This window comes from Heteronotia binoei, chromosome 10 (genome assembly GCF_032191835.1).
Source record: "Heteronotia binoei isolate CCM8104 ecotype False Entrance Well chromosome 10, APGP_CSIRO_Hbin_v1, whole genome shotgun sequence".
Classification (NCBI taxonomy): domain Eukaryota; kingdom Metazoa; phylum Chordata; class Lepidosauria; order Squamata; family Gekkonidae; genus Heteronotia; species Heteronotia binoei.
Window position 1 is genome coordinate 47,732,936 of NC_083232.1, and position 72,089 is coordinate 47,805,024.

Genomic DNA, 72,089 nt, shown 5'->3' on the forward strand with positions numbered 1-72,089 from the left:
GCTAGGGTTGTCAGGTCCCCTTTGGTCACCAGTAGGAGATGGGGGATAGGATTGCCAAATCCAGGTTGTGAAAATCCTGGAGATTTGGGATGGATCCTGGGGAGGACAGGGACCTCAGTGGGATGCAATGCCATAGAGTCCTCTCTCCAAACATCCATTTTCTTCAGTAGTCTGGAGACAAGCTGTAATTCTGGGGTCTCTCCAGGTACCACCTGGAGGATGGCATCCCTATAACAGACTGGAAACAAGACTTCAAGGCTATATATATATATATATATATATATATATATATATATATATATATATATATATATATATATATCCTTGAAGCCTTCAAGAAGAGGATCCCCAATTATAGCTAAAAAAAAAAAGATGAAGGGGATCCCAAAAGGCTTGTTATATTATCCATATCAGAGTTTACTGCTCCTTACCAATAATGTGACATCTGTTGATAATGTGGCAGCTCCGGTTTCAAAGAAACCCATGTGTTCTCTAGAAGAAGAAGAAGAAGATATTGGATTTATATCCCGCCCTCCACTCCAAAGAGTCTCAGAGCGGCTCACAATCTCCTTTACCTTCCTCCCCCACAACAGGCACCCTGTGAGGTGGGTGGGGCTGGGGAGGGCTCTCACAGCAGCTGCCCTTTCAAGGACAACCTCTGCCAGAGCTATGGCTGACCCAAGGCCATTTCAGCAGGTGCAAGTGGAGGAGTGGGGAATCAAACCCGGTTCTCCCAGATAAGAGTCCGCACACTTAACCACTACACCAAACTGGCTCTAGTGTTAAATCTCAGCTGGATCATACTCAGAGACCTCAAAAATTTCCATAATAATCTGCAGCTATGTCCAATTTATTTATTAGGATATTTTTCAAAGCCCCTCCCCTGCACAAAATATTACTTCAGACCTTTCTTCCATCCTTTTGAAGATTCAGGTTTAAATTGTTATCTACTTGGTACAGTTACCTTAAAATAGAACACAGAGTGGAACAAAAGGCCATCCAGTCCATACAGATTCACTGGTACAACCAGGCAAAAATATCCTTCAAGCAAAGAGCTATTAACTCCAGATGATTCAACACAAGTTATCCAAGGGTGAGGTCAGACATTCATAAAATCCCGCTACGGGCATGAGTGGAGTCCGGAAGCATGTTGGATTTTAAGCAGTTGTCCAAACATCAGCATCTGTGAATGGTGGTTAGCTTGTTCGAGTCCCGTGTTGAGACAACTGGGGCGCGGACTAATTTGATACTGCTTTAAATCAGGAAAAAAATTCTTCTGACGGTTCCTGAGTGGAATTTCTCTGTTTGAACGCTCCATCATTGGCGACTTGTCGGAAGCGCACCACCGCTTCCCTCCCAAAGCCCCCTACAAGTGATATCACTGCGCCAGTGAATGAGCGAGCGAATGTTGGCTCGATAAATCGTTTACCCGCCCCATGTCTGGAAACAAAACTCACTTTTGAAAGTAGATGTGAATTAGATGTGAACTTGTTGGAACTCAGTCCTAAAATGGCTGACTGACTCCATCTTAGTAATAGTAATGTTGTTTCTGCTGAGTCATGCTGCATCATGATCCAGCTGTTACCTGTTACTGAGGTAAGGTGGGATGACCTCACCTGTAATTAGGCTTTGTGCTGACTCACAGAGCTGATGCAACCCTGATGATTGGTACGTGTACTTAGGGAAGCTCAGTGAGCCTGCTCAGTCTGCCTGTAAGGATTGTGGGTTCTGTGAGGCCCGCTATCTGGGTGGCAGCGATCACTGCTGGTGTTGGATCCTATGCTACTGTGCTTGGATCGTGCTGTGTATACTTACTGCTGTATACTGTTATCTACTGAAGTGTGTACTGATTACTGTGTATGACCTTGGCCTGGCAACGACTCTGAATATTGGATACTATTCCTGGTAAATATATCTACCATTGAATACAGCTGTTTCTCTTGTCTATTAATTCCTGTGTTTTGCCTGTCCCTCTCCTTCAGCTCTTCTGCTGCGTGCAAAATACTCTAACACTGGTTCTGGGCCCAGAGCTCCCAGTGCTCCCAGTGTTTCTAGAGGTGCTGCTGTTCTGAAGACAGAGGAGGCAACACAGTGTTTTGGAAGAGACGGAGGCAGACTGCCAAGTTGCCCAGGTGTCCAGTGATAAGTAGCAGAGATGGAAGCTGCAAATGTTGTTTCCTTCTCTGGGCTCAGCATTACTAAGCTGAATGGGACTAACTATGCTACGTGGTCCCAGAAGGTCAGTCTGTTATTAAAGCACCAAGAGCTGTGGGAGGTGGTGGCTGCTCCTTTACGGGGGTTGTTGGCAGCTGCTGAAGACAGAAAAGCTGCAGACCTTTTGCGTAAAAAGGATGTTAAGGCTTTGTCTTTAATAGGTCTTTCTCTAGACGACTCCCAGCTGGTGCATATAGCAGGACTGGAGACGGCTAATGACTGCTGGAATGCTTTGAAGGAAATTTACGTCCGAGGAACTGTTGGTTCTCAGATTCGTTTGGTGAGGAGGCTTCTGCATACCAGGCTGGCAGCTAATGCTGATATGTTATCTCATATAGAGTCTATGCGTAGGATGTTTCTAGAGCTAAGAGAGCATAACCAAATGTTTTCTGAATCACAGGAGGTGTGCATACTTTTAAGTTCCTTAGATGCATCATATGACGCTGTCATAACGAGCCTGGAGGGTTTGCCTGAGACAGGGTTGACCATGAACGTCGTAACTGGACGGCTTCTTGATGAATATGGCAAGAGACAGTCCAATTCCTCTCTACGTGCGGAGAGAAAGCCTGTCTGTAAGCCAGAGAGGGGCAGTGGATTTACTGTTAAGGAGGATCCTGACTGTCAAACAGGTAATGTAATGGCTGTAAGGAAGAAATGCTTCCGGTGTGGCTCATCTAAACATTTGTTTAGGAATTGTCAAGGCCAGAAAGGGAAAGAGAGACGGTCTGAAATGAGGTCTGCTGATAAGCGTGGTAATGTGCATCTCGTTACTACTGGTAAGTCAACTAACCACACTCAATCTTTCCTAATTGACAGCGGAGCGTCGGAGAACCTCTGTAGAGAGAGGAGTTTGTTTACTACTTACACACCTGTTGATAACCAGTCTGTTGTTTTAGCAGATGGAGTTAAGGCAACTGTTTTTGGCAGAGGGAAAGTGTTCCTGCCAAGCCTAAGGAAGGAGCTTCAAATGGGTTTTGTTCCTTCACTTAAGATGAATCTGCTGTCTGTGTCTGCTCTGTGCAGGGAAGGTTTCAAACTGCAATTTGACACCTCGTGCTGTGAGCTGAGGACCAAGGACGGTGTGTGTGTAAAGGCAATGCTGAAGGAAGATTTATACTTCTTGCATACCAAGGTACAAACGTGTAATAACGTCTGTGTAAATAAACCAGTGCATGATAATTGCTGTCATCTTTTACACAGGAAATTAGGCCATGCTGGTTTTCCTGCTCTAAAGAAGACTGTTGAACAAGCAGAAGGCCTTAGTCTTAAACCTTGCAAGGAATTTCTTGACTGTGAAATCTGCAAGCTGGTAAAGTCTACAAAAGCTCCTGTGCGTACTCCAAGTAAATTTACTAGTAAGAAACCTCTTGACCTAGTGTTCTTAGACCTGATAGGGCCCTTTAAGGAGTCAGTGGGCGGGGCCAAATATGTCTTAAGTATAGAAGATCACTATTCAAGGTATGGTTTTGTTTACCTGTTGAAAGCTAAAACTGAAACCTTTCAAAATATGCAGAATTGGCTAAGGTTTGTTAAGAGAAAAACTGGAAATGTGCCTGCATGCATTATTTCTGATAGAGGCTCGGAATTTGTTAATAAACGTTTTCAAAGTTTGTTTGCAGAGCTTGGGATTGAGCACCGTTTGACTGCTCCGTACAGACCTACCCATAATGCTTTTTGTGAGAGAAGAGGCCGTACATTGCAAGACATGTGCCAGTGTATGTTACGTGATGCAGATATGCCCTGGAGATTTTGGGCAGAGGCTATGTGCTGTGCCAACTACAACCTGAACAGAGTTTGGTGTTCATCTACTGGCAAAATACCAGCAAGCCTATGGCATGACAAGGTAACTAACTTGGCAAATTTGCATGTATTTGGAGTTACAGCTTTTGTTCATATTCCTCAACAGCTCAGACGTAAAGGCCAACTGAAGGCTAGACGTATGAGGTTTCTCGGGTATGAGAGAAACGGGAGCTGTTATCGTTTTGGCACGCTCGACAGTCGTGAGGTGGTGATTAGTGCTTCAGCCACGTTTCTGGAGAGATCAGAGGGCTGGGATCGTTGCACCCAATCGCCAGCGTTCTGTCTTGAGGATGACCAAGGAATCCGGTTACAAGTCAGCTCAATGCCTAGCAACCCAGAGGAGGGAGAGGCGGCTGAGTTAACCCCAAAAGAAGAGATGCCTGACGAGGAGGAGATGGAGGAGAAGCCTACTCATGAGGAATCATCCGGGAGGAATGTGCCAACTGATGAGCCTGCATTGAGGAGATCTACACGTGAAAGAAGAGCTCCTGAGAGATTTAGTCCTGTAATGTCTGCTATACATGAGCCTGAGAAATATACTGACATTTTCTCTTTGTCCAAGGAAGAGCAGTGTAACTGGAAGGCTGCTATGGACGATGAACTTTCTTCCCTGAAACGTTTAAATGTTTATGTTGAGACTGATACTGTACCTGCTGGTGTAAAACCCATAGGCAGTAGATGGGTATACAAGGTGAAAACAGACCAGTCTGGGGGAAAAAAGTATAAGGCGAGGCTTGTAGCACAAGGTTGCAGACAGACTAATGAGACCTATGACGAAGTGTTTGCTCCAACGTTAAAGAGCAGTTCACTTCTGACTGCGTTAACTGTGGCAGCCAGAGAAAAACTCCATTTTACCCATTTGGATGTCTGTGTGGCATACCTAAATGCTAATTTGGAGCACCAAATTTATTTAAAGAGACCAGAGGGTATTCCTGGTACTTGAAAGGGATACTGGTTGCTAAATAAGAGCTTGTATGGTCTAAAGCAAAGTGGTCATCAATGGTCAAAATGCCTAGTGGGTACACTTAAACAGCTAGGGTTTACCCAGAGCATTGCTGATCCATGTGTGTTTACCAAGGGAAGTGGTGAAACACGATGTATTGTTCTTACTTTTGTGGATGACTTGGGGATTCTGACCAAGACAAAGAAACAAACAGATGATATTGTTTCAGCCTTAAGTAAGAAGTTTAAACTGAGAAATCTTGGTACTGTACAGACCTATGTGGGTGTAGATATTGCAAAAACTACACAAGGTTTTAAACTGTCACAAAAACCTAAAATCATAGATTTGTTGGACAAGTACAAGATGACTGATTGCAAAACTGTTTCAACCCCTATGGTGACTGGCTTTGTAAATGATGTTACAGATAGCCCACCATGTAATGTTGAAATGTACAGGTCGTTAATTGGTAGTCTGAGCTATATCAGTAATTGGACACGGCCAGACATATCAGTAGCCTGTAATCTGTTGGCAAGAGCTACCCAGAACCCTAAGCAGAATCACTGGATTGCTGCTAAGCGAGTGTTGAGATATTTAAAGAACACTGCTGACTGGTGTCTTTATATCGAACCTAGGGGGGAGCTAGCACTGAAAGTCTATACAGATGCAAGTTTTGCAAGTGACTGTGAAACCAGAAAGTCAACAACAGGTCTTTCCATATATTTGGGAGAGGTATTAGTATGCTGGAAGACACAAAAGCAGCGTGTGGTTGCCTTGTCCACCACAGAAGCAGAGTTCTGCGCCCTTTCTACCGCTTGTACTGAGGTAGAATGGTTTAGACAGCTACTAAAGGATCTGCATATAGAGGCAGAGAAGCCTGTTGAAGTTCTGGAAGACAATCAAGCTGTGATTGAGATTGCAAAAGCAGAAGGAGTAAAGACAAGGAATAGATACACTGACATAAGGTACCAGAATGTCAGATCATGTATCATGGAAGGGTTGATAAACATAAGGTATTGTGATACTGGCCACAATACAGCAGATATGTTTACGAAACCCCAGACTATGGAAAAGCATAATGAGCACTGTAAAAAGCTCGGATTGAGAAACGAACAGAACTATTAAGAGGAGAATGTTGGAACTCAGTCCTAAAATGGCTGACTGACTCCATCTTAGTAATAGTAATGTTGTTTCTGCTGAGTCATGCTGCATCATGATCCAGCTGTTACCTGTTACTGAGGTAAGGTGGGATGACCTCACCTGTAATTAGGCTTTGTGCTGACTCACAGAGCTGATGCAACCCTGATGATTGGTACGTGTACTTAGGGAAGCTCAGTGAGCCTGCTCAGTCTGCCTGTAAGGATTGTGGGTTCTGTGAGGCCCGCTATCTGGGTGGCAGCGATCACTGCTGGTGTTGGATCCTATGCTACTGTGCTTGGATCGTGCTGTGTATACTTACTGCTGTATACTGTTATCTACTGAAGTGTGTACTGATTACTGTGTATGACCTTGGCCTGGCAACGACTCTGAATATTGGATACTATTCCTGGTAAATATATCTACCATTGAATACAGCTGTTTCTCTTGTCTATTAATTCCTGTGTTTTGCCTGTCCCTCTCCTTCAGCTCTTCTGCTGCGTGCAAAATACTCTAACAGAACTGATTTGAATTCCTGGTTTTTTTTCTGCACACGTAGTGCTCGTGCTGGAAAAGTAGTGCCAACGGACTAGCAAAACTGTTAGTGATCCGACCCATTTAAAAGCGATGCGCTGCAGATAGTGGGCATCACTGCGCCTGCGCTAATGCAGATTGACATCTCATGAAACGAGGTCCGGTAGAACACTCTGATCGACCAGCGACGGGACCCACATGGGATAGAATGGGAGCCTGGCTGTTGTCTGATCGGAAAATTGGTTGTGCGGATTATAATAGAGGCGCGTTGCAGATGGATTTAATGGTGAGTGTTTCCGCACCCCAAGTCAGCAATTACAAAAGGAGGCAGGAGGAACCTCAACAACAACTGTCCAGAATGACCTTCTGATTAACATCCAAGTGATCTGTTTCTATGAACAGATATCAATTAAATTAGGTAACTTTTTGGCTGGAATTATATCACCTCTTTAAGCCTCATTACTTAATGAGTCTTTCACTTTGTGAAAAGGAAATAATATTACAAATAAAAGATAAATATATAGACACTCATGGGCCAAGTACTAATTTATAATATACACTAGGAATAAGGCCCATTGTGAAGAAAAATACAACTTGCTCTAGAAAGAGGCTGGGTGAATGCCAGCCACGCTTGCTGTCTTCCCACCCACCCAAGTGAAGACATTGACTCCCTCCCACACACCTCAAGGGGAACTGATTTCTGTCATCAAGAGAGCAGTTGTAAATCTGAGTGATCTCCAGTGGTTGCCCAGAAAGAATGATCTTCCTCTCAGAGGCCTGTAGTGATAGCTTAGGAATCTCCCACCAACCTGGAAAGGTATCGCTAAAGGTCTGTGGGCGAGTGACTGCCCCTTGCTGTCTTTCCTCCTACCCAAGTGAAGGAATTCACTCCCCACCCCCCTCATCTCAAGGGGAGCAGATCTCTGCCATCTGGAGTGCAGCTGTAAATCTGAGTGATCTCCAGACCCCATCCCTTAAATCTCTATAAATTTTCTAACGTGGAGTTGGTAACCCTGCAGCCTCTACATAGGAAACTAACAGTCTTTCTTCACAGTGGAGGGGGGAACCAAAGTAGCTTACATCATTCTCCTTATTCCTCTCCCTCCTTTGATTTGAACAACAACCCTGTGAGGCTTCTCTATCTCCTTCTCAGCCAACCATCCTGGAGTGAAGCTGAGGGAAAGAGGAAGAGAGGGAATGATAGGAAATAGGCAAGAAAGACAGTAAAGGTGGGACAGTAAAGGTGGGACATCTGAGGTGATGCCAGGCTCCCTGGCTATTGCAGGGGCCTTCAGAGGCTGTGTGTGCTTGAAAGCTATCTGTGTGGACAGTTGATAGGGCCTTTCATGAGGCCACAGTAGCTCTGCAGCCCTTTCAGAGGCCGGTTGACACAGAAGAGTTGGATATATGGCTATCTCTGAGGTAAGACTGCTTTTGGCAGTGTATTCAACATTCCTGGGCCAGCAGTAGGCAGGGGCAGGGGAGTCAGCCAATTGGAGGCCAGAGATGTGTGATGGGCCAATAGTGTGTTCCTGCAGTAACTGCCAGATCTAAGGTTGGTTGCATTTTACTGACAGAACCAGCTTTGCTGGTGGGAAAGAGGAGTGGATTCAACAAGTGGCACACAAGTACTCTTGACTGATAGTTTGATGGGCCATAGGCTTATAACGCACAGTCCCACCAAGCCCCAAAGAATCAGGATGGTCAGATTTGCTACCACAGTAGGGCTTTTATTATCTTCTATGATATAGCCTGACAGACTCCTGGACACATAAATCCCTGCCCTAAATCCTTCCAAGCAGAGAACTGGGGATGGCTCATGTAGGCTTGCCAGCCTCCAGGTGGGGCCTGGAGATCAGCTTCCCTAGAGAAAATGGCTGCTTTGAAGTGTGAGCTCTAGGGCATTGTACCATGCTGAAGCCCCTCCCCTCCCCAAACCTTTCCTTCTCCAAACCTTTTCCTCTCCCGGATCCACTCCCAAAGTCTCCAGGTATTTTCCAACACAGACCTGGCAATGTCAGGAAATACCGTTCCTTGCCTTTGTCATGTTCAATCTAAGAAATGCACCAATCTCTTAAAGGAAAAGTAACGTATCATGGAAACATAATGTGAGCACCTTTTTTGAACTTTCTAAATGCAATAGCCAGAGGCAAAGATCACCATGGAGATGATACAAGGTAAATTCAGGCTTTCAATTTGTTCCATTTCACCATTTCAGAGTCTCAGCAAATCACATTCATCAAAGTATGTGATAGAAAACTTAAAAAACAAATATGTGAAAAACTTTCTCCTTTTTTGCCATTAATGAGGCCCATGATCCTTATTACAAAAACAAAATGGAACCTTGTAATGCCACAAAGACTAGGAAGTTTACTGCAGCATAACCTTCTGTGAACCACAGCCTATTTTATCTGATGCACAGCCTTTGTGAATATAACAAAAATGCCACAAAGGCTGTGTATCAGAAATGAAAATAACCACTAAGTGAAAGATTATGCAATTTGAATTAACAGTGCCCAGGCTGTGGCAAACTGTAATAATGTTACACAACTCAGGGTTGATGTTCATCGCACCAGTCTGTCTCTGCTGTTTGTGTCTGAGTGACAGTGGTTGCATTGCTTTATTTTATACATTCCTCTGTACACATTGACTAACAACGTGCGGAATGAAATGGCCCATGTTTACCTAAGCTTGTTACCCCAAATGTGGATTCCAGGAAGAAGGTGAAAGGGCAGTACATTCTAAGACCCTCAGCATTCTTACATAGGTCAAAGTACATGAAGGCTTTAATGCTGCCTTCTGAGTCTTAAGATGGAGGCAGAACAAGGTTGGCCAGGCCATTGCCCTTCCTTCATCTCACTCTTTTTTGTTTTTTGTTAGAAGGTATCTGACCCCTCACCGTCACTCTCTGGAATTGATTGTATTAAAGGGGCGTATTGTCCCAGTTGCTTCGCTAATACATATGCATGATTGGCTTGCAAGGTATATTCTTCTCTTGACGGTTTACATATTCTTGTAAACAAGACGCATAAGGAAGGCAAGCATTGTACAAAGCAACACTGTAAATAAGACACATAATCAGTCTGAGATAATAATGCCATATCAGAAGAATCACAGCTAGAGTCTAAGGGGACAGTTTCTCTGCTAATGCATGAGGCAGAGGGTTCCATAAGCCAGGATCTTTGAGGCAACACTACAGCAAGGTGACTTAAACAACATATAGAAAAGATATATATTAGCAGGAATATAATTAAAAGTTCAATGGAAGCAAGAGGAAAACCAATCAGCCTCCAGGTGATAAAGGAATATAGCCATAATTACTGGTTACATTAATTGTTGCATTACATTTCCACAAAGGGGCACCTGTTTGAAGGCAATTGTGCAATGGCTTATGGTGGGAATGCCCTAATTGGGTAGAGTTGCATAAGAGATTTGGGATTGATTTAAACATTTACCAAGACCTTTATCAGTTCCTAGAGCCTTGCAAACAGGAATTAGACTCCTAATAACATATGTAAATCAGTGTATTGTGTCAAACAAAGATGTGAAGCATTGTTAATGTTAGCTAAGCGTTCCCAAATATTAAACTGAAGATGTTCTCCAAAACCAATAGCCTTGACAGGAGACAAAGTACATAAACACAAACAACAAAGTTTGTTCATTGTGAGTTGCAAAAACAGCAGCCAGCAAATTCTCTGGAGATGGCTCTTGTCCAGCCTCTTCCAACGTTTGTTGAGCTGGATTAGTTAGACGCTGCACATCCCCCCCATGTGACATCACGTATGTGGATTTCACCATCTCCCTTTTGAGGCTGAGATTGAAATTGGGAAGTGGATTTGGGCAACTCTGATGCCATGCCATCTATAGCTGGGCGAGCACAACGTGCCAGAACCCGCAAAGGACCTGTAAGAGAGAACACAGCAGCATATATCTGGTTATAACGTAACATAAGTTAATAAGTTATGCCAGATATTAAGTTATATCATGATAACTTTGCTTAACAGGAAATTATTGGTCTTAGAAGGCCAAGGGAATGTTTTTGGTTGGCATGCTTACATGTATAATGGGAAGGAGAAGATGGATGGATTTTTCTCACATCATTACATAAGAAGGAATCTGTTGAATTCTTGGAAAAAATATAATAAATATGGTGATGAGAGAAAGCCGTTATGGATTGTGCCAACAGAAGTCATAAAGTTGTCTTCAGATCCACAGGAGGTTAAATGGCTATCATACAAACAACTGCTAAAAAAACAGGGAGGCAAGGTGGAACTAAAACCGGTGGAAGAATTGCAAGACAAACTTGATTGGTATCAACTGCAACAGATTAAAAGCTTGGTGGAGCAAGATGTTAGAAATACAGGAATAAGACAAGAACAAACAGAATTGGAAAAAGTGCTGTTGGGCGAAAATGAAAAATTGATTTCAAAAGTTTATAAGTTACTATTGAAATGGTCTACAGAAGATGAAGTAGTGAAACCTCAAATGATAAAATGGGCAATAAACATGAACAAAGAAATATAAATGGAGGCATGGGAACACCTATGGAAGAACTCTATGAAAATATCGATGTGTTACAATATAAAAGAGAACTGTTTTAAAATGTTGCACAGATGATATATGGCACCTAAAAAACTAGCAAAAATGAATAAGCAAATATCAGACAGGTGTTGAAAGTATAAAAAACATGAAGGTTCTTTCTACCATATGTGGTGGACTTGTTTTACCTCAGTACAAAACTGAGTTTTGGCAAATGATTCAACAAGAGACCTCGAAAATGTTGGGTTATGACATCAAGAGAGCACCAGGTATCTTTCTGGTGGGATTACAAATGGAAAGTTTTCCAAAACAAGATAGGACATTGTTGTGGTACTTGCTTTCAGCTGCAAGGACATTATATGCGCAAATGTGGAAGCAAGATAAAATACCAGAGAAATGGGACTGGATCTTAAAAGTGTTACACTGGAGTGAAATGGATAAACTGACTAGAATCTTAAAAGACTGTAAGTCAGAAAAATTCAAGGATGATTGGAAGAAATTTCAAGAATTTGTTGAAAAACAATGGAAAGTCAAGAGTCATTTGGTGGTTTTTGATAATATTTTCTGAACTTTTAAGGGGAAGATAAAGATGCAAAAATGGATTTTTGATTTGATATACAATTTAGTAGACGGTTAGATTATGAGATAAATAGAGGGTTAATTTTAATAATAATTAATACATAATCTTGGTTTATTTTGTACTGAGGTAAATTCAAAGTGAAGATTCTATAAGCGTGAATTTTACCTTTTTTTCTTTTTAATTATTTAGACACCAGTGGAGGTCAAGAAAAAGAGGGTTGTGGGGAAAAGGAAATTTTGTAATGTATTGGTTAATATTTTGGAATTTATGGTTGATGAATATCTTTCAATATGTTACAGAAATAATAAAATTAGTTTAACACAAAAAGAAAGAGTGTTTTCAAGGCTTGTTTTAAAACATTCTTGTTATACTCTGATGAATGTGATACAAATGCAGAAATGCAACAAAAAGCAGAAGCATAGTGACCTATATATAGGGTTGGGAGCTCTGGGTTGGAAAATACCTGGAGATTTTGCGAGTGGAGCCTGTCAAGGGTGGGATTTGGGGTGAGGAGGGACTTCAATGGAGTATGATGCCATAGAGTCCACCTTCCAAAGTGATTGTTTACTCCTCTTGACTTGATCTCTGTTGCCCAGAGATCAACTGCAATAGTAGGAGATCCAGCCACGACCTGGAGGTTGGCAACTTGGGTTGCCAAGTCCAATTCAAGAAATATCTGGGAACTTTGGGGGTGGAGCCAGGAGACTTTGGGGGTGGAGCCAGGAGACATTGGGGCAGAGCCAGGAACAAGGGTGTGACAAGCACAATTGAACTTCAAAGGGAGTTCTGGCCATCACAATTAAAGGGACCGCACACGTTTTGAAATGCCTTCCGTCCATAGGAAATAATGAAGGATAGGGGCACCTTCTTTTGGGACTCATAGAATGGGACTCCCTGGTCCAATCGTTTTGAAACTTGGGAGATACTTTGAGGAGAGTCACTAGATACTATACTGAAAATTTGGTGCCTCTACCTCAAAAACCAGCTCCCCCAGAGCCCCCAAAACCTCCAGATCAATTCCCCATTATACCCTATGAGAATCAATCTTCACATAGAGAATAATGCTCAGCAGACGTATCCCCCCCCCATTTCTGGGGATGGGCCTTTCTACTCATGAGTTGCTGCCAACTTCTTCAAAGAGTGGTCTTGCAGGCCCTGCGGAATTGATCAAGACTCCGCAGGGCCCGCACTTCATCCGGAAGTTGATTCCACCAGTGTGGAGCTACCATCGAAAAGGCCGGTTCTCATGTGGTCTCCAATTTGACCTCCTTCGGCCCATATGCAAGTTTATTACTAATGAAAAGCAGCCAAGGCAGGCTATGGTTTTGTGTGGGAAGAGTGCTTAACCTTTTCCCTGCCTGTTGTTTTTCTGCTCAGTCTCCCTCCCTCCATCCATCCCACACTTTTCTCCCTGTGAAGTTCATGGTGCTGGTTCACCCTTGTCAAGAACACATCAGAAATTCAGAATCTTGTTCAGTCTTGAAAATATCAATGGGACCCACTTGGCTGCATCTGAAGATGTGGGCATCAAACAAAAGCTTGTGCTAGGAAAAAAAATCTTATTACTTTTAAAGCACCACTAGACTCCAGCAGCTATTAGGAATCCTTGTGTAATTTTTGAACATGCAGTTGATCATTTGATTCCTGCAATCTGTGAACACAAAATATTATATCAGAATCAGCTAGGGTTCCCAATCCCCAGGTGGGGGAGGGGATCTCCTGGTTTGGAGGCCCTCCCCCTGCTTCAGGGTCATCAGAAAGCAGGGGGAGTGAAGGGAAATATCTGCTGGGAACTCTATTATTCCCTATAGAGACTTATTCCCATAGGAAATAATGGGAATATGGGAATAATTGATCCACGGGTATCTGGGACAGGGGAGGCTGTTTTTTGAGGTAGAGGCACCAGATTTTCAATATAACATTCAGTGCCTCTCCTCAAAATACCCCCCCCCCCAGTTTCAAAAGGATTGGACCAGGGGGTCCAATTCTATGAGCCCCAAAAGAAGGTACCCCCATCCATTATTTCCTATGGAAGGAAGGCATTTTAAAAGGTGTGTAGTCCTTTTAAATGTGATGGCTGGAACTCCCTTTGGAGTTCAATTATGCTCGTCACACCTTTGTTCCTGGCTCCACCCCCAAAGTCTCTTGACTCCACACCCAGTGTCCCCAGATATTTCTTGAATTGGACTTGGCAACCCTAGAATCAGCCTCTCATCAAGTGAATTTCTGGTGGCCTGTTATGTGGGTTGTAAGTCAATGTGGCTATCAGCCATACATGAATGACTCACAACCAATGTTCCCTCTAAACTGTGAACAAAAATTCTGTTTTGTGAGCTACTGGCATTAGAGTTGTGAGCTACTGCATGAATTAGCATGCTCTGGAGTCATCCTTCCTGAGCTAAGATAAAAATGTGTGAGCTGGAGACTAAAAATCAGTGAGTTAGCTCATGCTCCCATTAGGAGTGGAGCCAAGATCAAGGCTGTGACAAGCATAATTGAATTCCAAAGGGAGTTCTGGCCATCACATTTAAACGGACGGCACACCTTTTCAATGCCTTCGTTCCATAGGAAATAATGAAGGATAGGGGCACCTTCTTTTGGGGCTCATAGAATTGGACCCCCTGGTCCAATCGTTTTGAAACTTGGGGGATATTTTGGGGAGAGGCACTAGATGCTGTACGGAAAATTTGGTGCCTCTACCTCAAAAAACAGGCCCCCCCCCCCCAGATACCTGCGGATCAATTCTCCATGATTTTCTATGGGAATAAATCTCCATAGGGAATAACAGACTTCCCAGCAGACATTTCCCTCCCCCCCCCCCGCTTTCTGATGAGCCTGAAACGGGGGGAGGGCCTCCAAACCGGGGGATCCCCTGCCCCCACCTGGGGATTGGCAACCCTAACATCACTCAGCTGATTTGAAATGGTTCTTGCCTCAGTCTGATCACTCAAAAAGACAGCTTCTTATTTGTGGCTCGGAAATTGCTCAAAAGTGCTCTTAAAAATGCTTCTACTACATTAACTTTATCACTGGTAATTACGAAACAGAAATGTTGTAATGCCTCTTTATATATCCTTCCTTTCTTTGGAGTCTTGTTGGCATACCATCCATGTGGATCTGCAGAAAGCAAAGAGGGAAAAGGAACCCCTTGCCTGGAAAGTAACTGGAAGCCTGGATTAGAATTAATTATCACCATCTGGTTTTAAAATGTTTTAAAGCATTGATTTTTTTTTTATTTGTATGTTTTCTTGTGGATTTGTGCATCAGCCAGAGCCCTGCAGTAGTGGAGAGATATAGTAGCAGCAGCAATAATAATAATAATAATAATAATAATAATAATAATAATAATAATAATAATAATAATAATAATAATAATAATAATAATATAGTATGAGGGATACTTGTCTTGGCAGTAGTATGCTTAAAAACAAATCTAGGGGTCTTAGTGGGTCATACACTGAACATGAGTCAGCAGTGTGATGCAGTGGCTAAAAAGGCAAATACAATTTTGGGCTATATCAACAGAAGTGTCCAGATCATGCTAAATGATGGTATTGTTTTACTCTGCTCTGGTTAGACCTCCCCTAGAGTATTGTGTTCAGTTTGGGGCACCACAATTTAAGAAGGATATAGACAAGCTTGAATGTGTTCAGAGGAGGGCAACGAAGATGGTGAGGGGTCTGGAGACCGTCCTAAAAGGAAAGGCTGAAGGTTCTTATTATGTTTAGTCTGGAGAGGAGACGACTGAGAGGTGATATGATCACTATCTTCAAATACTTGAAAGGCTGTCATATAGAGGATGGTGCAGAATTGTTTTCTGTTGTCCCAGAAGGTCAGATCAAAATCAATGGGTTGAAATGAAATTAAAAGAGTTTCTGGTTAAACATTTGGAAGAACTTCCTGACAGTGAGATTGTTCTTCAGTAGAACAGGCTTCTCTGGTAGGTGGTGGGCTTTTCTTCCTTGGAGATTTTTAAACATAGGCTAGATGGCCACCTGACAACAATGCTAATTCTGTGAATTAGGCAGATCATGAGAAGGAGGGCAGGAAGGGGTGTAACAGTGCTTAGTTCTCATGGTCCTCTCTTATATGCTGATCGCCACTTTAGGGTCAGTAAGCTATTTTTCTCCAATTTGTTTTTTTTGCCATCTTCTTGGCATAGAGCAGGGACACTGGGGATTGTGTGGGGAGGTATTTTGAATTTCCTGTATTGTGCAGGGGGTTGGACTAGATGACCATGGAGATCCCTTCCAACGCTACGATTCTATGACAATAATAAAATATGTCAATAAAGAGAAAAATAAACAGTATACATGTAAACATATTTGATACATCACAAAGGGATTAGTACACATGACAAACTACAGCTTGCTAGCCAAACTCCATTTCAAGTAAATCTTCATCAGATGATCAATTCTGCATTATCCATTTGTTCAAACATCCACCAATTCAAAACAAGGAGTCAAAAATGGTCTCTTACGCATGCTGTATGAGATGTAAAATAACTTCAGTTGTGATGCAAAAGTAACATGGCAAGCACAGAGAAAAAGAAAATTGTTGTGTATAATGATGTGTGAACCCACAGCTTATATTTAACACTGAGTACATAGCACTGAGTATAAATCATGCCCTCTCTCTCCCTCTTTCTCATGTTACAGAATTTAATCTTCTCATTCATCAGCCATCCCACAGCTTCTGTAAAGAAACTGGAAAATACTCGCTTCACAAACCACAGACAGTAGAAAGAACGACATTTGTCAATAGCAATGCTGTATATATATCAAATATACATCAGACAGGAAAGATGCTTATGCTTTATTCATGCAGAATGGCTTAGTTCACAGATGTTATTATCATCACAATAGCACCGAGAGATGAGGCTATCTACCCCAAAATGCATCTGTGTGTTCATCATGGAGTACACAGATTCCAAAAGGGAGACTTCATGAAAAGTCTTTGTTATTTATGTACCCTGTTAAGGAAGATACATGCTGCTTCTGAGGTAAGTGATGAAAATGGCTATATCTATTACAACCCAATACTGTGCATGTTCACTCTGAAGATATTCCCAAACATGCTTAGAGCTTCAACATTAGGCTTTTGCTAGGTAAAAGCTAAAGATTACCCTATTAACACAAAAGAAAGGCTAGCCCCCCCCCCACCACCACGACTGCCGTCAAGAAAAACAGAAGGATATCTTAAATTCACATACAAGTTACAATTACATGTAGAAATCAAAAGAAAATTACCCTTTTCAGGGAAGAGTTTCTTCCATTCATGTACATGTGAGTGTTACTGGAAGTATGTAACATGTTATGGGAGTTTAAACCAAAACAGCCTGAGTGCATTGCAAGAGTGAATGGAGGTGTGCAAGCAGGAACTAGAGAGGCTCCTTATAGTGCTGTCTGAAGTAGAGTTACACCCTTCTAAGCCCATTGCCTCTGGGCTGAGAACTCTGCTTATAGTGCCAGAGTAATTCTGCTCATCATGCCCTTGCCAATCTTTTCTAGTAGGAGTTTTTCCCAGTTCAAAATCCTCCTCCTCAAACCTTGTTTTTTTCCCCCATGGAAGAAGGAATGGAACGGTCCCCTGTGCAAGCACCAGTCGTTTCTGACTCTGGGGTGACACTGCATGTGAATTCTTATGAACAGCAACAGGTAACAGAAGAAGCTTCAGAGAGCTTCACACAACATGACATTTCTTACATTTTGATTGGGAAGAAATTGCGTGGAACGCATATGTTACCCAAATTGTCTTAAGAGTGATCAGACGGATGACCAAGAGAAAAGATCTTCCATGTCATTAGAGGCTGGGGAATTTTAGTGCTCCACGCACACCAAATGCGAGTACAGTACTAAGTGGCTGTATTTGCATATATACATGCCCTTAAGGAGATGCAGGTGGTTAAAAACAAAAGCACTTCACATTTATTTTGTGTGGCTCTCGATGAGAATATATAAACATAGGGAGCTTCAGTGCCTGAGTGCACTCTAGGGAAAAAATGTTTTTTATATACTTCAGAAACGCTTTAGTATATTTCTTCTTGAGATGATCTACCAGAACCCAACAAAAACAGTTTGTGTAAACTCTACACTGAGGAAACAACTCTTATTAAACAGGCATGTCTTTTTATAGTATAGTCTCCAGCCCACTCCAAAGGGATCTGTTGAGGCTGGGCGAGTGGGCATCAATGTGGCAAATGAGGTTCAAAGTGGCCAAGTGTGAAGTAATGGGGCCAAAAATCCTAACTATAAATACAAATTGATGGGGTGTGAACTGGCGGAGACTGACCAAGAGAGAGAGCTTGGGGTGTGGTAGATAACTCACTGAAAATGTCGAGACTGTGCAATTGCAATAAAAAAGACCAATGCTATGCTGGGAATTATTAGGAAGGGAATTGAAAACAAATCAGCCAGTATCCTAATGCCCTTGTAAAAATCAATGGTACGGCCTCATCTGGAGGACTGTGTACAATTCTGAAGAGGAAGAGGAAGACGATATTAGATTTATATCCCGCTCTATACTCTGAATCTCAGAGTCTCAGAGCAGTCACACTCTCCTTTACCTTCCCCCCCATCCACAACAGACACCCTGTGAGGTAGGTGGGGCTGAGAGAGCTCTTACAGCAGATACCCTTTCAAGGACAACTCCTACAAGAGCTATGGCTGACCCAATGCCATCCCAGCAGCTGCAAGTAGAGGAGTGGGGAATCAAACCTGGTTCTCCCAGATAAGAGTCTATGTACTTAACCACTACACCAGACTAGCTCTGGTCACCACACCTTAAAAAAGATATTATAGCATTGGAAACAGTGCAGAAAAGGGCAACTAGAATGATTAAAGGGTTGGAACACTTCCCCTATGAAGAAAGCTTAAAATGCTTGGGGCTCTTTAGCTTGGAGAAACGTCGATTGAGGGGTGATGTGATAGAGGTCTACAAGATTATGCATGGGATAGAGAAGGTAGAGAAAGAAGTACTTTTCTCCCTTTCTCACCATACAAGAACTCATGGACACTTAATGATATTGCTGAGCAGTCAGGTAAAAGGAAGTACTTCTTCTCCCAAAGGGTGATTAGCACGTGGAATTCACTACCACAGAAGGTGGTGGTGGCTACAAGCATAGTCAGCTTCAAGAGGGGATTGAATAAACATATGAAGAGACCCATCAGTGTCTCTTAGCCACAGCATATTGATGGAACTCTGTCTGGGACAGTGATGCTCTGTATTCTTGGTGCTGGGGGTGGGGGGCAACAGTGGGATGGCATCTAATGTCTTGGCACCACTGATGGACCTCCTGATGTCACCTGGATTTTTTGGCCACCGTGTGACACAGACTGTTGGACTGGATGGGCCATTGGCCTGATCCATCATGGCTTTTCTTATATTCTGTTAGTCTCATTTCTGTTTGGTAGTTATTTGGGACACAAGGTTGGGAAACTCACTCTCTCTCTAATATTGCTTAGTGGGAACTTGAAGCTCAGAAATTCTATATCCCCACTCTGCTCAAAAATAACCTAGTGATTTATTTATACATTAATGTTTTCTGGCTTATCATGGCAAGAAAGAAAGAGAGAGAGAGAGGGAGAGGGAGAGGGAGAGGGAGGGAGGGACCATCTAGGGTGAATGTAAGCCACTATGAAGTAATTCTATAAAGTGGCTAAAATGATACCTCCCATCTTCTGCTCTAAGTACCACTTCCCCTGAGAGAGCCAATACCAGCATGAAATGTAAGTTTTCATTGCTGAAACCACTGATTCAGAAGTGATCTCTGGTAAGCGGTAGTTCTTGGTCTTTCTGTCTCCCAGTTGCCCTTGTCACTCCTCACTTCAGCCCAGCCTGGCCTCTTCAGCTTGAACAGGAAACTACTTCATGCTCTCTATCTTTCTCTCACAGCAGGTTCAGTACAAATCTGGGACTGACTTGAAATTCAGGTGGACCTTGCTGTGCTTCCCCCCCACACCCGGTCTTGTATGCACCCTCCATTCTCTTATCCTTCAGGAATTGGGGGGGGGGGGATCTTTCTGATCAAGATTGCAGAAGCATTTTCTTTTGGTGCATTGAACAGGTGACATTTGTACTTTTAACTGCCTACACCAACAGCTTTTTGCCTGTACCCAAGATATAAAATTTAGACCCTCACAAAGCAATACTTCTGATTAATAGTTTCCCCATCTGAGTAGATTAACTGCCCATATGGATCATGGACAGAATTGCTAGATTCCCCCCCCCCCCCCATTACCTTTTGGGAAAGACTTGTGAAGAGCTCCTTGGAAATCCATCAGCTTCTCCAGTCTAAAACCTGACAAGTTCTGTGTTGTTCAGAATCACTGTGAAATGGCTGTTTGATGGAATATTTCTCTTCTCTTATACAGGGCTTACAAAACCACAGATGGCTTGTTTGTGGGAGCATGTCCTTTTTGACAGACATTGTTTGGATCTTCTGCATGACTTACCAAACTGGAATGGTGTGTAGGTCCCCCCCTTCCCAAACAGATAGCCTGATCTTATAACGTTTATTTGAAAATATGCACAAGTTTGCCCTGACCTGGGCAGGCCAAGTTAGCCTGATCTCGTCAGATTTCAAAAGCAAGCAGAATCAGCCTTGGCTGGAACTTTGCTGAGAAACCGCTAAGGAAGTCCAGGGCTGTTATGTATAGGCAGCCAATGGCAAACAGCCTCTGTTTGTCTCGAAAACCCTACAGGTTTACTGTAAATTGGCTGCAACTTGATGGCACTTTCAGGACTACATGGTACCTCAGAAAGAAGTGCTATTTGACACAGTGAGGCTTACTCATAGGAAAGTGTATTTAAGATAGCAGCCCAAAATTGCTCCATCGTTGCCAGCTCTGGATCTCTGCTGCATTATTGCAGACACACAGTTCCAGTTGTATTTTTCTTTCTACGTGTATCTTTGAACTACGATCTTTAACTATAGTATAGAAGAAATGAATAAAAATTAAGGAAATCAATTCCCTTCTGTGTTGTCACGTCCTGCCTGTTCTTTTGACAGTCAGTAGATGCAGGGTAAGGGCAGTGACTACCACGAGCCAGACTGAGCATGCTCCAGATTTGCCAGTTCTGTATCTTTGCTGCACCACTGCAGATTTGACACAAGTAACAAGTGTTATCTTTTTTTTTTTCCTTTCACGGAAATATCGCGTTGCAAAACCGTGGACCATTTTCATCCTTAAGACTGTCTGGTTTGTCAAAAGGATAGGTAACCTGATCCAAGAGAGGGCATGGAAAGGGCTTGAGGCTTCAGTTTCTGCTAGTAAGCATGCTCACTAATATTAGTCACTAAAACTTGACGAGCAGCTGTTGATGTTGCTTCACAGGTGAGAAACGCTGAGGAAAAAAAAAAACAGAACCCCAAACACCCCCCTCCCCCGCCGCCGTCTTTCCCTGCGCCTGGGAAAAGGCTCGTTTGGTGAGTTCCACAAATACGGACCGGGGGGGGGGGGGGAGGAAGAGAAGAAGTCTTTAGTCATCTCTCCTTGTTTGAGGGCGTTGTGGAAAGGCTTGCTCGCGCATCCATATTGGCGAGTCCAAGTAAGGAAGGAAGGAGGAAGCGAGAGGCGCCTGAGCTGTTTTCTGTCTGGGTCGTGGGGCGGCTGTGCAAGCGCAGGGCGTGTCCTGCGAGGTGGAGAGAAAGGACGCCGAGGGGGGGGCAGGGGGAGAGAAGAGTAGGGGGTGGGGGTGGTTTTGCGAGCTGCCATTTTGTAAGGGGATAAAAGCGGGTTCGTTTTGCCAGTATAGGGCCTGGAACGAAATGGCCCTGCGGCGTTTCCCTTCATTCTTTTTGAGTTAAAACTCTAGGCAGTGGGGTGTTTGTTCTGTGCCTCATGTGCTACAGGGTCTCAAAAATCAGGGCCCATACACTGAAATTTAGGGCGCATCAAAGCGGTTCTTTGGAGCCCTACTTAGACTGCATGTATGCCCCTGACCTGCAGGTTATGAAACGCCAAACACTTAGGCTAAGATCACACGTACTAAAGAATGCATTTTCAACCCAGTTTCAGTGTACTTTCCAACTGGATTTTAATGTGTGAACTGGCAAAATCCTGTTGGAATCGATTGAAAACGCATATTATTTAGTGGGTGTGATTGCAGCTGTAGTATTTTCTACTGTGGGTAGGCCTGGTGGTTATTTTAGTTTGAAATGTACAAGGCAAAAAAATGGAAAAGCCTATAGTGGCTGAAGTAAAGCAAACCCGTTGAGATGCTGGATAGCCTTGAAGTGCCTTTTAATTTTACAGCACGCCCTAAGAAAGTTACGACCATAGCTAGCAGGGTATCTATATCTACAGTCTGGTACTAGTTTGCTTTATCTTAAAGGATTTCTTGTACAAATCCTAAGTCAACCATTGGTAGTTTTAAGAAACCCACAGTCTTCCAGTCTCGGTTCCTTCCAACCTCAAATCTCTAATATTTACATCCCTTTCAGGGTGGTGGTTGTAAGGACTGAATTATCCAACGTAAAATATTTAAGAGCACTTCAGTATATGATTACTGTTGTTAAATGTCACTGTCCCACCAGAGTACTCAGCTGCACAAACGTTTGTTCAACACAAAGGAGCAACCCTATCCTAAACCACAGCCAAAGTCTTTAATTAGCATCAGGAAATCATTCAGGCATGGCTTTCCAATAGTAGGGCTAGCTAAGCTCTGGAACGGGTGAAATGCTGCTGAGCAAGTGTAGCTGCTTCCCCGCAATGGCTCACATGGTGTAAAAATACCCTGCTGGTGAATCTTATTCTCTGAAGCCTTTTTATGATTGCTCTAAGGAGTTTTAGTGAAGCATTTATACTGTTGTTCAAGGTTTTTATGGGTATTGACTCAGTTATAATTTTTATTTGCTGTTTCTAGATGCTTCTTATGGTGCACATTTCATTCATTAGTTTTTGCTTTTATTTAATTGCTTTAATTGAAGTTATAAGCTTTGAATATGTGTTTTACAGAAAAGTGGAATACAAGTATTTCAAATTTTTAAAAAATGTATAGAGTGCCTTCTCTTTGCTATGGAGCAACTACGGTATTAGAGCAGCACTGGTTCTGGTGCAGTAAGGACAGGACTTTTTTTCTGGAAAAAGAGATGCTGGATCTCTCAAGAGGGAAATGAAGGAGAACCACACAGGTGCCCTGCATGAACTTTTACACATTTTTGGAGAATTTTGTTTCTACAAAGAGGTTCCAGGACACCATTCCACCACATTTCCCCAGAACAAAAGCCCTGAATAAGAACAATATAAGGATGTGCTCCATCCTTGGATCGTTTTCCTTTACTTTTCATTATATTCTAGTGTAGTTTTTCATTGTAGCTGTTTTGTCTTTGGTTGTTCTGTTTAATTTAGCCCTATCACACTCAGTTCTTAGCTTTTAACTCCTTTCCCTAATCTTCCCCCCTCTCCCCTTTGCTTCAGACTCCACCAAAAATCTTCTTCCTTCTTGCCTTGTTCAGTTGTGGTTGAGTGGCAAGATGGTTGAGTGGGTTACTTTTATTTTATTTTTACCTTTAAAATGGGGTAGGGCGGGATATAAATCAAATAAAATGAAAATGAAAATGAAAAAAACCTTTACCTAAGTATGGGGCTTCTGTTCAGTTCTTAAATTCCTTAGGTTTTTTTTCTTTTTTCTTTTTAAAAAAAACAACACATCCCTTTTATTTTAGAGATCTTTTGCCAAAATCTCCCTCTCTTTCCTATTTGGGTGCAGCTGCAGTAATAGAGTAGCTCTGGACTTCTGGGAATAGAACCCCCTTATTTGAGACTCTTTATGTATGCCACCTAACGTCTCCCTTCCTTTGCTGTAGCTTGTAAATAATACAATTTTTAGCATTTTATATATTTTAATAGCATCCTCATTATGCAATAGTTTTTTTAAAAGCTCCATCTTTCTCTCTCTTTCCCTTTCTTCTCCTCCTCCCACCAAGCCAATCCCGCCTTCTTATCTTTTCTGTCTTCCCCTGCCAATTTTGCCTTCTTTGTCTTTCTCTGAAGCCAGTCTCCCCTTTTTTCTCTCTCCCCCAAGGAAATCTCTCCTCCTTTCTTTTTCACTCTGGGAGGCAGAGTGTCAGTTCTCTGCAGGTCAGGAGTCTCTGGCTGGGAAGGGTCACGCAGCAGCAGCAGCCTCTCCTCCTGCCGCTTCAGTGTTGTCTCTCTGGATGCAGGGAGGTTCTCCTGCTACAGATCTGGTGACATCCTGCTGGCCATGGGTAGTTAAGTTAACCTGGGGAGTGCACCAAGTATGCAGGAAAATCTATCCTCCATGTACCCCCTATCTGCAGAAATAAGTATATGCACATAGCGGGATGTTGAGAATTCGATATATAGTTGATGATTATATGACCAGACATGGCAGTTTTGCCCTATTCAGAATCCCCACATCACCCCAAGCATGTACTGAAAAAATAGGAAAAATATATTCACATTTCTCTTTTTAACTACACTTTTTTGACTTTTTGACAGGGGTAAGAATACTAGTAACTTATTACTGAGTGTTTACTGTAAATATGAGATAATTATCACTTATTTACTAGAAGTGTCCACAATTTCAAGAACTGAATTTCACTATTGCCATGGGACCCCTTTGACAGTTACAGAGTACATAGTGCTTCATGCACATATGGACATAAATGCAGCAGGGTTGGGAGAGGCTTCATGCTTTAAAAGGAATTTATCCATGAATGCATGCTGGGCTTGCTTGGAGAAGTCCATGCTCAGAGTAGCAAGTTTATGGCTTTTTACTACTTTTGCAAACCACATTTAGGGATAGTCAAAGAAATTTCTTATTCTGGATACAAACTGAATGACAGATCAGGTATCTCTTTGTAAATATGTACAAATGCATTATAGAATAATCCTTCAGCAATACTGAGTATATAATTAGAAGATACATGCTGTATTAGTTAAAGTCAGATGAAGAGCTATTAATACCAGGTACATTTTCTTCCTTTCCCCCTCGTCTTCTCATAAAATGTTCCTTCCTTGCACAAAGTGCGTTCCTTTTGCTTGTCTCAAAGAATATGGCATCATTTAAACTCAAGTGGGAGGGTGGAATCTTTCCTGTATTCCTCCAGTTCCATTGATCTTTGTGTCCCATATAAAACATATTCAGTTTCTATGTGTTTGATACCTGGGTACCCTCAAATGTGCTTCTTTACTGAACCCTTAAGCACAGGATGGAAGAGCCCTGTGGTGCAGAGTGGTAAAGCTGCAATCCTAAACTCTGCTCACGACCTGAGTTTGATCCCGGAGGAAGCTGAGTTGAAGGCTCGAGGTTGACTCAGCCTTCCATTCTTCTGAGGTCGGTAAAATGAGTACCCAGCTTGCTGGGGGGAAAGTGTGAGATGACTGGGGAAGGCAATGGCAAACCACCACGTAAAAAGTCTGCCGTGAAACGTTGTGAAAGCAACGTCACCCCAGAGTCGGAAACACAGGCTACTGCCCCGCTTCCAGGGCTTGATCTGAATACTTTCCCTTGAAAAATCCAGTGTGTTCCTAGTCTCTCTCTGCTTCCCTTCCCCACTCCCAGGTGGTATTAATATACACCTGAGCTTGTCAAAGTATTTATTATGCATGTGTGCATTAGTGTTCCTTAGCGCCTGGTTCTTTGGGGTTTTTTTTTGTGCGTACAAGAACCAGGATCCTTTGCTTCTCTAAAGACAAGGTGTGAGAATAGCTGTTGCCTGAGTTTGGGGGGGGGGGGGCGCCGTGGCGTAGCATTCTAGGAGTTGTAGTTTAAGGTATCTGGAATATGAAGCTTAGCCTTCCTCCCGTTCAAGCATGATTAACTACAACTCCCATCAAGCCAGGCATTTTCCAAGAGCTTTTCCTCCATCCCTTGGGGGAAATCTCCTTGCGGATGTACTGGGGTAGGGGAGGGAGTGGGCTAGAAGAAATTACCAGCTGTACTGGTGGCGGGTAGCTTTCCCTGCGGGCATGCAGCCGAGGGTACGTGTACGGGAATAATTTCTGCACGGCAGTAAAGCCCCCAGCCTCTCGGTAAAGCCTGCGTCATCCCGAGGCCTCAGCATTCGGCGGAGAAATACCCAGCAAGCGCTCCACCTCCGCGCACGCGTGCTGAGCTGAATCCGAGCATACCCGCCGTAACTCCGCGGTTGTTTCCCCCTGTTGTGCCTTATTGCTCTGCTTCTGCAATAGGTTCTTTCTCATTTATCTCCCCCCCCCCCGGTGACGCATCGAAATCGACAAGTGGGAGCAGCTTGCGGGGACGCCGCCAGCAGGAGCAGGTGAGGGATGCTGACAAAAACAGGGGAAACCTCTCCCTCCCTTCACCTTGGCTGCGGGGGTGGGGGGGCTTGTTGGGAAAGAGTTGAATATGGGAGCGAGCAAGACCAGTCCTGGGAAGAAATAAAGTGGCGGTGGAGTGTAATGTATGTAAGGCAATGTGGCCTATGGGATTCTAGGTAGTGGTGGGTCGCCTCTCTACATGTAAACGGCCGGGACCAGATTCAGAGCAAGCTACCAGTAGCGCTGAAATTTGGTTACAGATTCCTCGATTTCACCTTGCAAAAGACCGAGGGCGTGGATGGGAACCAGAACACTGTGGGGCTTGTGCAGGAGGGAAGGCGAGAAGTTGCCAAGTGCCATGTTGTAAAGGGCCACAAGAAAGTAGTCGAAGCTGCGGCCTGGAAATGAAAATGTCCCCCTAACGGTGCAATCCAGTGCTGAGCCTCTGTGGCATTCCACATAACAATGCTAGATCATGGCCTGAAATGTCACATCTTTTTTTAAAAAATCCATCCTGATGAAGAGTTCTGGAGAGCTCAAGAGCTTTGCTGCTATATTGTGTAGTTTGGGTTATAAGGAAAGGGCTTTAGAGGTTGAGGTTTGTCTTAAACTAATTAACTGCAACCTCTTTGTAATAACTGGAGTAACCATTTAAGATTTTACTGCTAGTCTGCCTATGCTCTTCCTTATTCTCCTTAACTCTCTGCCTCTTGTTTTGATCTCAGAGCACTAGCCTGTCTCTTATTTACATAAAGCTTCAGTACTGCAGTCCTAAACTCTGCTCACGACCCGAGTTCAATCCCTGGTGGAAGCTGGGTTTTCAGGTAGCCGGCTCGAGGCTTCAGCCTTCCATCCTTCCAAGGTCGGTAAAATGAGTACCCAGCTTGCTGGAGGGAAAGTGTAGATAACTGGGGAAGGCAATGGCAAACCACACCGTCCTGAAAATGTTGTGAAAGCACCCCAGAGTTGGAAATGACTGGTTCTTGCACAGGGGACCTTTCCTTTCCTTTCATGCTGTGCATACAACAAGAAGCTTTTTGGTCATGGAGAAACATTTTTGTCTTTGTATTGGGTGTCTGAAATGTAGGACTTGTTTAAAGGACAGCATTTACATTGCCTGCCTCTGTCCAGAAGGTGCCAAAATATGACTTCATACTTCTTTTGATCTGTGAAAGAGGCTGTAGTTTTATATAATCACTTCTGTGCTGTTGAAATACAGCAAGGAAGCATAGCAGAGCAGCACTTTAATTTGATGTTGAAAATTAGTATCCTTTTTGCCTTTTACAAAAAGCCAAAGAGAATGGCATGTTAATTTTCTTTGTGGAGGAACTCGGAGGGACAGTCACTGGTTAAGAAACATTGTTTCTTCAGTTTAAGATAAGGAGCTGGTCAGCTTCTTAATCAGGAATTCTTCATAAGTAGAGCTACAAGGGTCTCAGGGGAGCTACATGTTGAGTGCTTGGATTCCCCCCCCCCCTCGTTGTTCCTAAGATTATGATCTCTGGGGGGAATTCCAAGCCCTGCTCACCATGAAATTACTTGGAAGCCTTTAGTTAAGCATGCTTATGCCCAGGTGCATTACAGGGGAGTCTCTAGGCTTTTTTGTAGGCAAAAGTAGGCCTTATTAAGGACTGAACATGTAATACTTGAGGTGCTTTCCTGTTGTATACTGCTTGCTCAGAAATAAGTTTCACAGTGTTCAGTAGGGCTTAGTTAAACACAGGATTGTAGCTTGAGTTGTTTTGTGTCCACAGACTCCATTGAAACATTGTTCCAATTTGTAGTTTGCACTAGCCATAATTTAGAACTGAAACCATGGTATGTGATATCGCAGGCAAACCATGGTGTAGCACCAGCCCCGTAGCCAAGATTTGAAGAATTGGGGGGCCCTGATTTTTTTCAGGGGGCACATAGTGACCCCAACCTTCATGGCCTTCTCTCCTACCACCACTGAGGAGGAAAGCTGCCAGCTCACTGCCATACAGCCTCCCCCCTCCCCACAGTTGCCCCAAGGTGATCCCTTTCCACCCCTCTTCCAGCAGCTCTGATGGGGAGCCACTCAGAGGTTTAGATACGTGCCGCACGGTCTCCTGCCCTTACCTGTAGCATGATCCAACTAGGCAAGCCCGGCAGGACGGTGGGGGGGGGGGCGGGTGGAAGGCGCCACCAAGTCGCAGCTGACTTCTGGGGCTACAAGACCTCTGATTCGGATTACTTCCCATTGGAGGACGAGCCGAGGCTGTTCAAGCGCAGCTCCCTCCTTCACTTGGGTGGCCAGCGAGACCACGCCAGAAAACCCCTGCAGGCGAACATCACCTCTCCACTGATCCCCAGACTGCAGCCAGGACCTCCGCTTGTATGCGGCAGCCTATCCTACCCTGCCTTGTCTGGCAGAGAAAGCCTGCAATGGAACCATCCGCAGAACGGCCTCTTGCAGGCGCCCTCTAGCCCAATGTCAGCCCAATGTGGAGCTTAACTTTCAGTCCTGGGTGCCCTGTTGTTTCTGCTTGCTGAGGGGTCAGAGAATTCTTCCGGCCCCTAAGCAAGCAGAAGCAACTGTGTATGATGACGGAAGAATGGAGAAGGATGCAGCCGAGGTACTGGAGGCTGGTTAGGGGCCCCAAGTCAGGGGGCCCCTGCCTAGCAGTCGGGGGGCTGTGCCTCCACAGGCCCCTCATAGCTACGGGCCTGTGTAGCATTGTAGTTCTGGCATGGTATCAATATTGAGTCAAGGCCAAACCATTTCATATGTAGCTGATTTTGCCATAATTTGACATAAAAATAAGGAAGAGAATCACTTGACCCAAGTCAAACAAACAACTTCGGATAGCAGACTGCTTTGTATAGTGTTAACTGTCGCATGGTCTCACAGCAATAGCCAGATTAAATATGTACAGTTCAAGATAAATGCTGGAGTCATCACAGTTCCCTGTCTTATACATGGCACTATGTCAAAATATCTAAAATGATGGTAGTTTGCTTTCTCTTTGTATCAGAAGTTTTGAAGTGTTGAGCTAGCAAGCCTTTCTCTAACTCCACAGAGCTTAGTCTAAGTAGAAGGGAGAACTGTTCAGCTATAACAGAAACAGACACATGTTTTCATCTCAGGTCATGGGGCTTCTGTGGTAATAGAACTGTCAGTAGGGATGCTTAATGTCAGGTTCTCCAGTAGCAATTAGGCAGCCAGTAAATTAGCAGACTGTTAGCATTTCACAGCCTGTTTGCATCCTTTCACAGGGACAGGTTAAGACTACGAAGTTATCAGAAACAAACTCCCAGCTGATCCCAGGGAGTGACCAGAAGTCAGGTTCTTCTGATCTCTCATCAGATAAACTTTGGTGCAGTCCAGATTTGCTGAGATGTACAGGGAGGGGGGGGGGAGGTCAGAAGCCTAGCCAGTTTCCCTTCTTTTCTCACCCAGGCTACTCTTCTCATTTGGGCTGCAGAGAAGTAGGAGATTGTTCCTTTTCGTAACAGCCAAAGATCTCAGGTTGGGGTGAAGTGTAGAAACAGATTGCTTTGCTTGCTGCTGAGGGGAAAAAAGAGTGGATTGTTTAGGCTGCTGAGAAAAGAAAAGACATAGCCTCTTTCTCCTTTCCATTTTTTAACGGAGAACTCAGAGGCATTACTTCTGTACCCCCATCTATCTTGGAAGAATAGAAACAATCTACTTCTCCTCTCCCTTTTGCAATGGGAAGATCAGAAGCCAATCACTTCACTTTATAATAATTTTTTTCTGGGGGAGGGTGGCTCAGAATTCCATTTCCAGCTGATCCCCCATCAGCTCTGAGTCAGCTTCTGATATTCCTCCCAAAAAAACCCCCCAAACAACAAACTTTCCTATGTTCCAGTACAAGGCTAGGCTTTAGGAAAGAACTGGGAAATCAAAACCTAACTTCCAGCTGATCCCCTGATAGCTTTGAGTTGGCTTCTGGCCAAAAGGCAGCTGTAGTCTTGTTTTGCAGTAGTTCAAGTTGCTTTTTGCAACCTGAACATATGCTTTGTTTGCTCGTGGTCCAGTTGTGAGTGTCAGACTAACTTCTGAACAGATGTGCTGTGAAATTTGTTGCATCCCTAGTTGTTAGCGGAGTTTCTGTGACTTTAATATCAGAAATCCAGCAGCTGAAGGCTTCCTAACATGGAGTTGAAGTAACATAGCTGTTAAAGGCACAGCAGCCCCAGTAAGAAAAAAATTGGCAACTCCACACACTAAAATTGCTTACAGATGCAGTGGCTGAAACAACAGCTTTAGTATTTCCAATCAAAAATTCCTGAAGCCTTTCTATGTAGCTCACCCTGCTTATGCCTGAGGGGAGAGGATTGAGGGAAGAAGGAGATAGAATGGGTTGAATCCAGCCAATGCTTCTGTGGGTTAAAATGGAAGGAGGGATCACCATTGATGATGCAAAGCAGCTATGCTATAGAAACATAAGAACATACGAGAAACCATATTGGATCAGGCCAATGGCCCATCCAGTCCAACACTCTGTGTCACACAGTGGTCAAAAAACCCAAGTGCCATCAGGAAGTCCATCAGTGGGGCCAGGACATTAGAAGCCCTCCCACTATTGCTCCCCCCTCACAAACACCAAGAATACAGAGCATCACTGCCATGACAGAGAGTTCCAACAGTATACAAGTTTGGTGTAGTGGTTCAGTGCATGGACTCTTATCTGGGAGAACCAGATTTGATTCCCCACTCCTCCACTTGCACCTGCTGGAATGGCCTTGGGTCAGTCATAGCTCTGGCAGAGGTTGCCCTTGAAAGAGCAGCTGCTGTGAGAGCCCTCTCAGCCCCACCCACCTCACAGGGTGTCTGTTGTGGGGGAGGAAGATAAAGGAGATTGTGAGCCACTCTGAGATTCAGAGTGGAGGGCGGGATATAAATCCAGTATCTTCTTCATATCTTCTAATAGCGACTGCTCCATATGTTTATCCAATCCCCTCGTGAATGGAATTTCCTCATGGATGGAAGCCATGTGGGACAGGGCTGTATAGAGAAAGGAACTGGGCAAAACTGAAGGAAAGGACTCCTTGGATCCCACCTATTGTGTGGTATTACTGCATACAGTATGGCCTACTATAGTTGTTTTGTCCAGTTCAGATATCAAATGACCTTTGCCAGGATCTCCAAACAGTAGGCTCCTTACTTCAATATGCAACGCTGAATTAAAAAAATGAGCGACAAATACTAAGAACACTCTAAAACCAAGATGTTGTATATATAATGTTACATTGTTCCCATGAAAGACAGGTCATCTAAGGATTTAGAGGAGAATATTATCAGTACACTGATGACAATAGACCAGAGGTGTCGAATTCATTTGTTACAAGGGCTAGATTTGACATAAATGTGGCTTTATTGGGCCAGGCCATGTATGCCCATAAAATGTAACACAAGGTACTGGATATATAAACTTTATAATCAGATGCCAAATGGCAGTAGGAGGTGAATGACAATAGCAGCAGTGATTGAATTACGTATGATATGCATGGTTCTGCCTCAGTTCCTCTCCTAAGCAGCTTTCACATATCTATTAAATGTAATGCACCAAGTGAAAATCTTGATATTTGCCCAGACATTTGTTGATCATGTACTGTTTTGTGTGGTGTTCTTTGCTCTGTACCCTCAGTATGTGGATAGGTATTTAATTTTGTTTTAACAGATATGCATTTTGTTTCTGCAAAAACATTCCAGGCAATTTTATTTAGCCGACTGTTGGCTGAAAAAGTTTAAATGGTGTGTCCCCCACTGTAAATTGTGGATTTCATCCAAAATAGCAATGCATTGTTACGTGATCCACCCAACTACAAAGCCACTTTAAGACTTACTGATTTTCATGAGAGAAGGCTGGAATCCAATAACATGATAAATGTGCATAGGATTGGGAAGCTTTGTTGCTGAACTCTGTAGGAGCCTCAAAGTTTTATTTCAGCAGAAGTTTTTGTGAATTAGAGTCCACTTCTTCAAATACTAGGAGCAAAATTCTGGTTTGTTTTGGTTGTAGTAGACTAACCTCAGCTTCCCTTAAACGGTGGTTCTTGCACAGGTTCAAAGCTCTGGAAGGAAGATATGGTCAGAGAAAACAAAGAGAGGGTGCAGTTTAATAGTCAGGCCATTGCAACCAAGTGGAAATTAGAGTCCACTTCTTCAAATGCTAGGAGCAAGAATCTGGTTTGTTTTGGTTGTAATAGACTAACCTCAGCTTCCTTCAAACAATGGTTCTCGCACAGGTTCAAAGCTGTGGAAGGAAGATGTGGCCAGAGAAAACAAAGGGAGGGTGCAGTTTTAATAGGCAGGCCATTGCAACCAGTTCACTGTTTATGGCCATAAATAAATCCTCAATATGGATGGTCTTTTTAAAAAAGCCAGCATCTCATCTTTTGTGCCTTTCCCCTTTCAAAGTGCAGAGTTCCTTGATGGCCACCCCCCTCCCACACCTGCCCCTGGTGAGACCATGCAGCACGGGGGCTTCTCCAGGCCACCTGGGGGAAGACATCCCCATAGACAGTTAGGGCAGCCCGGGCGCTCTCAGGCCACCCATCTGTGCAAGCAAAAGCAGCCATCCACTGCCCCCACAAGAGAGGCAGACCAGAGAGGCTGGGGCAGGCCTGGGCAGCGTGGGTGCTCTCTGGCCAGCCAGCCAGCCACCCCCCACAAGCAAAAGCAGCCACCTGCCATCCCAGCTCCATTCCCAACTCACAATCCTGGGCTGGCTCCCAGTGGCAGGAAAGGCATCTATCCATGTGTAAACCCGAGCTTGTCCTGGCTGGATTGAGGGCTTCTGGGGGCATGGTGGGGTGGGCTAAATTGCTGCTGCTGGCTGACTAGCTGCCTGCCCTTTTACAACATAGAGGAGGAAGGAAAGGTAGGTGGGGAGGAGGGAGGGGAAGCGGGAGAGCTACCAGAGCAGTGCTCCAGGCCACTCTGGCCCGAAATGAGGCCTGCCTGTTACAGTATCACTTTCCTGTACCCTCAGTGGGCCTACCATCTCCTTGCTCTTTTTCTTACTTTGAACATAAGAAGAGAGCCCTTTTTTGTTTTTTACCATCTGTCACTAGTCTAAGCTCATACTGAGCTTTAGTTTTCCTAACTTTCTCTCTACAAACACTGGTTATTTGTTTATATTCATTGGATATAAGGCCCTCCTTCCATTTTCTAAATGAACCTTTTTTATTTCTCAGGTCCTTTGAAAGCTATTTATGGAGTCACCTTGCTTCTTTAGGCGTCTCCCATTTTTCCTTCTCATAGGAATAGTTTGTAATTGTGCCTTCACTATTTCACTTTTAAGAAACTCTCACCCCTCTTGAACTCCCTTCTCCTTAAGTATTTCTGGCTATGGGATTCTACCCAGCATAACTTTGCTTTCCTGAAGTTCAACCTTCTTTTCCCTTTACCTTTCCACAAGACTGTAGAAGATGAAGAAGATGATATTGGATTTATATCCTGCCCTCCACTCCGAAGAGTCTCAGAGTGGCTCACAATCTCCTTTACCTTCCTCCCCCCCACAACAGACACCCTGTGAGGTGGGTGGGGCTGGAGAGGGATCTCACAGCAGTTGCCCTTTCAAGGACAACCTCTGCCAGAGCTATGACTGACCCAAGGCCATGCTAGCAGGTGCAAGTGGAGGAGTGGAGAATCAAACCCAGTTCTCCCAGATAAGAGTCCACACACTTAACCACTACACCAAACTGGCTCTCCGAAATTACCTGGTCACTACTACCCAGGGTGCCCACTACTTTCACCTCGTCAACCAGTTCTTCCCTGTTGGTGAGAATCAAGTCCAGTATAGCAGATCATGGTTAAGCATAATATCAGGATTTGCTGCAAACCAAGATGTGAAGCCTAAGTGGGGGGGGGGGGGGGTTAAATATTACATCTGCACATAGCTGGCAATGTCTAAGGTGTCATCTTGCTGTTAGAGCATGAAAGGGCAAGGCAGGCCTTACCTTATGGATGCCTTTCTTGTGCATACCTTTCTGGCCAAAACTTAGTTTGTCTAGCTAAATCATAGTTTCCCTGTATGTTTGGAATCCGAACTAGGGTTAACAAATTGTGGTTAGGAATGAGGATTAAACATTTACATAAAATGTAACTTGGAAGAATCACAAGAAAATTTTACTTCCCCGAGGATTTTTTCAGCATTATTATGCAGGAGGTAACACTTGTCCTTTGGGGCCATGACAGTAAAGGAAACTTGTTTATGTTCCCAAATGTCACTCTCTTTACGTTCTCTCTCATTCTCCTCACATCCTCCAAGCCTTTTCTTAACAGCATTTTTCCCAGTCATATATTCAGAAAACACTCTGTCCCATATTCCCATGGTTACATTTTTAATAAAAGATCCTGTTCTTGTTTAGCTTGCTTATATTCAGCAAGTTACATTTGTTGAGGGAGTTTTTTAAGCTCTAAATACTGAAAACAGCTCTTCTTACAAGCTCTTGCAAAGATACATTCTCTTTATTGATGCTGGTTTGAATCTCTCTGTCTTGCTGTATAAGTGAGAAAGAACAATGGTACATCTTCATTCGCTATTAAAACGTAACCTAAATACAGTTTCATAGCTGTGGGAACTGCAGAGTAAATAAAAAAATAAAATCTTGTACAATCTGAATTTGCTGTGAGTTCGATAAATGAATAACTGGAAATGATTTCGCTTATATCTGACAGCAGATTCCCCACACTGGGGCTCTTTGTTCTTGCCATCTGCTAATGACGTTGGTCAGCCAGTTATTGATCACAGAAAATAATATAGAACAAACTGAGTCTAGTTTCACCTTAGAGACTAACAGCTTGGATGGGCGGGGGGGGGGCAGGCGGTTTGAGTCAGAGCTTACTTCGTCAGATACACTAGTCAAAGCTTACTAGTATCTGATGAACTGAGCTTATACCCTGGAAAATTTCATTAGTCTCTACAGTGCGACTAAACTCAAATGTTGTTATGCTACTCCAGATGAACATGGCTACCCACATGAAGATAGTACAGCCCTTCTAATACCTGCCTGGAACAAAAAACAGTGTCATTTTTTATTTGAAAATATTGATAAAATAGTTCAAAACTTCTCTGTAACAGGACCTGCAACTATAGATGCCTAACATTCTAAATCGTTCCTTTTTTTCTCCCAGCAGACATGGGGAAATCCTTTTCATTACCTTCCCATTTATCTAGAGAAGATGGAAGTTCATCTGACAATATGAAGAATTGCTTGGTGCATTCAGAATCACACAGCGAAGATGGAAGAGGTGGAGATGTGTCGCAATTTCCATATGTTGAATTTACAGGAAGGGATAGTGTCACGTGTCCCACATGTCAGGGAACAGGGAGAATCCCACGAGGTAGGTTTTGTTATGTATAATGACTACAGTTTAAAACAGGTTATATTTTCATCTGCAACTACTCATGAATCACCAAATGAGAGTCTCTTTTAAAAAGTGCCTGGTGAGCTATTTATTTCTTTTATATCTACAGTATTAGTAAAAAAATTCTGTCTTAAATTGCTTTGTATTTTTCCTTTGTAATGTGTTATTTCTCAAGTACATTTGTTGAGAAACACACACTATGTAGAAATTTTGTCACTTGTAAATTTGCTGTGACCAGTTGGGCCCAATTTGAGTGATCATAAAATGTAATCAATAAAACAATTTGTAGTGCTCAGGGGGCCACTCCTGTTACTTTCCTGTCCTACTCCCTTCAATTTTATCCTCATAGCAGTTTTGGGAAGTAGGTTAGTCCTAGAGAGGTAATGACTGGCCTTGAGTCACTTGGTAAAATTCATGGTTGAGCAGGGTTTTGAGTTCAAGTCTTCGTGGTCCACATTTGACATTCTGCCCGCTACAATATGCTAACTGAACAATCCTAAACAGAGATATACCTTTCGAAGAGTGTGACTCTTTTTAGGATTGCGCAGCAAGTGTCCTGTGTCTTGCCTTCCAAACATCCAGCCAGTTTTCCAGGTTTTTAGCCAAATGCTTTGTAAACTGAGTGCACAAATTAAAAGCTGCTCAAGGTCTGTAGCAGTGACTCGACTGGCTATTTCAAATCAATATTCAGCATGCATTCACAAACACCTGCTGCCTCTGCCTCCTTGTTCTACTGTTTCTGCAACTTGCAAGTTCCATTACCTGCTCATCTGTGATTCACTTAACAGCACATGGCTCATCAGATTCTTGTTGCTGAAAGAAATGAAACTTCCATGAGGTTTTATCCTAGTAACTTTCTTACAACGTTGGCTGTCCTTTCCTCAGAACCCTGCATATTCATCCTTTAGCTATTCTTTTGCCGAAGTCTCCCACTACCCCATTTTTTTCTGTTTCCACTGTGCTTCCCAGTCCAGCCCCCCTCCAATTTTCTCTTCCCCCCCATCAGTAGTCTATTGGGTTAAATGTAAAAAAAAAAATTATCATTTTGCCTTGGAATCACAAAAGCTTGTTGACACAGTATCCTTGATCCTACATGTTTCCCAGTTAAGGGTAAAATGCTCAATTACAAAAGAGTTACAAAATTCAAGCAGTTACAAAAATTGACTCCAACAGTAACAATAAAAAGAAAATTTTACTTACAAAAATGGAAACGCATCTTATGTAACATATTCATGTAGGTACATTTAACTTATTGTGAACAGATTAACCTCAAAAGGTTAACTTGCTGCAGCTCCAAGCCCTGGTAAGAGAGAGAAGAGAGGTCCTGTATAAGATGAAAAACAGAAAATAAGCAATGGCCAAAGAGGCTCAACATCTAACAGATAAGAGTGTGGGGCCAAGTGTACCCAAGTGAAAGAATTCTCTTAACCCTTTCCCTTCCAGAACTTCTTGTGTGCAGACTTATAATCAAGGTTTTTATAAAAAAAACAGGAACTCTTTTGCATATTAGGCCATACACCCCTGATGTAGCCAGTCCTGGAGCTTACAGTAGGCCCTGTAGTAAGAGCCCTGTGAGCTCTTGGAGGATTGGCTACATCAGGGTTGTGCAGCCTAATATGAAAAGGAGCTCCTGCTACAAAAAAACCCCTGTTTATAATATCCAACACTGCTTCTTAATGTCGCATGCAAGAGTTTTGAAGTTGCAACTTATGGAAGATCTTCAAATCTGTCTCTTGATAGAGGCTTGGTCAAGATGTTGGCCACCATCTCTTCTGTTGAACAGTATTCCATCTCTTATTATGCCCTCAATTAGGTCACACACTAAAATAATGTCCTTCGTGTGTGCAGCCATTTTTCCTTATTGAGAAATCTTAATGCAACTATGGTTGTTTTCTTTAAGTTGAATTGGTATTTTCTCATCGACTCCAAATTCCTTTAGTAACTGGTCTAGCCACAACAGTTCTCTGGATGTTTTAGCAAGTGCTATATAATCAGACTCTGTGGAAGACAAACTTACTGTAGTTTGCTTTTTACTGGCCCAGAAGATTGGTCCACCTTCATACAGGAACAAGTACCCACTGTTTTGATTTATAGTCTAAGCTGTTTCCTGCCCATCAGCACCGATGTACAATGCTCTCTCTAAGCTGTGGAGTCTTGTGAGCAAAAATTCTGCTTTGTGAACTACTATATGAATTAGTTTGCTCTGGGGCCATTTTTCCTGATTTAAGACAAAAATGTGTGAGCTGTAGGCTAAAGAAACTGTGAGCTAGGTCACTAACTCAGTTTAGAGGGAACACTGCCCATGTAACCAACTAACTTTGGATTACTGTGGATAGCAATTTTAGTTTCAAATCTGAAGTCCTTATTAGAAGAAGAAGAATTGCAGATTTATACCCCGCCCTTCTCTCTGAATCAGAGACTCAGAGCAGCTTACAATCTCCCATATCTTCTCCCCACACAACAGACACCCTGTGAGGTGGGTGGGGCTGAGAGGGCTCTCACAGCAGCTGCCCTTTCAAGGACAATCTCTGCCAGAGCTATGGCTGACCCAAGGCCATTCCAGCAGCTGCAAGCGGAGGAGTGGGGAATCAAACCCGGTTCTCCCAGATAAGAGTCCACACACTTAACCACTACACCAAACTGGCTCTCTTCTATTAGAGATCTAGCCACCCTTTTTAGTGCAATCTACTCTTTTATTGCTTGGTGCCCTTGCCTTTCTGCTAACAATCCCAACACTGGTGCAGTATCAGGTCTGCTAGTGGTGCTTAGGTATAGAAGTTTTACTATGGTGGTTCTGTACTGGTTGTCTTCAGGTAAAAGTTCATTTATTTTGGTGTTCTTAAGAAAGCCAATTTCAGTAGGTTTTCATCTGGGTTGGCGTATTATTTTCTGTCTCTGGTTTGCCTGAGAAAACTGCAAGCCAGTCTGTAGTCAATCAGAATTTGCAATTATGTTTGCTGTTAGAGCTTCCTCTTCACTCAAAAAAGTGAACAGTGTAACAGTCCTTTGTACTTGGACTGCTGCACTGTGGTAAGAAACCCTCTGGGCCACTTTGCTTATGAAGCTGCATTTAAGAGTAATGGTACTGGTTGTATTTCTTAATACTGTAGTTCAAGGAAAGAAAGCATGAACCCCTAATTAAAAGGATGATAATCACTGTCCTGATTTAAGTCAGAGTGAAGGAGGATTGCCAATGAAACATTGATCCAGAGGAGTTTGCTGTGTTAGTCTATTGCTGCAAATTAGTAAAGAGTCCAATAGCACCTTTTAAGACTAACAAATTTTATTGTAGCATAAACGTTTGAGAAACACATCTTTTATTGATGAATCTGAATAGAATACCTGAAAAGGCAGTTACTTCTAGTAATGAGATAACAATCCAAAATCTATTTTCAGTCCCAAGTCTGACTGAGTCAAATTTACATATGAATTCCAATTCAGCAGCTTCCTGATGTGTTTTGGTTTTGAAATGTTTCTGTTGAACTATGGTGAACTTTAAGTCCTTGATGAATGTCCTGGGAGACTGAAGTGTTCTCCTTCTGGTTTTTGGATATTGCCATTTTTGATGCCAGATTTGTGCCCATTCTTTTGCATAGAGGTTGGCTGGTTTGTCTTATGTAGAGAGCAGAGGAGCATTGTAGGCACATGAGAGCATATATCACATTGAAGGATGAGCAACTGTAAAAACCCGAGATCGTGTAGTTGACGACTTTGGTCCTGTAAGTGTATTTTCTGGGTAGATATGTGAGCAGAGTTGGCATTTGGGTCTGTTGCAGGGTCTGGTTCCAGTGTTGCTGACTCTGTTAAATGGGCCATGGTTGTTAGTTGAGGAGTCGTTTAAGGTTGGGGTGGGGGGGCTGTCTGTAAGTAAGGAGAGGTCTTCGACCCAGGGCTTGTGAGAGAGAGGCATCATTTTCTAGGATGGGCTGTAGATTCCTGATGAGCTGGGAACTGTAGGGGACAACCAGTGGTGTTTTGTTGTGGGTTCTTTTTGGTTTGTCCTGGAGTAGGCTGTTTCTGGGTACTAGTCTGGTTCTGTCAATTTCTTTCTTCACCCCATTTGGTGAGTACTGTAATCCAAAAAGTGTTTGTTGTAAATCCCTTAAGTGAGAGTCCCAATCAAGAATATTGGAGCAGATATGATTGTAACATTAAGCTTGGCTGCAGAGAATGGACTAAGTGGTACATTTTGGGTGGTAGCTAGAGGCATGTAGATATGAATATTGGCCATTGGGTTTCTGGTATAAGGTGATGTTTATCTGTCCATCATGTAGTTGTACAGTAGTGTCCAGAAAGTGCACCTGTTGTGTGGAGTGGTCCAGGCTCGGGTTGATGGTGAAATCTCTCAAAGGCTTCCTTTCCAATGGGTCCCAATGATGAAGATGTCAACCAAGAACCTTACGTACAGGAACGGTTTTAGTGGATTGGAGCTGAGGAAGTGCTGCTCCAAATCTGCCATGAATATGTTGGCATACTGTGGTGCCATGTATGTGTGCCCATGGCTGTGCGGTTGACCTGTACATATAGGTTGTCACCAGAATTGAAGTAATTTATGAGTAAGTATGAAGTGGCAAAGTTCAGTGGCAAGGTGTGCTGTGGTTTTGTAAGGGATTATATTCCTGATGGCTTGCAGTCCATCCTCATGAGGAATGTTGATCTACAGAGCCTCAACATTCATGGTTGCTAGGATGGTGTTGTCCGGGAGATTGTCAATAGACTATTTTCCTGAGAAAGTCAGTATTTACCTAAAATGTGTGATGTGCTGACCAAAACAGTTATTGCATGGCATTTCCAAGAACTTGCTTCTTGATAGATATGTTGCATTAGAGGATTCTTAAATTTAATCTAGGATACATCTTTTACAATTAGAATTCTACAAGTGGGGACCTACCTAGAACTTTGGGTAGGGAGTTACTGCTTCCCCTTTCACAGATACTTCTGCTTGTCAGCCTTCTCTCCTTGGCAGGGCCAGTGGCTCTGAAAGACAGGAGAAAGCTGTACTGCCTCCTGCTTGTTCTGGCTACTGCCTTTTCTCTTCTGCCAGGTAGCAGTAGCACTAACCATGTACCTTCTCCCTCCCCCACCATTTTGCTTGCTCTCTTTACCTGCCCATCCAGCTTGCTTCCCCTCTGCCATTAGCTGCTGTAGCATCCCGAGAGCTGTTTCCTTTCATTATCATTTACTTGCACAGACATGCTTCCCTGGTTTGGGTTTTTAGGTAAACTCCCTTTTAAATTGAATTTTACTGCAAATTGGGCTCCTAGAGTTGCAGACCACATCTATTCAGGGCCATAGTATGTGGATTTTTTAATCTGCATTCTAGAGCTATAGGGTTAATTTCGGAATTAGATATATTGATGTTTTCAGTTCTGTGATCCTAGAGTTTTACGTATTTTTATTGTAGCAATTAATGTAGAAATCTCCAGGTTCTGAACTTTTTATCTTTTAGGACAAGAAAACCAGCTGGTTGCCTTGATTCCATACAGTGATCAAAGACTGAGACCAAGAAGAACGTAAGTTACGCTAACAGTAGGAATGTCTGGTATTAGTAGCTTCTTGTCTAATAAAATCTAGCAGCAAAACAGTACAGTAAAAATGTATCCAGTACTTGATTATTTTGCCAGCTCTCTAGTTACCTTAACTCAGCTGATCTAATCACATTGCCCCATTCTGGCGTAACCTCATGGTTGGATTACTGTAAAATGCTCTATGTTGGTCTGACCTCAAAGACAACCCAGACATTATGACTGGTCCAGAACATGGCAGCCCGACTAGCGTTGGGGGCTAGCTGCAGGGATTATATGTTGCCCGTTTTGAAACAGCTACATCAGCTGCCAGTCTGTCTCCAAGTTCAAGGTTCTAGTTATGATATTTAAAACCTTTCACAACCCAGAACCCACATATATGAAAGATTATCTCCTTCCCTATGTCCCTTGCTCATACTACAGTCATTGGGTACTCATCTGCTGGTTATCATACCACTTAGAGTGGTCTGTTTGGCATTGACCAGAGCTCTGACCTGCTCCATCGTGCTCTGGCTCTGTGGAATGGGCTCCCTAAAGAGATGAGAGGGGTCCGCTCCTTGGAGATTTTCATGAAGTTCTGCAAGGCCTGCCTGTTTGCCAGGGCTTTTGTGACAGCCTGAATTGGCAAGCATATTTTTTAAGGAGGAGAGTTGGTTTGTTTTGTTTGTTATTTTTGCTTTTAAAACAGAAAATTATTGTAAGCTACCTTGAACCATGAAAAGGTGTTAGCCGCCCTGAGCCTGCCTAGGCGGGGAGGGCGGGATACAAATAAAATTTAATAATAATAATAATAAATGTTTGAATAAATTAAAAATTCAGAATGCTGAGTTTATCAGCATCTCCCAGAGAGCAAGCTCTTCCCCTCAGCCACCGTACTGTGCTATGGAGCAGATGGTCTCAGAACCTACCAGGGGTGGGGCGATCCTGGATTTGGTCCTAAGTAATGCCCAAGACTTGGTGAGAGATGTAAAAGTGATTGCGCCGCTTGGGAGCAGTGACCATAATGTTATTGATTTCACCGTTTGTATAAATAGGGAGTTGTCCAAAAAGACCACCACAACCACGTTTAACTTTAAAAGGGGTAAATACACTGAGATGAGGAGGCATGTGAGGAAGAAACTGAAAAGAAAGGTACATACAGTCAAAACCCTTGGGGAAGCTTGGACGCTATTTAAAACTATAATCCTAGAAGCTCAGATAAAATACATACCACAAGTTAGGAAAGGCACAAACAGGCATAAGAAAAGGCCTGCGTGGTTAACAAACAAAGTAATGGAAGCTGTAAAAGGTAAGAAGGACTCCTTTAAGCGGTGGAAAACCAGTCCAAGTGAGATTAGTAAAAGGGAACACAGGCTGTGGCAAATCAAATGCAAGACTGTGATCAGGCAGGCAAAAAGGGACTATGAGGAGCATATTGCAAAAAACATAAAGACCAACAATAAAACTTTCTTCAAATATATTAGAAGTAGGAAACCAGTCAGGGAGGCAGTGGGGCCCTTGGATGACCATGGGGTAAAAGGATTACTGAAGGAGGATAGGGAAATGGCTGAGAAGCTAAATGAATTTTTTGCCTCCGTCTTCACTGTAGAAGATGAGAACTTTTTGCCTGCCCCAGAACCACTAATTTTGGAAGGGGTGTTGAAAGACCTGAGTCAGATTGAGGTGACAAATGAGGAGGTCCTACAACTGATAGACAAATTAAAAACTAATAAGTCACCGGGTCCGGATGGCATACATCCGAGAGTTCTGAAGGAACTCAAAGTTGAACTTGTGGATCTTCTAACAAAAATCTGTAATCTTTCATTGAAATCTGCCTCCATTCCTGAGGACTGGAAGGTAGCAAATGTCACCCCCATCTTTAAAAAAGGTTCCAGAGGAGATCCGGGAAATTACAGGCCAGTCAGTCTGACTTCAATACCGGGAAAGTTGGTAGAAACCATTATCAAGGACAGAATGAGTAGGCACATTGATGAACACGGGTTATTGAGGAAGACTCAGCATGGGTTCTGCAAGGGAAGATCTTGCCTCACTAACCTGTTGCATTTCTTTGAGGGGGTGAACAAACATGTGGACAAAGGAGACCCGATAGATGTTGTTTACCTTGACTTCCAGAAAGCTTTTGATAAAGTTCCTCATCAAAGGCTCCTTAGAAAGCTTGAGAATCATGGAGTAAAAGGACAGGTCCTCTTGTGGATCAAAAACTGGCTGAGTAATAGGAAGCAGAGAGTGAGTATAAATGGGCAGTCTTCGCAGTGGAGGACGGTAAGCAGTGGGGTGCCACAGGGCTCGGTACTGGGTCCCATGCTCTTTAACTTGTTCATAAATGATTTAGAGTTGGGAGTGAGCAGTGAAGTGGCCAAGTTTGCGGATGACACTAAATTGTTCAGGGTGGTGAGAACCAGAGAGGATTGTGAGGAACTCCAAAGGGATCTGTTGAGGCTGGGTGAGTGGGCGTCAACGTGGCAGATGCGGTTCAATGTGGCCAAGTGCAAAGTAATGCACATTGGGGCTAAGAATCCCAGCTACAAATACAAGTTGATGGGGTGTGAACTGGCAGAGACTGATCAAGAGAGAGATCTTGGGGTCATGATAGATAACTCACTGAAAGTGTCAAGACAGTGTGCGTTTGCAATAAAAAAGGCCAATGCCATGCTGGGAATTATTAGGAAGGGAATTGAAAACAAATCAGCCAGTATCATAATGCCCCTGTATAAATCGATGGTGCGGTCTCATTTGGAGTACTGTGTGCAGTTCTGGTCGCCGCACCTCAAAAAGGATATTATAGCTTTAGAGAAGGTGCAGAGAAGGGCAACTAGAATGATTAAAGGGCTGGAGCACTTTCCCTATGAAGAAAGGTTGAAACGCTTGGGACTCTTTAGCTTGGAGAAACGTCGACTGCGGGGTGACATGATAGAGGTTTACAAGATAATGCATGGGATGGAGAAAGTAGAGAAAGAAGTACTTTTCTCCCTTTCTCACAATACAAGAACTCATGGGCATTCGATGAAATTGCTGAGCAGACAGGTTAAAACGGATAAAAGGAAGTACTTCTTCACCCAAAGGGTGATTAACATGTGGAATTCACTGCCACAGGAGGTGGTGGCGGCCACAAGTATGGCCACCTTCAAGAGGGGTTTAGATAAAAATATGGAGCAGAGGTCCATCAGTGGCTATTAGCCACAGTGTATGTGTGTATATAACATTTTTTGCCACTGTGTGACACAGAGTGTTGGACTTGATGGGCCGTTGGCCTGATCCAACATGGCTTCTCTTATGTTCTTATGTACCCCTGTGTCTTTGGATGTGGTTGTTTCCCTCTTGCTTCTCTCCAGTCAGCCAGCTTGACATCCAGAACCATTTGCTGGGCTTCTAAAATCGCAGTGCTGCCTTCTGGTATTGGGTACCTCCTTCCCCCATGGCCTACCCTGAGCTGTAAAGAGCCAGGTCTTCCAGAAGGCTCTAGGGCAGCTGTGAGCCACCTGAGTGCTACTGCATAGAATGGCTCTGTAGCCCAGTGGGAAGGGTGCTGCCAGGTGTAGGTGCTGTTGCTATGGTGTTCCTAAGAAGTGGGAGTTGGCTGCTACTGTTTCCTTTGTGTAAGAGTTGGAGCAGAGCAATAAGCTTGCGTGTATGGCACAGTTGATTAACCAGGAACTCCCATTCCCCATGAATGTGGAAAACAGCTTTTGTTGCGCTTTAAATTTCTGAATTTTATATAAAAATAGTAATAGTTCTTTAATAAATAATAAGTACTACTTTTTGTATGATGTATTGCAATTGAATTGACTTTTGTGGATCCATGAATCTCATGCACATGAAATGTTTTGCCGAAATAACACCGTTTGATGGGAGTTTGGGGGCATTGCTAGAGGCCATCTTGCTATTGGCACTATTGGAACAAAAACCTATGCGTACAGGTGCTTTGTTATGCTGGAGAAAGAGCCAGAGCTATGCTGTAGGCTGGGCATCCTTCCTGTTTTGCTTGTAGCATTGTAGCTTTTTTGAAGGCTTCTTTGCCACTTCAGTTGAATCCCTTTGCAGGAGTTAAGGGAGAGTGAAGTGTACCCTGTGCGTGCACACACTTTTCAGAATGTAGGTTTTCCTAAAATGGGAGGGCAGTGAAAGAGGTAGCTGGCTGGATGAAAAATTTCCAGGAAGTTAAGCAATTAGACTGCAATCCTGTGTACCCTTACCTGGGAGTAAGCCCCAGTGAACACAGTTGGATTTCCTTTTGAGTAGTGCTGTTAAAAATCCCTTAGAATGCAAGGGAAACGTATAGGGCTGCCACAACAGTTTTTTTTTAAAAAAAGAACATTTTATCAATACTTAACTTTTCTTTCACCTACCCCCTCATTTTCTGCAGAAAGCTCTACGTGACTGCTTCTGTAATCGTATGCTTACTGCTTTCTGGGCTGGCAGTATTTTTCTTATTTCCTCGCTCTATTGATGTGGAATACATTGGAGTCAAGTCGGTTTATGTCAGCTATGAAGCACCGAGGCATGTCATATATTTAAATATTACGGTAAGATCATTATTAAATTAACTTTTGTTTTCTTCTGTGTTTGTTTAATTAGTGCATCTTTTTAAATATGTTGCCAACTTTATTCATCTAGAATTCTAAATGATCTCTTCTACAGAATACATTGAACATAACGAACAACAATTACTATGCTGTTGAAGTGGCAAACATTACAGCCCAGGTACAGCTTTCAAAGACTGTTATTGGGAAAGCACGGCTGAACAACATTACTCACATTGGCCCACTAGATATGAAACAGGTAAATGTGACTGTGTTTGTAACAGAAGCTGTGACTAAGTTATTGGAACAGAAAACATTTGCTTCAGATTCTTACTCTAAATTTTCCCCTTCCAGATTGATTACATGGTACCTGCAATTATACAAGATGAAATGAGCTACATATTGTAAGTTATTGTCAATCTCATTTTGAATGCATAGGGTATGTAGGATTGCCAACCTCCAGGTGGGATCTAGAATACTCCTGGGATAACAACTGATCTCCAGACCACGGAGATTGGTTCCTCTGGAGAATATGGCAGCTTTAGAATGCAGAGTCTATGGCAAGGATGAAACATATGAAACAGTTTTTCTGAATCTATGGGCACCTTTGGAATCCTAACACAGTATGGTGGGTGCAGCCACAAAATGGCTGTCACGGGGGCACAGCCAGCTGCAAAATGACTGTTGCATGTTCATTTTAGTTTCCCAGACCAGAGTTAGCAGCCCTAGCAATGTGTACTTTGGCTGGAATAAAAAGTGTGCATGTTCGTTTTAGTTTGCTAGCATTCCTTTATGTGCATTGTTTTCCCCCCCTTACAGTGAATTTTGTACCCTGCCCTCTATCAAAGTGCATAACATAGTCGTAATGATGCAGTAAGTATGGAATATATTTTTTACTTAACCTAAAAACATCTTGCTGATCTCTCTTGCCTGTTTACTCTCTCTAATGTTAGTTTATTGGTAGTGGTGTAAACTGGAATGCGGTGGGAAGAGTTAAACAGCTTCACATTTAAGCAAGTGTTTGCATAGCATGGGGGAATCAGTAATCTAAAAAATGCAACACGCTTGAGTCCATGAAATTCTTTAAGAATATTTATCAAACATGTTAGCTAATGCCTGGAGTTTAAAGATGGTTGTAATAACAATTTTGATGTACCAAATATATTCATTGATATATTCTATCAATGTCTTTGCCAACAGGTAAAGGCTTTTTCATTTTATCTGGCATACCTCCCCCACCCCCTGTTGGTAACAGTTATTGGCCCTCCTTCTGGTGTTTGCGCTCTTAATTTAATTATTTTATTATTGTAAATGTTTTAATTGCTCAAATGTTTTAGGGGTTTTTTTAATGTTCACCACCTTGTGGACCATAATCAAGTGGGAAAGCAACATAAAATGTTTTAAATAAATCTAATAATGAACTGTTGTCAAAGGTATACTTTGTCAGGCATTGATGTAACATCCCCCCCCCCCAATGACCTGAGCATAGGAAGAGAAATGGCAATCCCCTTTCAACCCTCATACTTTAAACATGCTGGAAAAAATGGAGGAACATAGAGAGTATGGGGAGAATGCCTTTTGTGTAGCATCTAGTTCAATATTATTGGAAAGATGCATCTGCTCACCATCTTAGTTTATTAATTTATCCTGCCCTCTCCCAGAAGAAGGCTCAGAGCTGTGTCCTCCTAGAACTTTTCAGAAAAGGAGAAGCAAACTTTTCTATTCTAATAAGCAGTTAAATTATTTTGCTTTCTTTTTTTTGTGCTTTTTTCCTTTGTAATATGTCATCTCTAAAACTCTGGTTTTACTTGATAGTAAGGTGATCCCTTTCTATTTTTATGTATTGACAGTTTAAAATTGGCTTACTGTGTACTTGTATCTACTTACAAACCATGTGTCTCTTTTTCTTCTAAAGATTGACTGTGACAACCTCTTACTTTGGCCATTCTGAACAAATATCTCAGGAGAGATACCAGTATGTTGATTGTGGTGGAAACACGACTTATCATCAGGGACAGACAGAATATCTAAATGTCCTCCAGCCACCCCAATAAAAACAACAGTTAAGGCTTACATGGAGGAAGAAGATGGCTGTTGGTTCATCAGTACTGAACTTTGATCATATTTGGTACTACAACTTAATAGGGTATATGGGTGTATGTATATAGTTTAGCTGTTCTAAATGCTTTGAGACATGAGAAGAAAAAGAGCAAATTGTATATTATCAGAAATGAGAACTCTTTCCTCCACTTTTAATGTGTAATTATTCTGTCAGAGTGCAGGAAGAAAATGAATCTTAGATCAGTGAACCTGTAATTTTCATACATGGATTTGCAACATCAGCGTGCAGCCACATAATTATATAAAAGACACTTGGTCACTAACAAGTATTATCTTTGAAAACAAGTTGATTACAAAATGGTTATTTTAGTTATGATTATTTCATTCAGATGAAAGCCTATACCTCTGATGTTTAGCTGTGTTAAGGTATTATTTTATTTGCATTATCTATATGCTACCTTATAAGGTTCTTGAGGCAGTGTACAATAATAAAACAACCAATAAAAGTCCATTCAAGCCAACAAAACATAAAACGATAAAAACAGGGACTATTATGATTTAAAATCATTTGGCAGCAAACAAAAATAGGATATATCTAAATGTGGTTAATTTAAAATTAATGCAGTAGCAACAAAACCCAAGCAATCAATTATTAAAGAAATAAAACCAGCCATACACAGATGGGGGGAAACCCTGGTCATAAATGGCTTGGATACTAAAAAGCATTTTAACTGATGCCTAGAATTGAGTGCCAGATGTAGTGGGGAGGGAATCCTAAAAACAAGGTGGCGTTGCTTGAAAGGCTGTTTTCCTTATGACCATGCATCTGATTTTGCAAATGAAGAGTACTAACCAGATGCTGATATTAGAAGCTAATAATTGCTTTCACAACCATACACCAGTTTTTGCTGTACCAGAATTTTCTTACAGATTCTGTTACAGGTGAAAACTTGACACAGCCTTATTTCCACAAACCTTTCTGATCTGCCTGCAGTCTGTTAGTAGTCTGGAGATGTAAATACCGTGTTATATATATCTACAGAATAATGAATGCAGGATAGGAGGCAACAGAACAAAATAGAGTTTGCCTGTAATGTATAAATTTTTATGTTGGGGGAAAAAGCCCAATATATACAAATCTTTGCCGTAGTGAAAAGTGAAACATTATTTTATATATTTAATATGATTGCCATAATGCTTCAAATTTTGTTTCTGTTTTAAGATTCCTTAATTGCCACCAGGGTAATACCTGACTGTAGACTCTTGACAGCTTTAAGGGAATTCGGAGTCAAAATTTAGCATGCCCCCACCACCACCACTATACTTACCTTTTTTTCACTTTTCAGGTATGGGAATTGATCTAGAACAAAGACAAAATTGTCCTTTAAAAGCTCACATAACATGAGGTTGGTTGGAGCTACAGTATAATTACACTTGGCATTATCTTAGTACTGAACTGAATAGGGAGGTCACTGGTGTGGTGCTAGGGCCGTTTGACTTACTTCCTCCCATGCTAGTCCAGGAAGTGTTGAAAGGAAACTGTTGTGTGGTTAGACCAGCAGGGGTGGTTACTTCCTGGGCTGGCCATGTTTATATGCTAAGCAACACTTGTTTGCCTAACCCATTTTGTGAGCCCTTTTGCTTATTACTGAAATGGTAGGCAGCAGGTCCACCCATTCTGTAACAGCTTCTGGGTCATTCAGGTTATGTTTGTATAGGGATGGATTGAAGTTGCATCCACCTGGTAAGAAAGTGTTTTGTTATTGCACAGTTTCAGTATTTTTCAGTTCACTGCATTTTCATCCGTATGAGTGTCTGCTTTTTCCAATTCATTAAAATAAAAGCCCTGTTCTAGTAGAATATAAAGTGATCACGAACAGTTTTAAAACTCTGGACCATGTTCCCCCAAGTTAAGCAATCATAAAGTATAAGTATGGAGAAAAAAAATAAGCACTGTTAAACTTTAAAAGAAAACAAAGTTCATGAATGAATAGCTAAGGGTTTGACACGACCAACCACTTAACAAGAAAGGTGAGAGTTTGACTGCAAATGGTAATGATATTAAATGGGTGCATTCTACGGCCAACTTTATTTCAGTGGCTGATCTTAAAAGACAAGTCCTTAAAGAACCTTGTAAGACTCACAGCATGTTTGTTTGACCAGAAATGATCTGTATAGAAATTGCTCTCCCCGCCCCCCCCCCCCCACTTTTTGGTTCATATGGGATGATATATAGATTTCTAGAAAATTGGAAGTTGTATTCTGTATCACAATTCATCTTTTATGTTCTGCCTATGGAAAACGTTCTGGAATTCGTTTTGTAAATATTAACTATTTAGGTCACTTTTATTTTGATTATCTGATGTTACATTGTTGAACAAATTCTGTTACCAGCTTGTCTTACAGCTCTCATTCTGTAACAGAAGCATTTTGCACTTTGAATGAAAGTTGGCTGGATAAAATTCAGCAGTCCGAGAACTGCATTGTAGTACCACTAAATGTGCTTTTTGATGGAAAATGAATAATTTAGAGAGTGTTAATTAGGTAGTATGTTAACTTAAGAGATCATTTGGGTATAATTAAAATACAATCATGATTATTTTACACCTCTTAAAGACTAGCATTTAGACAGTCTATAAAATTTAACATTCCAAGACTACTCTTGCTTTCTGTAACAATACATTTTGAGAGGTTTAACTGCACTTGTAGTATATATGAGCGTGTGGTGTTAACATTGCTGTACTTTAATTTATAACTAACTGTTGCTGCTGAACTTTTACTTCAGACATGCTTTGATACAGTTTATATAAACCGCCAGTGAAGCAAAACCCTTACAATATTCTGAGATGTCAATGTGCTGTGTAAAGCATGGGCTAATCTTTTAGTTTAATTGGGAAAGCCATTTTTTGTTGAATTGAGAAAGTGTCTTTAAGGTAAAAAGAGTTGGACAAAGCTAAAGAGCGTATTAAATGCTGTGTAGAAAGAATCAAAGCACGGTTCATTGCCATCTTATCTGTGTGTCTTCAATGCCTTTTTTCTGATTTGTGACCTCTGGGTAGGTTTCAAGTTTTGCTGCCACAAACGGGAGGAAAGCCTTGCATTGTTTCTTGAGTCTGGGCTAGTTTATTTCTTAAATATTTTAACCCAGTATTCTCAGCTTAGCAGTTATTGAAATAACTTTTAGCTTCCAGTTAAAAAGAAAATCATAAAAACAAAAAAAAATCAATAATAAAACAAAGCATATTTTAAAGCAGTAACTGAAACACATCAACAGATCAGTAACAATAAAATTGGCAAAAATCAGACCTTTACTATATTAAAACCATCAAAGGGGCATAAGAAAGGACAGGCTGCAGTTAGATTCATGGGGAGAGGAGGCAACAGAACAATCAACACAGTAAAGGTTTATATGGTGTAGAAAAGTTAACAGCTAACATCAAGCAGATGGATCAGAGGGGTCACCCTAGAATCATAGAGTTGGAAGGGATCTCCAGGATCATCTAGTCTAATCCCCTGCACAATGCAGGAAACTCACAAATACCTCCCCCTAAAAACCCTGTTCTTTGTTCTGAGAAGGTACACAGCAAAGCCTCTAGATGGTCTCAGCTGATTGCAGGCTTGTACAGGAGCAGGCAGCCCTTAAAGTATCCTGTTCACAGACAATTTACTGACAAGACAATTGTACCAAGAGCTGAACAGAAAGTCAGTATAGAGTGGTTTGTTCCTTGTAGCTTATGCCAGTAACATGTTGCTGTTGTGTTCTGTGCCAGCTGAAGATTCCAAACTGTTTTGAAAGACAGTCCCAATTGGAGCATATAGTAGTAATCTAATCGCAATATGATCAGAGCCAATGGATAACTGGCTGCACAGTCAAAGAAGAAACTCAACTGGTGGATGAGCGGAAGTTGATTTAAAGGCTCTGCTAGTTGCAGACATGGCCTGGTGGGCTTCCAGTTGTAGTTCTGATTTAATACCACCCTTTAGATGTGACAGGCTGTGTTAGGATATTATAGCTCCATTTAGAACAGTCTGACTTCTCAATCCCGATATATTATCAACCAACAATACCTCAATATTTTCTAGATTAAGCTTCAGTTTACTGGTCTTCCTCCAGCCTGTTACTGCCATCAGATACTTTTTCAGGACATGTACCTCAGTTGGGAGAAGAAGAAAAATACAGCTGTATGTCTTAATGTAATTGCTTTTCACTCCAGATCTCTTGACAGCCTCTCCATGTTACCTCATGTAGATGTTAAATAGTATGAGAAACAAGACTGAACCCTGCAGGATTACCTAATGCAAGTGTTGCAGGGCTTGAAGACCTGCCGTGGAATCACTGTTTAGTACCAGTCAGCCAGATAGCAACAGAACTATCAGTGCATGGCATTTCCAATGCCTAAAAGAATGCTATAGTTGATGGTGCCAGAAGCTGCTAAGAAGTTCAGGAGAACCAGTAAAGTCATATTCCCTGTGTCTCATGGCATAAGCAGCTCCAAAACCTTTGGAAGCTGGAGTTGCATGGGTATACATAACCCATCTCATTAAAAAGCTGGGAATTCCACAACCACCATTGGCTTGAGCACCTTATTTTAAAAAAGGAGGAGGGGTATATTTGGTAGTGGGTGATAGTTACTCAATTTGCTTGAATCCAAGGATGATTTGGTGGCTTTTTTTGAAGGTTTCTTAACTGTTTTCTTCAAGGCAGTTGACACTATCCCCTCTTTCAATGAAGTATTCGCTACTCTCTGGATTCATCTGGGTTGCAAGATATAATGAACCATGAGGACAAAGGGTTAAGCATGGATGTGGTAGATCAGACTCCTCCAAGTACCTTTTCCTTATCAGACTGCAACTAGTAAAATTCATCTTAACTTGGGATTTTGAATGAGCTTCAATAGCAGTTGTACTTGCAGAAGGTATTCACTGACATACAGCAATCAGTTGTAATTTAAGATGAAATGTGGGCATGGTTAGAATTCTAGGTATATGTTAATATTCCTAAATTTATGCTTGGCTTTTCGGTCTAATGTAAGGTAGACTATGCCACATAATTTGCTGTATAACCATGTTTTAGCTGACAAAGGTAGGGCAGGCCCTACAATTTTATTGGATATTAAAAATTTCTACATAAAACACAAGAGTAACTTAATGACCTACTTACTGTTGAGTGTTTTTTAAAAATGACTTCTGGTCACTAACCACTACAAGTGTTCAAAATGCATATAATTTATGTATAGAAATACTAAAAGGTGATAACTATTTTTGTAATTTTAGACATGTAATTGTTCCTGTAATAGTCTGTGGCAAATGATCTGTATGCAGTATTTTAAAGCATGAAAAAATAAAGCGCTATTCAGTGTGCTTTTATGGATTCTGTGCTGACTAAAGATCTTTATAAATTTATAGTACTGTGTCTCTTTCTCAGCTAACTGTTCCAGAAGAGGCAGACAGTATTCTCTTGGATCCCTGAAAAGGGGATTGCTGACTAAACTCAAACAGCAGCAGGAGGGGAGCAGATTTGGATTGGGGCCACAGTGCTGAGACAGGGAGGGGTAACTCCCTGCCATGAGGCAAATTTATGATATTCTCCAGCCAACTGCTGCTAGGCCCAGTGAGCAGGAAAGTGTCTAGGAGGTTTTAGATTGTGGTAGGGAGATTTTTCTTGGAGAAGCTCTAAAGAGTTCAAACATCTGTTTTAGTGCCTTGATCAAAGAGGGATATGGCTGCTTTCTGAGTGGCTCCAAGGATAGTTTGGCCCTGGGATCTTTTCTAGGAGGAAAGAATGCGGGTGATAGTTATCCTTGTTACAAAAATTGGGTTTGGTGGCACCTCAAAGACTAGTAATTTTGGTTGTTGTAGATTTTCTGGGCTATGTGGCCATGGTCTTGGCATTGTGAGATCTGACGTTTTGCCAGCAACTGTGACTGGCATCCTCAGAGGTATAGCCCAGAAAATGAGTTCTCTCTAGGTCAAATTGTGAAGAAGTTGGTAGGCAGGTAATTTATATCTACTCAGGCAGGTAGAGTAGGGCTGAGTCATTATCTTGTGGGTGCTTCCTGGGCTGCAACATGCTCTTTGTGTAATAAGTATCAATAAAATGACACAAGACAAGCATTTGTGGTATATGAATTTTTGCTTTAAGCTACAGAGTTTATATGTGCATTTTCCAATTACAGTGACTCTTAGTTGTCTTCGAAACAGCTTTAATGTTCTGTTTTCATTTGCCCTTGTTATCATTTCCCTCCCCATTTCCACACAGCCTCATTAGCTATCTCTTGATGCCCCAGCTTTTCTTCATTTCCCCCACTCTTTTAGAAACCTGTTTTCTGCCTGATCTTTTTTTCCTCAAAAGTCTTGATTTTAGGTTTTTGCCAGTATGAAATGACCGTGCTGCTTTGCAGTGTTCTGCTCACCTCTCATTTTGTTTTGGGCCAAGGTGGGCAGTGATTCCTCTTTGAAAAAGTGCATGTTAGCATTATTGCACACCGGTGGTAGACAGTGCATGTGCTGAATGAACCATCATTGCCAATCAGAAGGCCCAAAACAAGCAGGCAATCATTGTCTTGCTGCATCATGGAACATTCCTTGGAGCACACTTGAGCACCATACCTGGGTATCATTTTCAAATTCAGTGTGCAGTGTGAGCAGGTGAGCTGAAGCAGCAGTGAGAGAGCCAGCAGCTTGATGATCTCCTTGTGGGTAGGCAAGCTGAGACAGCAATGAGAGAGCTGGCAGCCCAACAAGCCCCAGGTGGGTGGGCTAGCCAAGACTATGCCCTAATCTCCACTCACCAAAAGAGATGACTGTATGTTGTACAGTGTTCTTCCTCAACACACACAGTTTCTGAACAAAATCAGTGTACAGTAATAATGGAGCATAAACAGCAATATTCTTTATTGATGAACAGAATAGGAAAAGTGTAAGGGTGAAGTGTAAATGAAGAACCTTCCAAGGCAATATTCCCTTAGCCCTGCAGTTGGCCGTGATCATAGCTGAAGAGAAAGACAGACAGCACAGCCAATCTAATGTGGGAAAGCAGCTAACCAATCAAAAGGACAGACAGGTAAACAAAATACAATTCACTGGTGGACTTTGCAGGCTGTAAGTGCATAAGCCAGTGCAATGGGGAGGGGGGAGCTGAAAACAACAGTCTAAACAAAAATACAATACGCACACACACAAAAGGAAGTTCCACATAAAACAGGCATAATGGAATGATTGCCTCAGTGTGTTATGATTGGAGTTGGCTCAAAGATGGGGGAAATCAGATCAGGGCTTTAGTTTGGAAGATGATTTTAACTGTGGTATGTGGTTAATAGAGAAAAAACACTTGAGTCTTTTTCATGTGCAATAGCATGCTAAAATCAGCTTCCGATTAAGAGTAAGCACTAAATGCCATGTATCATATAGCCATATTGAGAGATTTTTAAAACTTTCTGTCCACTGTCAAAAAGGAACATGAAAAACAAATCAGTAATACACAAATTCAGGACATATCCCTAGTTCAATGAATTGGCTATGATATTAATGCAAAGGCAATGAAAGCTGTTCCATGCATGGAATGAACATCTGTTGTAAACATATGTACACATGCCAAGCCTTTATATTTTCCTTCAAGGTAGTAAGTGTCCTTTTTTTTTCCAGTTATGGATTTATGTGGTCTTTTGTTTTTAACTGTTCTTCCCCCAAAGGTAAAAAAATTGCCATACGCTGGCTCTTTTTTTTTGCCAACATAGTCCTTGATGTCTCAGCACTGTCAGTTTAATCATTTAATTAAAATTTATATAACAATTCAATATAAATCATTTTATAAAACTGAAGTCCTTGAAAATGAAATCCTGAATGTGTTCTTCATATGATATGCAATCACTGAAATATAACAGGGTATAATTAAGATAATTTTAATGGAATTTCAAGTAATTGGACATAAAGATAAACAACTCATTCCCATAAAAAAGAATGATGTGTATTAATGAGAACCAGCATCAGTTCCAAAGATTGAAAAAAATGAGAGGACCATCTTTTCTCAATTCAGTTCAAAACTTAATGAAATCTGGCTTTGAATATACATAAATTGATACGTAATTTACCTTTCCTTTCCTTTCATCAAATAAAAGCTCTATGATACATCGACCTTGAGCAGTGGATAGTTGTTCATTTATCACTCAATAGACAAAACAAGTAAAAAATTACTGCGTAAACTGCCAAAATCCAGTTAGAAAATGCATTGAAAGTGCATTATTCAGTGTGTGTGATCACAGCCATCAAGTTCTTTTTGGATCCTTGTCAGAAAGTAAAGTAACCTAGTCATAGGAATATACATCTGAATGAACTTGCAAACATGGTAAAATATACTGCCTCTTGAAATTTGCATACATAGGACATTTCAGAAGGATATGTGCTATCCTGTTGATCTTACCTAAGGGACGGGCAGATTTGTTCTGAATAAGGTAAACATGTGACCCTACCTCTCATAAGTGCCGAGGAATAAGCATTTACTCCAGCCAGAATGAAGGCTCTCAACAGGCTTTGGGAAGACAACAGATAGGTGTAGGAGGGAAGAGATTTTGGATGTGGAATGCCACAAAATTGGGATGAATAAGCGTGGCATGTTCTAAAGGCAGAATTTTGGTGACAGGTTGATTTTACATGACCAAAGCAAACACTGCATGAAAACCCAGGTTTTCAAGTTAACACCAAGAGGCAACAAGACAGTCTTAAACCACACGGACCTATAAGAGTCTACACTACCTAAAAGAGTCACAAAGCCAGGTAGCCCTTGCTACTGAAGTATGACTTGATGAACAGTTTTAAAATGTTTGTAACTAAGCCCTTGCCTCAAGGGAAAGTTGGCTAAGTTCTAATATGTTATTTAAAAATATTCTGAATTATCTAGGAAAAGTGTACATACAAAGCAATATAGAGGATGACTGAAATATGATTTTACATCTACCTCCCAGTTTGGCTTTCAATTGACTGAGAAACCTGGTAAAAGCACATTTATTACTTCTCTATTTTTTTTTGAATTTTTGGTTGGCAGGAAGACTGAAAAAAACCCCCATAGATCTCTATTTTTCCTGCTGGTTGGTGTTGGTTCAAGGATATTATTTCTTTTGAAAATGATGGAATGATGTGAAACAGATGAACTCTTCACTAGTAGGGTCTCATAATTTGGGATCTGAGCTGGCTGAGTAGAGGCCACATTTTCTCAGTAGAACCGGGATGATGATGGGCCTGTTTCACCAAACTTGCATTATTAGCCTGAAGAACGGTAATCGTAGACTGAATTGATGACCAGTTAGTTGTCCTTTATGATTGTCGGCAAAATATCAGGGCTTTTTTGAGCAGGATTGCACAGGAACACATTTCCGGATGACTTGGCATCAGGGGGTGTGGCCTAGTATGCAAATGAGTTATTGTAAACAATGATGGTATCAGGGGTGTGGCCTAATATGTAAAAGTTCCTGCTGGGCTTTTTCTACAACCCCCCCCCCCCCCGCAAAATATCATTTCCTAATAATTTTCTAGAATGATGCTCCCCAACTGTTTGCGATTGTCTGCTTTCTTTTCCTAAACCACTGCTGGAGCAGGACAGAGATGCACCAAGCTAAGAAGCTGAAGAGGATAATATTATTTTGGGAGCATCTTCAATTATTTATTTCGTTTATAACTTGCCTTTCTCCTTAATGGGGACCAAAACAGGCTATTCTCCTCTCTTCTATATTTATCCTAGCTACAATCCTGCCAGGTAGGTAAGACTTCAGAATACTGATTGGTCTAGTCACAAAGCAAGCTTTGATAGCAAAGCAGGGATTTGAATCTGGGCCTCCCAGATCCTAGTCCCAAAACTGTAACTGCTATACTGCATTAGTAGGGTCACCAGCCTGGAGATCGCCTGCTTTTACAACTGATCTCCAGTTGGCAGAAAATGGCCACTTTGAAGGGTGGATTCTATGGCATTGTACCACGCTGAGGCCCCTCCCCTCCACAAACCTCACCCTCTCCCAGCTCCATCCCCCAATAGTTTCTAGGTATTTTCCAACGCAGTCCAAGCAACCCTATGCACTGGCCATGCTTTTCCCCTGGAAGAGTGCCCTTTCTCATAGGAAACACACAGAAGAATAGCATTGCTTTACTCTGCTTGTGGGGCAGAGGATCAATAGCTTTCTGGCAACAGCAATGGAACACCAATGTGTTGAAAAAGGCAAGAGAAGAAGACCCTGCAGGGGGCAGCGAGAAGACAATTACAGCCAGTTTGGTGGTTAAGTGCGCAGACTCATATCTGAGAGAACTGGATTTGATTCCCCATTCCTTCACATGCACCTGCTGTTGTGACCTTGAGTCAGTCACAAGTTCTTGCAGAGCTATTCCTCTTAAGAGCAGTTTCTGTTAGAGCTCTTAGCTCTACCTACCTCACAGGGTGTCTGTTGTGGGGAGGGGAAGGGAAAGGCAATTGTAAGTTGCTCTGAGACTCCTTCAGGTAGTGATGGGTGGAGTATAAACCCAATCTCCTCCTCCTCTTCTTCTTCTGATAATGAGGTCAGCATAGGGTTGCCAGGTCTTGCCTGATGGGGGTGGGGCGGGACTTCCCTCATGCGTGGGGCATGCTGACATCACCTGGAAGCAATGTAATCACACCAGGCACATTGGACATCGTCAGAACTCCTTGGGGGCAGGGCTTCCTCTGCTGGCCAATCCTGTGCCAGTGGGTTGGAGGCCCCAAAATCAGGAAATCCTGCCCTCAGAGGTTGGGAACCCTAAGTCAGCACCTTCTCTCCATTCATTGTCTGTCTCCAGATTGCTACTTTTAGGGCAATTCCCCTTCCCTTCTCAGAAATGCTACACTCAGTCTTACCCTCTTTCTCAGCTAGAGATGTAGTCAGGAACCTATCTCTTTCTCTCTTTCCTATCAAGTATATTAATTCCTAAATAAACCTTTATCTACTCTTCAATCAGGTTGTGCACTGTTGCTGTGTTAATTACTCTGCCAACACAATGCTCACTTTCAACTCACATCTATTGCATGCAACCAACACAATTCACATTAAGGCAAAGGGCAATGAGGTCTGGAAAGATTATAGAATGATAGAATTATACAGTTGGAAGGCACCTCTAGGGTCATCTAGTCCAACCCCCTGCACAATGCAGGAAATTCACAGATCTCCTCCACTAACTTCACAGAATCAGCATTGCTGTCAAACGGTCATTTATTTATTTTTTAATTTATTTATCTATGACTTGTATCCCGCCCTTCCCACAAGTGGCTCAGGGCAGCTTCCAGCAATTAATCAACATAAAAATGAAACAATATTTAAATATATAAACCATTAAACATTTAAAACAGTTAAAACCTTAAAAACCAGTAAACGTTCCAAATACATATAAAACATAAAACAGAAGTCTGACAAGCTACATTGAGTTCTCATCTTAGCTAGGTGTAGGCTAGCCGGAAGAGGGTCGTCTTACAGGCCCTGTGGAACTGGACAAGGTCCCGCAGGGCCCTCACCTCCTCCGGCAGCTGATTCCACCATGTAGGGGCCATAACGGAGAAAGCCCTTTCTCTGGTGGATTTCAAGCGGGCTTCTTTTGGCCCAGGGATAGTGAGGAGATTTTGTGTTCCCGACCTCAGTACTCTCTGGGGAACATGTGGGGAGAGACGGTCCTTCAGGTAGGGAGGTCCCAGGCCATATAGGGCTTTAAAGGTAATAACCAGCACCTTGTACCGGACTCGGTATATCACTGGAAGCCAGTGCAGGGTTCGAAGACCCGGCCGAATGTGTCCCCACTTTGGGAGACCCAATAACAGCCAGGCCGCAGCATTCTGCACCAGCTGCAATTTCCGAGTTCGGGACAGGAGCAGCCCCATGTAGAGGGCATTGCAGTAGTCCAATCTCGAGGTGACCGTAGCATGGATCACTGTTGCTAGGTCGTCGCGCTCCAGGAAGGGGGCCAACTGCCTTGCCCGCCTAAGATGAAAAAACGCGGACTTGGCAGCGGCTGCTATCTGAGCCTCCATCTTTAGGGAAGGCTCCAATAGCACCCCCAAGCTCCTGACCCTGTCCGCCGCTGTCAGCGGCGCACCGTCAAAAACTGGTAGGGGGATTCCCCCTCCCGGCCCGCAGTGACCCAAGCAAAGGACCTCTGTCTTCGCAGGATTTAGCCTCAGCCTACTCAGTCTGAGCCACTCAGCCACGGCCTGTAGTGCCCGATCAAGATTTTCCGGGGCGCAGACCGGCTGGCCGTCCATCAGTAGATAGAGCTGGGTGTCATCAGCATACTGGTGACACCCTAGCCCGTACCTTCGGGCAATCTGGGCAAGAGGCCGCATGTAGATGTTAAATAACATCGGGGAGAGAACCGCCCCTTGGGGCACACCACAATCGAGTGTGCACCTCCGGGATAACTCCCCCCCAATTGCGACCCTTTGTCTCCGACCTTCCAGGAAAGAGGAAAGCTACTGTAAGGCCAACCCCTGAATCCCCGCGCCGGTGAGGCGGCACGTCAGTAGCCGATGGTCGACCGTGTCAAACGCAGCCGACAGGTCTAACAGCATCAGCACCTCTGTTTAACAGCATCATCTAGCCTCTGTTTAAAATCTCTAAAGAAGGAGAGCCTACCATCTCCTGAAGAAGTCTGTTCCATTGAGGAACTGCTCTGTCAGAAAGTTCTACCTAATGTTTAGCCAGAAACTCTTTTGATTTAATTTCAACCCAACCTTCTGGTCCAACCTTCTGGGACAATAGAAAACAACTCCATGCCAACCTCTGTATGACAGCCCTTTAAATTGGATTAATGTAGGTCCACAGAGATGTATAGGCACTAGCACAGGGGTGGCCAAACTGGCTGGGGAGCCACATGTGGCTCTGTCACACATGTTGTGTGATCTCAAAACCCCCACTGCCCTGTTGGTCAGCTTGGAGAAGGCATTTGTCTCTTTAAATCACTTATTCAAGTCAAGCCAGCTGGCGGCTTGGAGAATTCATTTAAAATTGCTTTCTTTCTACTTTTCCCCATCTATTTCCCTTCCTTCCTTCCTTCCTTCCTTCCTTCCTTCCTTCCTTCCTTCCTTCCTTCCTTCCTTCCTTCCTTCCTTCCTTCCTTCCTTCCTTCCTTCCTTCCTTGTCTTGCAGCTCTCAAATATCTGACATTCATGTCTTGTGGCTCTCAAACATCTGACATTTATTCTATGTGGCTATTACATAAAGCAGGTTTGGCCACCCCTGCACTAGGACAGCACATTTCTTGAAACACAAGGGAATGCAGAAAGTAAGGAGGTAGAGACAGACCCAAAAGTCCTTTGAGGGAAGTAGCTGGGAGAGGGGAGATGTGGTTGAACTAGCAAGAAACGGAAGGTGCACAAGGGTCCCCCCACTAAAGCTGGAATATGTTATCATACCTACATTCCCATTATCTGGGAGGCATCTCATGAGAGATTTAAAAAACGGAAACAGCCATGAAACTGCCTTGGGCATACTGTAGGTGCAGTGCAGTTATAAATTATTTTGCATTTGTAGTTTTTGTAGTTTCATTAGCTATCTATAAGACTTAGCAATGCTTGCTGGCAAAGAACAAGATTTTGCACAAGAGACAAAGCACTGATTTCTTATCAGTTTCAACATGGTAGATTTTGCCTTTTGTGATTGACAAATTCTCTGGCTGTTTTCTTCCCCTTTATGCCTGAGCTCCTTCAGTCTAATTTGATAGGAGATCATTTTGATGTTGATGCTTGGGACACAGTTGTTCAACACTTTCCTCAAATTCTCAATCCTTTGTTTTTTTAAACACTTCTGTGTAGCTGATGAGCATGTAGCCTTCAATGCCCTCTCATTGCATAGTGTTCATTAGTTGAATTGGGCTTCTTCTGGAGAACAATTTTACTAACATTTTGCAACAAAAGAGCACATCCTGAAGTATTTTAATCTTGCTTTTCCCAGGGTGTCTTGTTTGTGCCCCAATCCTATTTATTGTATTGCTAGAGCTGCAACGTGATAATATAGAGATCACAGAAAGGGCTGTCTGTAGCATGCTGGCACATTGATCCTAAATGCTTGCAATTGTCTATGTGCCTGCAAAAGTCATGCTGTCAGAGCTGGTGCTTTGCCCAGAGCTCAACATTTACCTGCTGGAACAGTCCATCTGGGAGCCAGACTATTAAAATGTTTCCACATGAATGCTCAACTGCTGAAAAATCCATTTACAGCCGGAGAAGAAAAGGAAATCTTAAAAGCCATATATTATCCTAATACTTGTTTCCTCTTGGAACACTGCAGTACTGTTCTCCAAAAAGGAAGTCTCAGAATGATGTGGTAATGTTTTTGTAACTACCTTTTTTGCCAGACATTTTTGTAGCAACTTTTTTTTTTGCCTCACAGCTAGTTTTCGCTGCTTGAAAAATCACTTTGGACTCCACAGTTTCTGCATTTAACTGCGGGATGACATGAATGTTAAATATAACTCTGTGATTCTTTTTTCTGACATTAACAAAAATTGAAATATAGCCATAGCTGCTCAGGTATAATGGAGAGACCACTGAAAATGCCTACTGTCAAGCTACTTGTAACTCCTGGTGGTGGAACATGCCATCAAGTCACAGCCAACTTATGGAGACCCTGGAAGGTTGCCATTGCCTGCCTCTGTGTAGTGACTCTGATTTCCTTGGTTGTCTCCTATTCAAGTAATTAACCAGGGCTAACACTGCTTAGCTTCCAAGTTCTGATGGGATCAGGCTCAGAGACTTTAACTCCGGCTGAGGTAAATTTACATGTACTCATATTTTCACCCCATCTTTGTGAAAAATCATAAGGAAAAAAATATTGTAGAACTCTTAGCTTCACCTTCAGAATTTTAACTGATGCAATACATGTTGATTAGTTTATCTAATGTTCTACACAGTCTTCACCACACATATATATGAGCAGGGCCTTTTTTGTAGAAAAAGCCCAGCAGGAATTCATTTGCATAAAAGGCTGCACCCCCTGGCATCACCACTGTTTCACACAGGGCTTTCTCTACAGCAGGAACTCATTTGCATATTAGGCCACACCCCCTTACACCAAGCCAGCCAGAACTGTGTTCCTGCTAAAAAAAAAAAAAGCTCTGTATATGAGCATCACTTGCAAACACATGTATAAGAGTATGTGCTCAAATAAGGACAGCAACAGATTGATGTGATCTACCTTTCCTTTAAATTATTGTACTGGGATCAAAATCAGGAAATGAGAAATTGGTCCACGGATCCTGCAATGCTGTGAAGTCTCTCTAGAGCAACCTCCAGTCTCCTGACCAGACATGGTTCAGAAAGCAGTGTACCATGACTATTATGGACTCTTTTTTCACTCCATTGGTGCCATTATGGTCTTCGCATCTGCATCCACTGCTGCATTTAGTTTCTCAGGTAACTATTTCATAATCCAGACTCTGTAACGTCAGCCTTGGAGTGAAAATCAACTTTGATAGTACTTTGCTCATGCACATCCCCAAGTCTGGTTGACAGACACCTGGGAGTTCCATATGCTCTTAAAGAGAGGCAGAAGCTAACTTGTCCATCACACTTGCATGTAGCCATCTGTACAAGCAAGTTTCCCCAACAAGCAAATAACAGCTCCAGAGGGCTTTCAGGTTAGGAAAATGATGGGGAAGGTTTAAGCTCCTCCTGTCCATGCACTGTGGTCCCAATCCAGACTCGGGTCCCACAGTGCCTGGGGACTGAGTGTGTAGTAGGGAATTTCCAGAACAAATCATTCAGAAATCCATGTGGACTTTGTAACATGTGAACTGCCCCTTAAGCTTCAATGTTCCCCAAGCCTCCTCTTTGTTTTGCAAGACAGGATATAAGCAGTGTTCCCTCCAAGCTGAGTTAGTGTGAGCTAGCTCAGTTTTTCAGCCTCCAGTTCACGCATTTTTGTCTTTTCTCAGGAAGGATGGCCCCAGAGCAAACTAATTCATGCAGTAGCCAAATTGCTTGCTCACAACTTTAATGCCAGTAGCTCACAAAGTAGAGTTTTTGCTCACAAGACTCCACAGCTTAGAGGGAGCATTGGATATAAGAATGGTTTTAGAAATTTGGCTTTTGATTAAAACAGGTGTACCCAACTAATTGGTACATGGGATATCATTATCCGATGTGAGCAATAAAATGGTCAGAAAATTCTGCAGCATGTGGAAGCATGGTTATTACCATTTTCCCACTAATTTGTGCTGGCTTGTTTGACAGAAACACCACTGCAATATTGCAATGGATGACAGAGTGAATTGCCCTACTAACATTCCACTCTAATACACTCCACTGGACCTGACTGTCTCATGTTGATGTATTGCACTGGTTGCTGGGGATTTCAATGCAAGAACCAGCAAACTACTTTGGGTCTCTTAACCGCCTTCTGTATCTAAAGAGACTTCTGCACTCTTCTTTCCGCCTCCTTTTCTAACATAGAAAATACACTTCAAGGCCTTTGTTCCCCTGTTGTGAGAAAATTTAGAGTGGTAGATTCTCACCTGAGCAGATGACTCACTATGAATTATTATAAATCTGCAAGATTTATCCTTGCTTGCACATTTGCAAAAACAAATTATTCTGAAGCAAAATTTTAAGAAACTACCAGTGTTTACCCAAACCATAAGAACCTTATAATATTCAGATCTCTTTCACATTTTGCTTCAAGTTTCATTTTCTGCAGCACAGCCCTAGGTATATCTTTTTATTGTATGAAATGTTGATTTTAAAAAAAAGGAACTACAAAAGCCTCCCAAGAAGAGTTTTACCATTCTAAGAAGGTTGAAGCCCATGGGTTTAGAAGTGTGTGACTCTGTTTAGGATGGCCATGTACATCTGCTTTGCCTTAATCTCATTTTCATAGGTTTACTCAAAGATCATTTCAAGTTTAGAGACATTATTCTAAAAAGAAACTGATGGTTTTGCCTGTTTTTCATTGCAGCATGAGTACTGCTGAATTCAGCAAAAGGCTTCTTCAACTCCATAATATCCATTTAAGTTAATATCCAAACACAGAAAACGATGATTTATTAGTCTTTGAAACAAGAATTAAATGTCATTTCAACATGGGACTGTTCCTCCTCTCATATAATTGGAAATTTTAACAGCTTTTCAATTTATCATAGACTTACAAGCCTCTTTTGTCTCATATTGGTCATCCATTGGCTCACTGTAAAGCTCCAGGAGGAATCACACTTAATGGATAGTCCCTTTATGTGGAGGGTTACCAGTGAAGGAATGACATGAATTACTTACAAAGTTCACAGAAATGCTGCTGCTGACAAAAAAGACTAATGACTGGCTTCCAACCTTAAGTATCCTATGTCCCCCCCCCCCCGCCCTTCACCTACAGACTGTCATTAACAAACCACAAAGGTAAATGGGTCGAGATATTTCTGATGTTTTTGTGTTCAAAAATTGATGGGGAAGCTATACATTTATATGGGATGTGGACATTTTTCATGGCATCATATGTTAGTTTTAAATTCAGAGGTATCCCTTTAAAAGAATGTGCATTAGAAGAGAAGACTAGTCTTTCATTCCCACCACAAACCATGTTTATAGCAATTCACTACAGAACTCTAATCAGGCTGGCCCTGAATATTTTGTAATGTCCTGTGGGGAAACAAATGTGCTTCTGCAGTGGCCACAGTTTATAATTCCCCAGTCATTCTCCTACAAACAATGTGGCTTCTGCAATAATCTGTTTCTTTTTAGGAAGTCCTGTACCAAGTACTCTGATTGTACAAATACTGTTATGTGTTTTTCTATCTTTATCTACAATGCTCAACAAAGGAGGATCCAAATAAGCATTGTGATGATTGGGAGGAAGGGGGGGGGGTCTTTGTCACCCTAGTAGAGAGGATTGTGGGGTGGGGAGTTTCTGGCATTCTAAAAAAAAAGCAAAGGGAAAAATACAATCTCAATATATTGTCATTCTCCATAGCAGATACTTAATTAAGCAAGTTTAATACAGACACAAGCGGTAATCCTGAGCTGAAATCTTGGACAATGAGTTGTGTTGAGTTCTCAGGAAACCTATAGAGGAAAAAACAGTTAACTGCTGCTTTACATCAAGGATAAGTGAGTGATTACAGAGCATGCATAGTGTATAAATGGGAAAGCCCAGTAGCCAGACCAGTATAAATTAAAATGGAGTTTCTTCCATTCTTAAGAAAGAGGAAGGAATGGAAATTAGGAATGAGGACATGAGATCAGGAGTCAAGGTAATCATCACACCATTCCACCAGAGGCAAAAGAAAGACTGCATGTAGAAAAACTTCCACAGACAGCAAGGCAAATGGGAGGCAGCCAGGGCACTCTGCCAAATTGAGGGGAGCTAGCAGAGCAGCATTTTTCCATAGCAGAGCTTGGAGGTGCAGGAGGGAGGTGACTGTAATGGCTGGTCAGTTCACAGAGAACTAGGAGACTGCCTCTAACAGCAGGACATGATGATTATACAAGGCAGGGGTTGGTGATGCCTGAAAAATGCTGCTGATCTTCAGGACTTAAGTTGTGAGGCAACCAGAGTCACACTTGGACATAGAATTCAGGCTGCAAAAAAGCAATTGCTTCCACCAAGTAGTGACAGTACTATCAAGCACTGGTTGCTTGATAAACATGCAAATGTTATGTGGGCGTCAAGATACCTTGATGGGGTAATGGGGCAAGGGAGACTCTTTAGCTAACAATTAATAGTTGCCTCTTGGAATAGCATTTTAGAAGTAAAAGTGATCATGAAACTGACTAGATTGGACTGAAAGCAGGTTTTGGTCTACTTAAATTCCCTTCTCAGGGAGGAAGAAATGTTTACGAAGGGAAATATTTACGAAGAAATAAAAACCAGCATCAGTTGGTTCAGCAATTGACCTGTTCTTCTGGGATGGAATATAGTCAGTTTAAGTGAACAATAACTATCAAAGCTCTTGTTCAGCGATATACAAGGTTTTTAGCCATCTGCATTTTCATCTTCACTGAACTGCTGCCTCAACCATGTTCTGATGTGTAATCATCAAAAATTGGCATTTCCCTTTCACGTATCCTTTGGTATATACTCCTTGGAATAGAAAATGAAAGTTTGCTTCATTATTATTAATAGATTCAGGTCCAGTCGCACCTTAGACATCAACAATTTTTTTGGAGGGGGGTGGTGGTGGTGGTGGTGGTATATGTTTTCAGCTCACTTCAATTCTCACAAGCTCACACTCCAAAAATCTTGTTGGTCTCTAAGGTGTTCTTAGTCCCAAATTTAATTGTTATTGTCATGTCCTGATGCCTGAGCCACAATTAAATGTGAAAAGCTTGATTAATGTGTTGCCAGACTTAAAACGTTGAAATTCTTCACTGCAATATAAATTTGATTTGTAGAGATGAGCGTTGAGTGTCTCTGTGTGAGCACATTCATGCGCGTGCACACACACACACACATGCATGCTGGGAACTGACAAAAAGGATATGTATAGTTCAGTAGGATTATCCAGTTGGCTTTTATCACCAGATTCATTGCTCAGACAATAAAGCCTAGGTCCTTTATGCTGTCTGGCAAGTGCACTTTCCTCTCTTTCCCAAATGATGTCAAATCACAGGGTGCCTTTCAAACTTGTCATGGTAATAAAGAAAAATGTGCTTTGAACATACTTCTCTGTAACTGTTCTCATGTGTATTGTCTTGAACTGGAACACTTCAAGCAAAGAAATAAAATTTTGAAGTGAACATATAACCTGCTTCAACAATTTCAAAGGAAAATGTATGAGTATATATAAATGATAAACTTGCTGGGGATCAATGGGGAAAGAGAAAAAGTTTGATAAATGATCTTATTTGTACTAACACAGGTCTACACTTTTGGACTACAACTCTGCCCTCAGCCCATCAGCAATTGACTTTGGTTTGCTAAACAAAAGGTTAGGTTGCGAAATTAGCAGTGCAAACCTAAGCAGAGGTGTATGTGTGATTTTATAGGCACGGAATGCATAGATACAGGATTGTTTTGGCATCTTGACAATCCTTGTCAACCCATGACTTAGAGGGACATCTCAATTTCTTGTTTTGTATTTCCATGTTTTGTAAAAATAGAGGCTTTAGTCTTTGAATGAGATTGTCAAAGAGAAACAGGGGATCCTCAACCTCTGGATAGCCAGTGATGGCTGCTCTATTTGCCATAAATTCCTCCTTGTCTAAGAACCCCTTCGATTTTTGACCTGATTGGGGAATCCACTTGGCACAACAGCCTATTTGTTCTGTTGGTAAGATCGGTGTTCCAGTTTGGATTCTAAGACAGCTTTTGAGAGATAAAGGATTAAGACATAGAAAGAGGGGTTGGTGACCATTCTCTAGGGTGGGTAGGACCTGAAGGCTTCTTACAAATGGAAATATATCTCTACTAACAAGAAAATAATATATGGTGCTACTCCTGTTTCCCATCATAAATGTGAATCCGATATGGACCCAAAGCAGCTTACAACATCATTCTCCCTACCTCCATTTTATCCTTACAGGAACCACACTGTGAGGAAGATTAAGTTGAGGGAGAGTGACAGGTAAAAAGTTACTCAGGCTTCTATGGCATACCCCATATTGAATATTTCACAGCGTTTTTCCACATGGAAAAGAAATCACTCAGCCTTATAAAACAGTAAGCTTCTTATCCAAAATGTGATGAGTGCATGATACTCAAGTACTTCACCTCAGGGACATCTCTACAAGTACATCCTCATGATGAAGTTTCCACAGACCTATCCTTGTTGTGGTTATTTAGAAAACCTTTGTGCACACAGAAGTTCCATGCCATGTTAAAGCACAGCAAATCAACTGGCTTGCCTATCCTTCCCCTCATCTCTATACACTAGCAGTGGACAGTTGCAGAATGGAATTCCCAATGCTGTTTCTCAGTTGCTGGGAGGAACTCAGAGTGGTTAGATCAGGGGTGGCCAAACTGCAGCTCTTTCACACATATTGTGGCTCTTTCACACACATTGTGTGGCTCTCAAAGCCCCCACTGGCCTGCCAGCCAGCTTGGAGAAGGCATTTGTCTCTTTAAATCACTTCTTCAAGCCAAGTCAGTTGGCGGCTTGGAGAATATATTTAAAGTTGCTTTCTTTCCACTTCTGCCTCCCCATCTATTTGCCTGCTTTCCTGCCTGCCTTCCTTCCTTGTCTCGCAGCTCTCAAACATCTGACATTCATGTCTCACGGCTCTCAAACATCTGATGTTTATTCTATGTGGCTCTTACATTAAGCAAGCTTGGCCACCCCTGAGTTAGAGTATCAGATTATGATTTCAGTGACCCAGGTTCAAATCCCCACTCTGCCATGGAAGCATGCTGGATGTCCTTGGGCCAGGCACACCGTCTCAGTCTAACCTACCTCTCAGGGTTGTTGTGAGGGTAAGGTGGAGGAGAGGACGGTGATGTAAACTGCATTGGGTCCCCATTGAGGAGAAAAGCAGGGTATAAATTAAGTAAATAAATAATAAAACAGTAATTTTAATTAAGGCTGCAATTTACATCTTATAGAAAAGTACAACCTACATCTGAATAAACATTTTAATGGGAAACAGAGACATTATTAGACTTGCCCCTTTGGAATCCCCTCTACCCATTCTTCTTCACCTCCTTTAAATGTTATTTTTGGCACTACCATTGCCCATGGTGGCTCTGGATCATGGAATAAACCTGTTTCTGTTTTTAAAAGGGGATCCATGACATTACAAGCTAGTTGGCTTAACAACTGTTCTGAGTAAATGGGTGGAAACCATAATAGTCATCAATGGACTTGTTTGAGTGTGCAAACTGCCATTAAGTTGCAGTCAATTTATGGCGATCTCAGCAAGGGCCTTCCAAGGAAAATGAGAAGCTGAGGTGGTTTGTCATTGCTTTGCTCTGCAGTCTTTTATTGTGGTCTCCCTTCCAAACGCTGACTCTGCTTAGTTTTTGAGATTGGGCTATACCTTGCCACCTCTCTCACATAAATGGACTTGCTCTCCAAGAATTTGCCTAAACCTCCTTTAAAAATAACCAGGCTAGTGAACATCTTGTGGCAGTGAATTCTGTACAAGTAATGTGTTGTACAAAGTACTTCCATATGTTCTGAATCTATTGCCTGTCAACTTCAGTGTGTTATTTGTGAGGTCTAATATAATGGAAGGGGGGGATTCTCTATTTCCACTTTTCTTTTACAACAAATTTGTGCCTGTTCTCATATCTGATTGTAAATGCCATTTGTCCAAACCTCACTGCTTTCAGTGGGATGCACTGTTCAAGTATATAGCCCCATCCCTATTCTGGTACAACTAGTCATGTGTAAAGCATGGCTAGAACTGGATTTGGACTTTAGTATTTATCAAATATACACAATCAACTTTTGCCTCTGAAATATATTACTTGTATGTAAAAAAAAAATAGCAAAATTATCCCCCCTCCCAGCTGAATTTATGTAACCCAAAGAATTAGAATGCTTCCACAATTATAGCAACATTATTTGCTTCAATAGACAAAATATGCATCCAGGGAGCCGTTGCTTACATCTGAGTATTAATAACTTACAAGGACTTTGTTGCAATACTACTTTGTATGTAACACAATTACTAACATTGCGTGCTCTTGGCCATGCTGGCTGGGGCTGATGGGAGTTGTAGGCAAAAAGCATTGGAGAGCTACCATTGGCTACACCTGCACTATGCATTACATACATTCTATTATTCCAAATAAATAAAATAAAGAGGATGTATAGAGCTTCTGGTTGGTGAGATTTGGTGAGAATACAGATGTTAGGACTGAATGAGGTTAGCATATGTAGTGAGATAAGAAACCAATATTAAGTCCTGGGAATTCCATTGTTCTGAGTGTAAAAGGAAATTGCTGAGTTACAACTCAGCAATTTCCTTTTCTAGTCTGTTCCTGAAATTCCTTTGCAATTTTGTTATAGCAACTTTGAGGTCACCGATTGATCATCCTGGAAGGTTGACGTGTTCTCCTACAAGTTTTTCAATCTTGTGATTCTAGGTATCTGCAGAACTGGATCATCTGTATGGATTTGGTGGGGCACAATGAGAGCCCACGAGCAAGAACTCATTTGTCTGCTGGGCTGAGTCTGTGCTGTGAAAGGTTGACAATATTGTTGGAGGAGTTCTTGTTGCTTTGATCAATAGCATGCAAGTTAAAGAGGGGTTTTTTTTCCTCTTTGTTTTTTCAGCAAATCCAGTTGAGAGAGGTAGAAGTGTAGAAATTTTGCCAAGTACATTGATTCCTTATAGAAATGTCCAGTTCAGATGATCAGATGTTTGAGTAGCTTCACATGGACTGTCATTCTGCCCCACCAAATACACAAAAATGATCCTATTTTGCAGAGCTTAGAAGCCTTTTCCTGCTGTCTACACCTGAAGGAGTACTTTCAACACATCCAAGAACAGGCAACATTTTCACAACTTGATTTTTAATCTGCTGCTTCGGACCAACCCAACTACCCACCTGCATTTATATAGGACTAATGTAAACTCCACTAAGCAGGTCTACTGAGAACCAGAGTTAGTCTGGTCTTCTTACTCTCAAGAAAGTGTTCTTGGATCTGCACTTCAAGGGATTTAAAAGGGTGTAATAGTGTTAGAATAGCACCGTTAGTCCCAAGTGGACAGCCTGTGTTATATGTATTTTAACATATATTAAATAATTATATACTATAAAAGAATTTTCAAATATGAAATGAGAATTAAAAATTATATCCCTTTTGTTCGTATGGAGCTCATTTTTTAAAACACACAGACTGAAATTGTATGGCTCCTGAAATTATTCCTTTTTTAAAAGTGAGGAAATGTGGCATTTAATAACAGGCAGATAGAGGACAATAAAACGAAGAGATGGAGATGAGTAGCAAAGGAAAACATCAGAGTTATAACAATGACTGCTGTGGGAAGAGAGAAGAATCCAGTAAGGGTTAGACTATTCAAGACTGAAGGCATTAATAGTGAAAAAAGTACATTTTGAAAATTATATTTGGAAGATAGTGGGGAAATTTCAGATATGGATGCCGCTAAAACTGAAAATTATTGTTGTATATATTTTATCAGTAAATTTCAACCTTTCCTATTCTTCTTGGAGACTTTTCCTTCCCTGTTATTCTCATAATACAAGACTTGCAGGCCTTTTTATAACTGTTGTGGCTACACATAAAATAATGATAGTACCAGACTTGTGTGCATTAAATTTTTGAAAATGGTAAAGCATTGATCTCACTCTCTACTGCAGAAGGGCTACTTGGAATCCCTCAGGACTGGCCTTTCTGTTTGATCATGTATTTTAGAATTCATTATTTAGATGCTGTTTTCATCTTTCTTCTGCTGAGTTTTACTTCAATAATGACATCTGTTGTAATACAATATTAACTTCATTTATCATATTTCTGTCGTTACGATTCTGGGATCTTTCATTAGCATCCCAGTTTTCTATAAGTCTGCTATATACATTTGTAACTATGTAAAGTGTACTGCACATATGCCACTTCCATTACTTTTAATAGGGTGTGCAAAGTTCCAAGTGGATTATGCTACTGGGAAGTAGTGTGGGATTATAGGCTGTATGTATTCAAACACAACTGCAATATACACAATGAGGTTTAGAAATTTGAAATATTTTAAAATTACA

The 72,089-nt window shown here is 42.1% G+C and overlaps 1 protein-coding gene across 2 annotated transcripts; it reads left to right on the forward strand.

The window, feature by feature from the left end:
- Window positions 1-21,134: 21,134 nt before the first annotated feature.
- TMEM106B (transmembrane protein 106B) lies at window positions 21,135-50,451 on the forward strand. 2 transcript variants are annotated; one of them, XM_060248576.1, is made up of 8 exons: window positions 21,135-21,166; window positions 35,121-35,330; window positions 40,804-40,867; window positions 45,243-45,402; window positions 45,518-45,658; window positions 45,754-45,803; window positions 46,219-46,272; window positions 47,315-50,451. In XM_060248576.1, the coding sequence occupies exons 2-8, from the start codon at window positions 35,126-35,128 to the stop codon at window positions 47,451-47,453; spliced, it is 813 nt and encodes a 270-aa protein (XP_060104559.1). In that variant the 5' UTR covers window positions 21,135-21,166; window positions 35,121-35,125; the 3' UTR covers window positions 47,454-50,451. The 2 variants fall into 2 exon arrangements, with proteins under 2 accessions (XP_060104559.1, XP_060104560.1); XM_060248577.1 differs by lacking the exon at window positions 21,135-21,166 and adding an exon at window positions 25,819-25,992 and having other exon boundaries at window positions 35,124-35,330.
- The last annotated feature ends 21,638 nt before the right edge of the window (window positions 50,452-72,089 follow it).

Excerpts from the sequence above, each read along its gene's own strand:
- TMEM106B (XM_060248576.1), top strand. The coding sequence starts at position 35,126 with ATGGGGAAATCCTTTTCATTACCTTCCCATTTATCTAGAGAAGATGGA. Across the intron at positions 40,868-45,242 it reads AGACTGAGACCAAGAAGAAC|AAAGCTCTACGTGACTGCTT; the intron begins GTAAGTTACGCT and ends CATTTTCTGCAG. Across the intron at positions 45,403-45,517 it reads TCATATATTTAAATATTACG|AATACATTGAACATAACGAA; the intron begins GTAAGATCATTA and ends TCTCTTCTACAG.